General features: G+C 30.2%; 1 protein-coding gene across 2 annotated transcripts; it reads right to left on the reverse strand.

Moving 5' to 3' along the window:
- Window positions 1-19396: 19396 nt before the first annotated feature.
- LOC142330092 (uncharacterized) lies at window positions 19397-55053 on the reverse strand. 2 transcript variants are annotated; one of them, XM_075375150.1, is made up of 7 exons: window positions 54937-55053; window positions 50925-51028; window positions 37917-38066; window positions 37214-37391; window positions 29110-29182; window positions 23240-23355; window positions 19397-21090 (listed from the first exon to the last, which is right to left on the reverse strand). In XM_075375150.1, the coding sequence occupies exons 2-7, from the start codon at window positions 51006-51008 to the stop codon at window positions 20906-20908; spliced, it is 786 nt and encodes a 261-aa protein (XP_075231265.1). In that variant the 5' UTR covers window positions 51009-51028; window positions 54937-55053; the 3' UTR covers window positions 19397-20905. The 2 variants fall into 2 exon arrangements, with proteins under 2 accessions (XP_075231265.1, XP_075231266.1); XM_075375151.1 differs by lacking the exon at window positions 50925-51028.
- Between the last annotated feature and the right edge of the window lie 17036 nt (window positions 55054-72089).

Here is a 72089-nt window from a genome sequence, read left to right on the forward strand (position 1 = left end):
GTGAGGGGTGGAAACAAAAGTGAACTTTTTCCCTTGCACGAAGGAGGGTCTTTAGAGAGATGAGAAGCATGCCCAAAAAATTCCTCTTTTACAAAGTTGACATAATTGCACGGGCACTGTACAAATTTTCAGGCTGGCAGAGAGTTAATTTGTGCATCAACTTTTGTACCATGATTTAAATGGCAATGCATTTTTAAAGTTTTCTTTTTAAGGAATCACTATATTTCCAGCAAACTGTAAAGTTTCTTTTCGACTTTAAGCTATGTCTGATGTTTTGCAGTTCCTTCTTTTTCACAATCTGCCCCAAGAAATGGTTTTGGGCCAGGTTTCTTACAATCTGTTTCTCCTTCTCCATTAACTTGTCATTGAAATTTATTAAAAGGAACTCCGTAAGTTTTGTCTGCCTCTCTGACAGAAAGATCTTTTACTGCACTTAAGGCTCTCTTAAGCTCTTCTTCTGCATATTTCTTGGGTCTAAACATCTGCAAAAATTAGGAAAATTGTACTGGTTAATTTTATACTGAGCAGTAGTGTGCTGTGATAAAAATGTATTTTAATTATAAAGCATGGATATAAGCCAAAATCTTTATTTTCAACAATTTTTATGTTATAAATATAAATAAGAATTAAAAACTGGGCCCATTTGAAAAAAGTATTACAACCATCTAATAAGTCATTAAGATATAAAAAAATATTTTCAAAATTAGACCCCCAATGGAAAGTTTTACTCTAGGACTTTGGGGACTGGCGTCCCCATGGCCCTAGCCTCTGCAGCTTTTATTCCCACTATGTACAGAGTTGCAGAATGCATTATATTTTACAATATATACATACACTACACCAATTACAAAGTATACATAAATTCGTACATTTACACTCGATACTGTTGCGACATCTTACGAAACGCAACCGTAACACAAGGTAGAAACTATCGTTCCGAAGGGTGAACGACTACGTTGTGAGTCTCGAACGATGCCACCTGGGCGAACCTAATTGTATTTAGCTCTTAACTCCAGTACGCCTGCGCTCTGCTGTAGTGCTCCGTTATATTCCCTACATTGGTGGGACCAAAATTTCAAGTGCTCAAATAAATCTGTGATGGTTGATGGTCCATCTGAAAATAACCCCAAAAATAGTCTAGTGAAAAAGCTTCGCTTGGCGTTGTCTGACAAGAATAACAGTCTTGAACAAAGTTTTAATATAAATGGTGACATTTGTAGTTCTTCGAAATAATCAGGAAGGTGGTATATCATCATAAGGTTTTGCCTTCCCTGATTAAAAAGTAGTAACGGGTTCAAGTGGTTTCCAAAAGAACATCAAGAAGTTACGAGACGGATCGATTCTGATCGAAAAATATAACGACGACCAGAATCGATCTCTCCTAAGGTCTTACTAAAGTGGGAGGTATAAACGCAAGTGCAATGTGCCACAAAACCCTGAATACCACCCGAAAAGTAATTTTTTGCCGAGACCTTCTGGAGTTGGACATAACTAAAATAGTTGATGAGCATAATCTCCAGGAAGTTGTGGTGGTGAAGCTAACAACGAAACGCCAGAGCGGTGTGGAAGAACCTACATTTTTTCTCACATTAACATTTAATTTTCCGAAACCACCAGAGTAGATTAAAGTGGGTTACCTGTCGGTTAGTGTACGACCTTTCATCCCCAACCCATGACAATATTTCCAATGTCAAGGGTATGAATAAACTACAACATCTTGTCCAGAAACTGTAATTTGCGCCCGATGTGCCAAAGAAGGTCACAACGACACTAACTGTCATCGAAGTTTTTTAAAATTAAAAATTCTAAAAAGAAGAACCGGATTTACCTACAATTAATTTCTAATTCATTTATTTGTAATTCTGTATCTATAATTATTCTTATTTATGAGCATTATCCAATGCAACATTCGAGGTCTTCGGTTCCGTATTGAAGATGTTAGAGTATTAACGCGCGCACATGAACCGCTAAAAATGTACTTCCAAGAAACGCACCTTCTACAACAAGATGCAGTAATGCTCAGAGGCTATTTCTGTAAGAGTTACGACTGTCTTGTAGACAGTAGTGTGTTGAAGTTACTATTTTCATGCGGAATGAGGTGTCGGTTGATTTTCAACAAAAGAGATTAGAGTACTTATTGGTTTGCTTGGCATTTCTCCTGCCACCACCCCATTCGGATGCCCTAAGCATGTTTGTGCCACAAACGGCTACTGAGCCTCGAACAGTATCCTAAATACTTACCTAACAGCGTGAGCGGACTAAGCGCGGTGCCATACACCACCGGCTTATGAGTCCAAACTGCTCACTTGTCATATATTTGCTAAAATGGGTAAGCGCACCCCGTCAAAAAAAAAAAAAAAATAAATATATGACATCCATAAATTAAAATTTATTTTTTTGAGACAGCAATTCGCTGTCATGCCAGCAAGTGCTTGTCCACCATATTAAAGCACCGCTTGGAGTCTTAATTGGCTGGTGGTCAGCCATATATATCTCTAGTTAGCTTCCCACAGCAGTGCAGTAGTAGTCTTTTCCCTTAGGTAAACTACTGATGTCGGTTGAACAAAGCAACTACATCAAGGAACTACATCAAGGAACTCCCACACGGTACGACAATGCGGCTCTTGGCACATTGACTCACCGCTTGTGAGTAGCCAATTTTCCCCTTGACCTCTAAGTTCCAGACTGTCCCGGTCTCTGGCTCTCTAAACATCTTGGTTCCGCAAGATGTTATAATAAGCCGCAACAAGAAATGGCATAGATTTTTGTAGGCTAGGTACGGTAAAAAGGCCATAGTGAGCATACGCATGAGAAACTACTACTGGTTTTAAAATTATTAATCAATTAAACGCAGTGCTAACCGCTTATCAGACTGTCAGTCATTATAAAATCAAATTCGGATGTCGTGTAGTTATCGTGTTTCTATTACTAGTGTTGTGTTTTGACCGTCACCTCTGTATTTATGGTTAATTTTAGAAATTAGTACCGGTAATGTTTTTTATAATTTTTTTTGTTGTAATTATGCAGCTGTTTAAGTTAGTTTTAATAATTACGATGGAAAGAGATTCGAATGCTCGAAAACAAGATATAACAATTCTTAGCTCTGAAAGATATTTAATTAATCACGTCCTTAATTGCTCACGTCTTGTTGCAAGGAAGAGAAAAACCTAAACAGGCTGACGATTCCACTAAAGCGACTGATCGAGCAGCAAAATACTGTAACGTGTCAGAAAACTGTTAACGTGTGACTGCTGTTAAAAAAGAAGTTCGAGCTAGTAAAGATAAATCACTAACACAACCCCGGGGAAAAAAAGGAAGCAGCCTTATTACCATAATGCAGAAATCGATAGTTTTGATCAGATGTTATTAGAAATATAATTGACGATTATATCGAAGTGTGTCATAGAATACAACAAAGGAAAGGCATTCATCGATACTTCGGACTAAATCAAGAGTTATTGCTCGTCTCTGAGACGTGGTACAGAAAACTTGCTGTGGAATTGCTTCTTGGAACCAATGTAGTAAATGCGCTATACTTATACTACAATCAGCTTACAAATGGAAACATGCAAATCATCGCATTCAAAGAATTGACAGGAATCAATGTTAGTGCCGTTGCTCCTCCTCCGACACCAGTAGACCAACCTCACCGCCTTGTCGATGTTGGCAGACAAGGAAGAAGGTGATTTCATAAATGTTATGAAGAAAAGTCAAAGGCCGAAGGCAGGAATGCCATGTGAAAAACTACTCAAACCAAATATAAATGTGTGGTGTGTGAAAAACACTTTTGCTTGGACTGTTTTTTTTGGTGTACATAAATATTTTGTCTGAAATTTATTTTTTTATTTATTTTCAAGTTGAAATTTTATTATCTATATTTTATTTTCAAGCAGATTTTTGCAATTGCTTTTGTACAGTTTTTATCAATAAAAATATCATCATATTGTAATACTGATATTCTGCATTATTTCATTACATTTATCATAAAGTAATAGCCATGTGACACCAGTGTGGACTCCCTATCAACAGGCCAATAACAGTTTCATGACATACTGGCCATGCTCTTTCACTTGCCATGTGTTTTAATAGGAACTGTGAATCCACAGCGAAGTTACAAGGCCATATAACTAAACCTATGTGGTGACACATTGGACTCACGCGGCCATTAGATCTGTAACTCTGTGAATCCACGTTGGACTCACGTGGCACTTAAAGTGTTAAGGCATCCTGGAATAGTCACTTTTATATTAGAGGGTCAGGTAGAAGGAAAATATTGTTATGCAGGCAACGTTTGGAATATGTAAAACAAATTATTAGGGATGTGGGATGTAGGGGGTATACCAAAATGAAACAACTAGCACTAGATAGGGAATCTTGGAGAGCTGCATCAAACCGGTCAAATGAATGAAGACAAAAAAGAATATGTTTTCTAATTAAAAGAGTACCAGCATTCGAAATAAAATATGACAGATTAAAGGAACTGTCTCAGTAAAATTGTAGTAATGTTGAAATATTCTTTAACAATAATTAGAAAGACTCCTATGAAGTCATAGTTATATAGAGATTAATAAAAAAAAAAAAAACAGTGTGGTGAAAATTCAGTTGCCAAGCCATACCTGGCTAAGGAATGCCAAGCAGCAAGGAGTTCAACAGCTTTTTCAGTTTAGCAGCTCTAAATATGAAATGAGCAAAATCCTATAATACCAATTATCTACCATTACCTTATACAACATAACATAAGTTAGATAAATTTGAAAAGCATCTATAATATACACAGGTAAAGTTTTTCTTTAGACTATTTTTTTTTTATACAGTTCTTGTTATAGTTGTTAAATTAGATTGCTCTGATAATGTACATAGTTATATAGCTTTATCCAAACCTGATATAAAGGTCTTACTTAATTTGGGTTTCCTGTCTAACTACAGAAAAAAGTAAAGTAAGTAACGTTTCATAACATAATTTTATATTATAGGCATGATATATGCAATATTAACAGTTGATGTCACATGCCCTTCTTGCATACAATAAATATACTAATTCACTGGTCATCAAAATTTAATTCTTTTGTTTGTTAAATGAGAGTGAATGGCCCATTCTCAGGCTCAGTTTTTTTGTAATTTAAATTTCTTTTGAAACAAAAAATGTATGGTGAATGTAATATGACAATAGATTACATGCATTTTGACTCAGTTAAAATCTATTTCTTTTGAATGTTCTGCTGTAATTTTCTGTAGGTAGATCCCTCTTTAAATTCCAACAGTCAGCTAACATTTTTGAGTTCAAATTTCCCTGGTATTGTGTTTCCATTCTGGATATCTCATGGTGAAAGCATTCTCCATGTTTATCACTGACAGCACGGAGATTGTTAGGGAAAAAGTTCAAATGTGAATGTAAGAAATGGATTTTGAGTAACATGTTATACTCAAAACTTCTTTGTAGTTCTGAAGGAGTTCACTTACAAGTTCACTGAAGTTACTGGCCTTATGGTTTTCAAAGAAGTAAGTTGCTTACCACTTTTTGAAATGATTTCCACACAGCAACCTCAAAGTCATTCAAACATTCTTCAAATGACAGATCAGTCATTAGTTTTCTTATTTGTGATCCAACAAATATATCTTTTAGCGTCGCTTATATTAAGGAATTTGTTTTTTAGAAACATTACTTCCATTACATTACGATCCATTGCTTTAACAAAATTTGAATAAACCTACCCTAAGGTGTAGTGGTGGAAGGTAAACTTTTTCTGGTTTTACTAATGCCTGACAAACAACATTCTTCTTTCCTACAGTCAGTAACTCTCTCTTTGACCTCTGCTCTTTTATGTAATGGTTTTTCCTATCTCTGCTGTCTCACTCGCACAAAAAGCAACAAAACTTAGTGTATCTAAATTGAACTTAGTGTACTCCAAGAACTTAGTACAGTCAAAATTAAATGGACTATTACTTTCAGATCTCCTGCTCAATACAAGTTTCATATTTCCATTAGATTCCTTTATGTGAACAGCGTATGCTAATGGTATTGATGGCTATTTATTTCCAATGTAAAGGAAGAACAGCTCTCAAACTAAGTTTTGATGAGTCAATAAAAAGTCGCCATTTGTCAGGATGGTGCATATATCCCAAAGCTTCCAGTAAAGAGAGTAAAGAATCTACATTACAGTATACTAAATTTTCATACCGAGAGAAAAAATCTTCAAATTCTGACTGTCTGTGACGAAAAGCACTTATTTTAGTGTTTGGTTGTAAAAGATGCCATCCTTTCAGTTGATGCCAGTATTTGATTCTTTGATAAATTTAGATAACAAACCAGATCATTTAACTCTGACTGATTAATTAAATGAGGTTTAGTATATCTATTTCTAAAAAAATATGAATCTTTTTCTTCATTGCCTGATAAGTCTGAATGAATGCATGTTCTGTAGGGCCACACACGCCATTTGGTGCCAACTGGATTTAATGGTAGTCATGGTAATCAATAATAGTTTACGTGCAATATAATTTACTTTATTATGAAAATTATTATTGATTTTAAAATACTACTTATCTAATACATTTTTAATTCTAAATTTATGTTTTTTATTGTTAATACACTGTCAAAAAACTAGGCACCCACACCACAAAACTATAGATGCATCTATACATAATTCCGTTTTTAAGATAGTACATTCTTTCAATAAAAAAAATCAACTAATTGTTGTATCTTATGTATATGATTACCTGCTGCTTGTTCATTATTACAAAAAGGAAGAGTTCTCATAATTTCTATATATCTATTCCAGCCCATATAATTACGGAAAGCCAGTATATTAAAGAGCATACATCAATAATCTTTTATTCTGCTCAATTTAATGTTCCCCATGTGTAAAACAATTTCCAGAAACACGTGAAATTCATCTTTTGTTAGAGGTTTCCATGATAAAACAAGATTTAGGGTGATTAATTTTTGTTCTAAGATTTCTGCATAGTTATTTGTTTCAATCACAGTCAAGTTAAAAAACTTATCTTCAGCTAATAGTTAAAAATAGTTAATTGGCTTACCATCAATTGGAACAGGAATACAAAAAATCAAGATTTTCAACAAAATCAATTTTTGTTTAATTTTGGTGAACCTGTAACCCATACAGCATTACTCACCATTTTCGTATTTGTTGTACGTCAAGTGGTTTTTGGTACAGGTATATTTGTATCGAAGTCATTTTCAGTTATCTGAATATCATCATCATTGGTTTCAGTTTCTCTGTGTAGAGTTTGCACAGTTGAGCGTCAGTAAGATTTTCATCTTCACTCAAATCACTTTCACTACCAGATTCAACATCGCTGCTATCTAAATATCCATATTCCGAGTCACTTTTGACACTAAATTCACTGTTTTTACTCTCATTTTCCAAAATATGTTTTAGTTTTTCCGCGAATTTTAACATTAAATCATTATATCTTTAATTAAGATGGCAGATCTGGTGTAGAACCTCCTGATATAACTGCCTAGTGGTGCCAATTGGCGGTCGTGGTGCTTTAACAGATTAAGCATAACTGTATTTTAGCAGATTAAGATCATAACTGTAATATTGGCTCCCTGTAAAACTAACAGTTAGGAATTAGAAATTTTTTCATAGTGTTTTTTTGGAAATGCACAATTTTATAAAAAAAAAATTGCGATTGAAAATGTTTTTACACAAATTCAAATTAAAAAGAAAAAAATATGATGATACTCTGTAGTAATGATTGTGTCATAAAACAGGCATGTTTATACTGATGTAATTTTAGTAAAGCTGGCAGTAAATGTAATAATCCAAAATATTAAATACATTATTATAATCTCACTAATTAATACAAAATACAAGTACATTTAGATAATATATGAAAAAAAATAAAAAAATAAACAATAATAAAAATAAACAAATGAATAAAGAAAAACTTGCATTTAAACTAACAAATACTGTTGTAATTAATTACAATTATGAGTACAGATAAATCAAACTTTTCCATATTTCTTAAATCTAAAACATACCACAAATTACATTAAGGACTGATTGTCTTATTTATGAAATTTGACAAAGTTGAGAGCCTCTATAGTGTGATCTATTCCGTTTTTCATTTCAAAACAATTTAAATATGTACCTCAAATTAATTAACTAGTAAGAATAATATATATATAATAAATTACTAAAAAAAAAATTGGGGGAACAAATTATAAAAGAAATATGAAGTTATTTATGAAAATATAACTCAAAACCTTTCTTGGTGTCAAAGACAAAAACATCTGTTAATAAAAAGTAAAAATTAATGGGCATTGTATATTTTACAACAATTAGTTTTGCATACATCAATAAAAATATTATTTGTTAAATTTGAGAAAACTAAATTGACAGGGAAAATGGGGATGGTTTGCTGGACTGGTAACTAACTGGTTTCTTGCTATACGTGACATTTTGTGGTACACTCCATTGCATTATTAGCAGTTCAGACTACCACAGGTAGAACCCTATTGTGTATCTATATTTTATCACTTTCTAAAGTAGTGAATGTTTAGCTATTGAGAATACACCATACAAATAAGAAGAAACAAACTAGCTAAAGCTGAAAGATTAACCTGGTACACTTAAAAATAAAAAATGCCTATTAATAAACGCAAAAATAAGACACTACATTACAGTTATAAAACCAGAAGCCATTTATGTAGCAGAAACACTCTTCCAACTGAACAAACAATCAACAGACTGCAGAAAATTGAAAGAAGCTGGATCAATAAAAAGTACCAGAAAGATGGGTAATGGTGGTGGATTGTGCCCAACAACATCATGTACAAAGGGTTAGAACCCATCACAGATACCATGTGTAAGAGGAGACTAGGATTCTTTGGACATATCATGAGGATGCAAGATTCAAGACTTCTGAAACAGATTGTACAGTACAATCTTGTATAGTACAATCAGTAAAATCTTGAAAGAGTACAATCTCTGTACTCTTGTACAGTACACACAACACAACAGGCACAAAGATCGGAACATATGACAAAGTACTGGGAGGATCGCAGGCTCAAATAGTCCCATCAAAGAGTCTTGGATAATGAACAGACTAGTGAATTATTACTATATAAGATTAGATGCTGGATTTTAAGGAATGGCTATTTATTTGTATGATAGGCTATCACATACACTACTATCATATCATACTTTCTGGTTTACTATCATATTTCTTATATTTTTCTTCTTGACTATTTCTGATACTTTTCTTTTGGTACTATCATATTTTCTGGTTTAGATGACTAATAGATGAAGTGAGAGTATAAGCCACTGCATAAGTGTATATGATAAGTCCAATAATATGGACCATATAATGTAGATGTTTTGTAGTTGTACTTGTAAAAGATTCACATTTGAAGCAAAACATCGTGTCATTGGTTTGTGCATTTGTTTTATGTTAATAATTGTAATAATGTAAAATTTTATAATGGTTGGTTTATCTTAAGATTTATGAAAATAGAATATTTGTGATCTAAGTATTTTATTGTGTATTTGTATTTATTTTTATTACCATTTACATAGTGATTTATTTGTGATCTGAATATTTTGTGTGCTTCTGTTTTTATTATAATATCCAACTGAGAAATATTCAATTATATAAAATTTAAACCACCAAAATACAGTAAATAGATAAATTAAACATTATATTAATAACAAGAATCGATTTTTGCAGGATCCTGCATCATCAGTTTGTACTTAGTTCTATATATCATTAAAATAAATTATTTTTAAAATTTGTGAATTTCAAATTTGACGAAAATATAAATAAATAGATTTTGAGTACCAACTAAAGATTCAGGATCCTGTGAAAATCAATTCTTGGAATTAATATGGTAAATTTCATTTATCTATTTACGGTGTACTGGTGGTTGGGGGATTAAATTTCATTTAATATTAGATTTTACTACCAAAGTGGTCAATATGTTAATACATACATAATACAGTAAATAATATTTAATTATTATTTAACAGAACTATGTCCATATCAAACAATAAACACAGTATCTGTTATAAAGCACTGTAGGATAGATGGACACAATAAATATGTATTGTACAATAAGTGGACAATGAAGTTTATATCGACATGCAGTGATGTGAATAAAAGATGTACAGGATTATTATCTGAATTCATACCACAGTTTGCATTTGCAGATGGAAAAATAAGTAATATGAATATATGGTTAGTAACTGAATACGTTTAAAATAAATTTAAACAATTATTGTTGAGAATATTTTAGAATATTAATAGTTGTGTAATAACAATGCTGGGAATAAATCAACTATCAAATAAGAACTATTTTGTACACATTCTTATAATATAGCTAAGTCAGCAGTGCTGACTTAAAATACAAATCTGTATTTATGGTAAATCAGCATAAATAGTTGTGTCTTTAGTGTAGTTTTAGTTCATGACGTATTCTCATTATATAAAATAAATCATAAACATAATATTTTTAATTACATGGTTGTATAATGTTTTTAATAATAGATCTGTATAAGTTATTACTGAAATTTATTAATAAAGGAGTAACGTATAATATTTTTTCTTGTGTCTATAATGATAAATGTAACAAGAGTTTAATAATGAACATAATAGAAATTTCACTAAACAAAAATAATCCTTTCATTTCTGGTATAGAATGTCTGGCTTCTTTTCCATGATACACAAACCAGAAACTAAGAAAATAAGTGTCAGGGATGTTTTTATAACAATGTCGGTTACAATATAATTACTATTTTCTCTATTTCTAAGGTTTTTTCAAAATTTGTTATGTTGATTGTACTGGAAGACCATTTTTCCTAGTAAAGTTAAAAAAAATATTACATCAAATCTATAAGACTAAAGTAACTAATTGTGTTATTAATTTATTGAAAAAGAATATTAAAAAAAGCTGATGTAGGACTTTCCTGTCACATGGCTAAAGCCATGTTCTGGGAAAGTCCTACAATTGTGGGTTGTTTCTGATGCATGGCTTACACACACACATACACACCAAATTAATTAAAAATATTTATCATTTATTTTAATATATTTTTCTAACTAAAGTCCATGTGCATACTGTATTTCATTCGCATGAGTGTGGCAGTACTGATGGTGATGGTTGGCACTAACTAAACTAATACAATTTCACAACTTACATAGAACAAATTTTTATGGTCATCAGACTAGTGTAGCTGAGAGGCTTAATGTACAAGGTACAGAGTCAACCAGGCGATCAAGTTCGAGACCCAGCCAGACCGAGTTACTTTTTTACACTTTAAATTACTCATTTATTTAATTCTACTGATCAGTAGATGTCACAACATAGTTGTTTATGTTGTATTTTAGAGCATTTTTTTGGGGTGGAGGTGCGAGTTTGCAAAATTTTTTTTGTAAATACTGTAATTTTTTAATTGTTAACTAATGTACGTAAGAAAAAAATGACCTAAATTAGGCAAAATATTGAGATACTGAGGATGTCCTTGCTCTACACCCTTAACCTTTACCTTTTAAGTTGAAAATTTATGGCAACAATGCCCAATATGTATAAGTAACCAAGTTTAGTCAAAATCAGTCCAGTAGTTCTGGAGATATAAGGTGATTTAGAGGCAAATACTAAACATACACATGTGAGCACACGTGAACAATAACATCCAGAAATTTCCATCTGGTTTTTTACATTCCTTAGCTATCAAAACTTCAAGATCCAGTGAAAATTGCACATACTCAAATTGGATTGATTACAATACTTTCCCTTCTAGATCTACAGTGCTACATAGATGGAAAAGTAAAAGAAATAAAAGCCATATGGTCAAAACAAAAAAACCACACTGTTATTTGTTTTTTATAAGTTTGTGTCATTTCAAAACTATAACCTTTAATTTTCCAATGTGAGGTCAGTCTTATTCCTCTTGCGATTGGGATTTTGGTTGTATTAAGCGCCTAATCAGAAAAGTAGAGATAATATAAACTCCAGAGAAATATGTAGAACTACAATTAAAAAACACATGAGAAAAAACATGATTTTTTCTCAGTTTTCAGCAAGTTGATTGGTTTCAGGCACCACCAAATGTGAAAAAAAAGTTAATCCTTACGAAAACTAATGAATATGTAAGAGGTTATGAAGAATTTTATGACTCGATTTTGCAGTGGCCAACAACTGATGATGAAGATTGTATTATGTGCATTCAATCAAATTAATGTTAATGAAAAGTGGAAAAAGAGCAAAACACAAAGATAAAACCTTAAATGAGTTAGAAGTAAATCTTGAGGAGGATCTGATGAAGAATACCAATACGAATGACTGACTCAGAGACAAAAGCTCGGATAAGGATGAGATTGCAACTGACATTTTACCAGTAGAAGACCTCATAAGAGGAGATGAACCGTCCATCTCAGCAAGTCCAAAAGAAACAAACCAAAAATATTAATATTACAAAGACAGTATAATTGGCTGATGAAAAGTAAAAACAGTATCGGAATTTTTTAAATCACATATGTAAAAGGAAACCACCACAGAAACACAAATGCGAATGGGTAATACTGGAAAACCAAAATCTTAAAAAAACAACATGTAAATAAAGATTTTCATGTAAAACCAAACAAAAAAATACAAATTGCCACAGAAATTAAGTATAAGTAATGTTGGCTTAATCTGTTTAGACATAATATTAGATTTGATGCATATAGTTATTTTTTAACTAGGATAATTTTTATCCTATTTATATTTGTATTCATACTTATTTTATTATTTATCACAGTTTCTTAAGATGAGATTTGGCTGATTTCATACAAATAATTTCCCACATTATTTAATGGTTGGATCTAGGATTTCTTTACTTTAGAAATGTTATAAGATTAATATTTGGATGATGCTTGAAATATTACTATATATTTTTTATTTATTGAAAAAATCACTTTATTAACTTTAAATTTCTTAAATTTTCATTAAATAAAATATTCTGAAAAAAATTGTAAACTACGTTATTGTGTTTAAAATATGTATAAGTTGTTTTACTGTTATTACTTATATTAATTAATTCTTATTTTGTAAGTTTTCATTATTATTAATTGCAAACTTATAGTTAATAATGATATTTTTATATTGGTAAACTATTTTGTATTATTAATAATAATACTATTTTTCTATTATTATTATTTTTCTATGGTTAAATGCTATTTTTCAGTTTATGTTGCCAACTGTAACATTCTGATTACGTTTGTTGTAATTATAAAAAAAAAATTCATATTATAATATACAGTTTAAATTTATTCAATATCCATTTAATAAAAACAGTTGAAAATATTTTTTACTGCCTATTATTTTAATTTTCATGTTCTCTTTTCTTTTGTATCAGAATATTACTGTTATTACTGAATGTTAGCATAGTTCTGTGATGACGAACCCATGACACGCATGTCAGAGGTGAACTTATTTTGGGTGACACGCATTGACAGTGACAAAAAATTGCATAATTCAAATATTTGTCTCTTGCAACGGCCAGAGTTGGGCATCACTCGAGTAATATGTGTTGCATAGCAAAGATACATAGTGAAAATATTCAGGATATATTATTCCAATATTGACAATATAAAAAGTTTAAGAACTAGACTATAAAGAAATTAATCTTTACTCATGGTATTTTCTTTTTACTCGAGTGACAAAAAGGCCAATTTTGGAAACGGCCTTGTTACTGTTAACATGTGCCTCAGGTAAGCTTCGCGTGCGTTCAGCAAACTGATGTACTTGATCACCATATTTGTTAGGAGACAGGAATGGGAGGGTTAGAAGAAAAAGATATAGAGCAACAGTGCTCAGTGGGACATTCTGTGTCGGATTAATTGATTACAGCACCATATATTTGATGGCTATACATACTATCTTTGAATTGTTTTGTACCAGGAATCAGAGTAACAACACTGCAAAAAGTTAATAGGTGAGAAACCTATCAACCTTTTATAAAAAATGCTGTGATTTATTTATTTTTGCAGCCTTGTGATGGAGAATCATAAAAATAAGGCAAGATTGAATGGTAAAGGAAGTGGAAGTAACAGTAGCCGACCCTTTCAAGTGGACCAAGATGTACAGGACTGTCAACAGAAACAACAGATCACTGTGCATACTGTATAATGAAATGGTAGTAAGAACATGGAACGTAAAGACATTTTGAAACTAATCATTGTCAGCTCTTGAAAAAAGTATCGATGAAAGGAAGGAATACATTTCTAGGCAACTACACCTCTATAAAAGTCAATCAAATTCTATCACTAAATTTGTAAGATACTTTACTAATCTAACATCAATCAGCAAGCTACTGTATTGTGTACTCCATACCTAGGCATGGAAAAGTCCTCAGTGACAAAGAATTTATTAAAAGAATTTCCGAGTTACCACTCAATAGAAATACTGTCAAAGACAGAATAATAGATCTTAACAAAAACATACATAAATTAAAAAAAGACTTAAATAATTTTAAATATTTTTTGATTTCTCTCGATGAAACTAATGATGTCACATCAAATGCTTAGTTGGTCATTATAGCTAGATATTCTGATGGTCTCACAATGAGAGAAGAGTTGATAAGTTTACAATCAGTGCCAATAAGTACATCAGGAAACGAAATATTTAAGGTTGTTATAAAAACATTCAGTGATCTAAACATTGATACCTCCAAAATTGTATCAGTCATGGCAGGGGCAACAAATATGATGGAAAAATTTTAGGATATGAAATTGTTTAAGGAAGCTATTGACATCCACTTGTAGCTTTTCATTGCATTATCCATCAGGATGTGTTGTGTGCCAAATCGGGATTCTCAGAATTGAATGATTTAATGTCAGTTGTAACAAAAATTGTGAATTTTATAGCTGCTCGACCCCTGAACAAGCGAGAATTTTCTGCACTTTACAGGAAGTTGATTCAACCTATAGTGGACAACCGATGTCCAATAATGAGAGATGACTGAGTTGAGGTAAAGTACTTGAGCGATTTGTGGAGTGATTTGAAGAATGTGCTCCAAGCACATGAAGAAATTACGGTATTTATATAGAATAAGGATCTGGCAAACATTCCTCTGATCAATATCATAAGCGAGTCAATAATTTGTTGTTTTTTTTACAGATCTCTGTTCATATGAATGAGCTGAACTTACAAGGTTTCAGGAAAAGTATTGATGTTATGTTCAAATACATCAAATCTTTTGAAAGTAAACTTAGAAATTTAAACAAGATATTGAAACTAAAACTTATAAGCATTTTCCTCGGATAAAAAAGTATTTCGAGAAAGCCACTACAACAAGTGTAATGGAGTCCATACTTATGTACCACAATATAGTAAACTTGTTATCTAAACAGTTCAGTGAAAGATTCAACCAATTTAGAAACATAGAACAGACCATTAAAATAATTAAATATCCAGATGTAGTTGTTTGCAGTACTTTGGAATTAAAGGATTTCCAATGGATGCAAATTGACGATTAGAGATGCAACTTGAAGATTTTCAAGAAAGCATTTAGACTCATGTTTGTCGATTCAAGGTCAAAATTTGAAAATCTGGAATGAAATCTTTTGAATAATGAAAAAGAGTGCAACTATGAATAAGAAATTTTGAGTGCTTGGAGCGCATTACCTGACAATTTTACTAACATAAAAGTTTTAGCAATGGCTTTACTAACACTTTTTTCATCAACATATTTTTGTGAGACTTTGTTCTCAGCATTAAATAATATTAAAATGAACAAAAGAAACCGGCTAACAGATGAAGTTAGTGGCGCTTGCTTGGCCTTGAAGTGCACCAAGTATGAATCTGCAATTGAAGAATTAGAATACAAACTTCAGTGCCAAAAAAGTTACTAATTTCTAGTTTTTATAACATTTGATTACCACTGTTTTATTACTTTTTCCTAAATGTACATTAAATTTCTGTTTTTGTTCTTTTTATACATATTTTTTGGTTGATTTTTCTTTGTTAAATGGCATTTAAATATATAAAATAAATATAAAAAATATAAATCTTTTTTTTACTATGATTGTAAATATCAAAAAATTATGAATATTTCTATATCATATAGAAATATATGATAGAGAAATCTCATACATATATATGATATTTCTATATATATTTAACAGCACGTATTGTTTATATGTACCATAAAGCACATATAGACTATATGTGACATGGCACCAGAGTTAAGTTAGGGTTTTTCAAAATTTTGACACGCTGAGTTGAAAAGGTTTGCCACCATTGGCACAGTTCATTTATTAATAAGAAATTAATCCAAAGATTTTGTCAGTAGTTAAGTTGTGATTGAATGTACTTAGTTTCATTCCATGTTGTTTTGTTTATAGGAATCAATAGTTGCAAGAAACATAATGGTTCTTTTGGTAGAGGAATGCATTTTTCTCATTGAAAATGAGATCTTTCACATTTGAAGATATGAAATTTCACATCTTTCATGAAAGTGACTAGTAAATTGATTTAGTGAAGCACATGTTTTCTGAAAATTTTCAAAATAATCTTGTCCCTCAATGCAATGTACTCTTATCGAAAAATTTTGGGCAACAGGCTCTGTTAAAGATGCTGATCAAAGTGGTAGTAATCTAAATGAACAGAAGCTGCTTGATATTTTGGATGCTATGGCCGAAAGTCCATCAAAGTGAATACATTAGTTAGCACAAAACAAGATATCAAACTTGCTATAGCACATAAAGCTGTAAGAAAAGAAGTGAAACTATTTCCGTACAAAGTAATGTGTTTAAGAACTGAAACCTACAGATCATGCCACAAGCCAAAATTATAGTCAATGGTTTAAAAGTTTTATTGACCAAAATTTTGTAGGTATCCTCGACATTAAGTTTTTTTATAGATGAAGCGTGGTTTCATCTGGGAGGGTGAATTAATTCACAAAATACACAACTGTGGTCGACAACTAACTCAATTAATTAAACGAGCAACCTGACATGAAGCAAAAATTGGAGTCTGGTTGGTGTGAGTAGAATGCGCATTGTGGGTCTAATCTTTTTCAAAAATATACTTAATAGTCATCATTATTCTGCTGTTTTAACAAAATTCATTAATCTGCTAACAAAAGTGGAAATCAATCACGGTTGGTTCCAACAAGATGGTGCCATAGCGCACACAGTAACACATTAATGACTTTACAAAATGTCTTTGATTAATGAATCATTTCGAGGGGTTTGTGACCTAGATGGTTACCCGATCAAAAAAAAAGTTTAAAAGGTTTGAAGTGCACAGCAACTTTAAACCGCACTTAAGGAGAGGAATATTTTAGATGCAATCTAATAAAGTTGTTTGAATTAATACGTGAATAGACTTTATTATTCCTAATAAAAAAATCGTGAACTTCAATATTCAATTTCTGTTTACTTTGCTACTGATGTGAATACCAACCCAATTTTATATCTATTTTTGTTCCATTCAAGATGGCCATGTAAATCTGAACTGATACAGTACTCCAACAGAAAGTTCATTTCTCAATGCAATGAGGTGGTTTTCATTTTTGCTAATAGTTAATAAGACCAAAATAATATGGCTTACAATGTGGTAGCCACATATGGTTGCCATATGCATCCAGCTCTTACTTTATATAAAAATTAACAAATCCTAATGTGGAATTTAAAAAAATATGCAGTAAGTAATATTTCATTTATTACTGATAATAAATTAACAAATATATGGTATCTGTACTGATAGCTCTACACACACAACACACACACACTTGTATATATAGAATGATGATGTGCAGAAAAATGCCTAAGTATAGTAAAGATAATTCTTAGAAGTTTGTATTTTGGTATCAATGATATGTAATATATTAAAATACGAGGACTATTCAGAAAGTAAGGACGTTTTGGAATTTTTAAAAAACCAAGTACAAGAAAAACTTTTTATTATATACATGTGAAAAAGGGACTAAAATAATACTTTTCAACATAATCACCTACAAATTCAGACACTTATCATAGTGGTGGACAAGCTTTGAAATTCCTGTGTCATAGAATTCTGCCGTCTGTGATCTCAACCACTCAGTAACGCACCCATCTTGCACAAAATTTGTGGTAGCCTAGCTTCTGTGAAACAATTTCAAGCAATAAAGCCTGTGAAACTTGTGGGAAACATAGAGAAAGCTCAGTTATTGTGAAACGGAGGTTTTCACGAATCTTTTCGTCAACTTTGGAGACCAGATCGTCAGTCACAATGCTTGGACGTCTCTTCTCTTTATCGTGAACATTTTTCGGCCATTTTTAAACTGAATGCACCACTTCCTGACAGAACTTTCACTCATTACGTTGTTCTCGTACACTTCACACAGTTCCTGATGAATTTCTATTAATTTTAAGTTTTTTGTCAACAAAAAACTAATCACAGACCGCACCTCACAACTGGCGGGATTTTTGATTGCAGCACACATTTCTAATTTGTATATAAAAAAAAACGGGCAGTGCAGAGATATTCCCGTTGTCACGGCTGGACGCTGACTGAGGTGCCGAGCACGAGCACACCAATATATACGCGATTGGCGTGCACCTGGCAGCGTCAGGTGGAAACATTCCTTACTTTCTGAATAGCCCCCGTATTTTAAAACAATCTTTAAATTCACGACGCACTATTATTTAAAGTAAAAGTTAAAGAAAACTTAGGTAGTCAATCTAGATATGAACTCTTGATCAAAGATCAAAAAATTTCTAAATTAGATCTCTGATCTTTAAATCATAAATCTCTTCATTTAGTTCATCTCTTCATAAGTTTCTTCATTGAGAGTGGTGAATAATATTGATTTTGCTTGAAGTCTACTCTAACAATAGTCAATTTTACAAAGGACTGATAAATAGGTTGTAGTTTTTTCATACAAACTGAATCCAGTTTTCAAACAACCTCATTAAAACAAGTCACTCATGTATACACATTAAATACAAAAAAATCTTATCTACAAACACCAAAGGTAGTACAAACTAGGTGTATGCTTGAGCAACTAGAAATATATAACTGAAAAAAAAAACATAATATTTTAAATGATGAACACTATTTAATTACATACGTTCTTTGAACACACTACCAAATAACTAATCAAATCATTCGCACCACTCTCAATGGTGTTAATATTATTGAAAACTCTGAAGTAAAAGGTCACTGAAGAATTGATTTACAGTGAAGGCTAATTCACAATCAGGTAAAATTTTTATAAGATTAATGTTGGCTTAGATAATTTTATATAGATATTTAAATAATTTTTTTAAGTAACAGTTCTCATACCGCAAGTGATTTTAGTTAAGATCATTTTTTTCTACCAAAGATAAAAAATTTGTTTTAAAAATATGAACAAAAAGGATATCAAAATTAAAAAAAATCCAAAATTATAAAATAATAATGAAGTAACAGTATAATAATAATATAATTCTCTAAACTAAAAATTACTAAATTAGAATTCACAATAATTAAATATGTTAATTTTTTTTTTTAATCTTCAAACAATGATTTGCACGACGAAAAAATGAACATAATATTTTACAAATAATTGGTGTACAAATGTTGGAGTTATAGTACCAGAAAAAAGTATATATTCAAGACTGCCATCCATGTTATATATTACTCTGAATTTGTTAAAAACAACAGATATAAATCATCCATTATGATTACTAATACAATAGGGGTGATATACTCGCTGCCAATCTTAATGAATTTTTAATGTTCTTCCTGCACTATTCAATCTTGCATAATAATAGCATACTCAATTTTTTTTCATGTAGATTTCAATCAAAACAGTAATAAAAATTTACTAAGTTTCATGACTGAAATATATTATACAAGTAATTATACTTTTTTAAATAAAAATTTAAATCTAACATAACATTACCAACTAATATTTTCATTAGCTCTGAAGATTACTTGCTAAAATAACGAAAATAATAATAGATAATGTATCTTTAAAAACCGCGTGAAAAAAATCACATTGTCAATTATGTGGAGATCATTTCATCCAGCAATTACAACAACCTATTTTTTGATGGAAGCAGTTTTGAAGACACACACATACACATGTGCACACCAGATAAACAAATATTAGTCATATACTCAACATAAATTAATAAATTAAAAGTAAATAACGACATAAAAAGAAAACAATATCAACAGAAATTTAGTCTTACGTCAAATCATATTTGTTATAGAAAAAATTTGGTACTTATGTATTACCCTGTCAACCATAACGATAATGATCCTGTAACTTTGAAAATACTTCAAAGGAACGGGATCATTAACATATTTTACATATTAAAAATATAAGCATTATTGCTTATGAATATAGCTATAAATTAACCAAAGTTAATCTACACTCGCTAATCTCGACCAATTAACAGTAATGTGTTTTGATTATTTAAATACTAAATAATTTGCAATATTTACTGAATTTATTATTTAAATACTCAAAACATTACTGTTACTTAGTCAAGGTTAGCAAGCGAAGCGGATGTAGGTTAAGTTTGGCTAAATTATATTTAGAAAATAAATATAAATTGTTATAAAAATGGTAATATAATGGTTATATTGGGTGATATTAACAATAACCCAAAAGTTTGCAATTTAATGGTCAATGGGCTAATACGTAAGTACAAAAAATCGTTAATTATCTAAATAGTAATAATATTTTACTGACCTGACTGAAATATTTTTACAATCAAAATATCCGTTTCTAAATTTTACACACTAAAAATACTGTAATTATTTCTAAGTTTAATATTTCAGAGATATTAGTGAGAAGTAGGAACATAAAAAGAAAAAAAATCTTAAAACTGATAGTGGTAACAAAATAATGTTAATAATATTAAACTAAATAATTGAATTAACACATAACGAAACATTTTTTTTTAGGAATGCTATAAATTCTTATGCATCATCAAACTGGCCTTCAACCGAATCACCAAATATATGTCGTGGTATTTTAGCTCTAATTGATTTTGGATGAAATTCACCAGGACAATAAGAGTGTTCATCTTGGTTATTGTGCCAAAAGAAATTATTTTCAAAATCGTACGGTACAACAACTCGCTGATAGTAATCATTGCCAAGAGCTGAAATGAAAAAAAAAATTAGTAATTTAAACAAATATTGTCAGATCATCAGATGTTTATCAGTTGTATGTTGGTTGAATTCAAGTAATAAAAATCAATCAGCCAGCACACAATCATCACTAATAAAGTGCAAGGCTGTTAAATTAATGCTTTAAGACAAACCTTTGATATATCAATCTAAGCAAACAAGATGCCCAAACGTAAATAATTGTAAATTATAGTTATGATTACTTTTATTGAATTTGAATCCCCATATTACCAATGTAAATTGCTTATTAGGATTCAAGTATTAGCGTTATCTCAAAAATAGTTAGTTCACGACTCAACTATTCAACTGAACTGTAGTCGCACTTAAAGTTTGGTGTCAGGAAACACAGCCTCAGAAAAAATTGACACTGAATGTAGATAAACTCAACTAACTTTATCATTATGCCGGCCTCCGTAGCGTGAGTGGTAGCATCTTTGCCTTTCATCCAGAGGTCATGGGTTCGAATCCCAGTCGGGAATGGCATTTTCACATGCTACAAATCATTCACTTCATCCTCTGAAGCAATACCTAATGGTGGTCCTGGAGGTTAAAAAAAAACACTATCATCACAGATTTACTTTTATACAACAGTAATTACCGTAGCACACAGGGTCAACCTAAACTTTGTTTCCATATTAATAGCACTAAATCCAATTAAACCTAATTATCTACAAATAATATCAAATATATTGACAAAAAAGAAAAGGACCGCAATACTAGAAAGAAAAGGCCTAAAAGAGGGAGTATAAAATAGATGTAAAAAATCTGTGTTAGTAGTGGGAATTTTAAGAAGGGAGGGTAAAACAAATCAAAAGGATAAATAAGAAGCACGAAAGCAGTCAAAAACGGTTTTTGTTAAGTATGAGTGAGATAATTTGATATGAAAAAGTTTGTAAGAAAAGCCAAGAAACAACATACTGGACAGATATGAACAAAGCTAATTGAATAATAAATGAGGCTGGAGAGAAAGCATGAAATGGAAAATTTGTTAGAATTGATGAGAGCAATTTGGACATTTAAATAAGAGCAAAATGAAAAACTAGTAGAAAAATATATAAGCAGACTAATGAAAATGTGAGGAATTAAACTGAATGTGAAACTGGAAACTGAGACTGTCAGACATGTCCAGGAAGTGAAACTGATATAACAATGAAGGAAACGGGAAGGAGGGAAGCAGAGAAGATATTTTAAGGAATGGTTAAAGGATAGAAACACATGGAGACCCTTGATTTTTGGATAGAGATGGATACAGGGTAAAGGACACTGAGAACAAAGACAATAGATTCAAGAAGGTATAAAATCCACAGCTTGAACATATAAAAAGATAAACAATAAGATAATTCCTACTGACGGTGTGCGTGATGGTTGTAGAAAAAAAAAATTAATAATTAAAAGTGAAGTATATTAAAGGGAGAGGAAAAGATAATTAATGTGAAGAAGAATTGCCTATGATCAGAGTAGTTTAGATTATAAAATTAGTCAGAATACTTTCACATTTCATACAATTTTAAACAAAGAATGTGCCTTATGGGTACCATGACCATTTTTTTTATAGGAAGCTTGTTTTTGGAGGTAAAAAAGTATATTTATCAATACAAAACAGTAGACAGTTATCAACAGCCAGGACCAGACAGTTCTGGGTAAAAATAACCAATTTGTTTAAAGATTATAGACATGGTGTACCCACTTTCTGAAGGATTTCTATGCCCAAGATGCTACATTATAGTTTAAGGATAGGTCTTACTCATTATTACCATTTTTCGTACTTTTCTTCAGATCTCCACCGGGTCAATGCTAAAAATGAATGGATCCACAATAGCTTTTTTCTTGTTACCTTGTGATTTGCTGGGTGGGATGGTTTGCCAGTATATCTGTCCAAAAATTTTGACTTATATCTACCAACAATAAAAATACATTTACTTCAATATGCCTATCGAGTACTACTGATCCTAATAATTTTTATTATATATTCAAACAAAATCAGCCAAACTTATGTCATGAAATAATTATTAATAAAATAATTATTTATAATAAAAAACAAATAAAAAATAATGGTAATATATACTTTTATTCACTGATCAAACAAATATTTAGAATAGAATGTACCAAATTCTAACTCACCATTTGGATCAAAATAATTGTCTGCATCATATTCTATGTCCCAGTTTTCTTCACTTTGTTCCAATAACTTCTGTTTTCCATCTTCTTCATTAATTTCAACAGTCAGATTTTTAAAACTGAGTAATAAAAATAATATAAAATGTTAGGTCACTGTACATAAATAAAACTTAACAGTAAATTAATTTTAAATAATTTTTATGGAAAACATCACATTACGTTGCCAGTAATATTATCAATTATTAAAATCCTACCTTTTAGCGAAATTCAATGAGATTTACACTTAAAGTACTTTTTTTGTGATTATATTTTTTTTAAAATCCTACCAAGTACTCAAAAGAACAAAAACTCTTGACAAATTTGAACCTTGTGCAAACTTTTCTTAATTAAATAATAATGGAAAATTTATTTATTTTTTAAATGATATCATTGTTTAACTGATCAAAAAATTGACTGTAGCGATTGAAAGAGGAGGAAATTTTACATAATAAATATATAATACACATACAAGGGCTATTCTGAAATACCAGTGTTATTGGAAATATTGCTCGCTTGTTTGTTCCTGTAAAACTCTGAAATGGCTGCTGTCAGAAAATCCTGCCGACTATGAAGTGTGTACAGTCATCAGTTTCTTCCACACAAAGAACTTGACACCTGCTGAAATTCATCATGAACTTGTACAGTATAGGGAGTGAATATCATAGTGACAGTGTGGTAAGATAATGGGGCCATATGTTTCGGGAAGGTTGAACAAACATTGACAAAAATGAAAGTAGTCAACTCTGAATTGTCACAGATAAACTTGTTGCAAGTGTTGATGTGAAAATTTGAGAAAATCATCAATTTAAGAAAAAGAATTATCAGAATTTTATCATCACATATCATAAAACAGTGCTGTATGAAATCATAACCGATAAGTTAGGCTTTCACAAATTTTGGGCTCGCTGGGTGCCTAAGCTTCTTTCTAACACACAAAAAAAGATGGGTCAGCACTAATCTTCCTTCAATGCTACGACAATGAGAAGGATGAATTCCTTCACCACATCATAACAGGTGATGAGACATGGATTATTTGTTAATGTGAAAACAAAAGCTTAATCAATGCAGTGGGGGCACACCAGTTCTTCTTGAAAACCTGTAAAGGCCCGTCAAACACTTTCTTCAAAAAAGCTGATGGCATCAGTTTTTTGGGACTGTAAAGGTGTGATCTTGGTTGATTTTATGGAAAGAGGCACAACAATTATCGCTGAAACTTACTGCGAGATGTTGAAGAAATTGAGAAGGGCGTTACAAAACAAACTATGCAACATGCTGAGTTCAGGCATCGTTTTTTCTTCATGACAATGCTTCTCTGCATACTGCAGTAAGCACTCAATGCCAAATTGACTTTTTCAAATGGGAGTTGTTTAACCTTCCTCCATACAGCCCTTATTTAGCTCCAAGTGATTATCACCTTTTCCTGAAAATGAAGAAATGGTTAGCGAAGTAGCGTTTTGAAAATGATGAGGAGAGAAAAACGATGATACTATTTTGGCTTAATTCATAGGCGGCAGAGTTTTATGTTGATGTTCCTCAAAAACTTATTTAAAGATATGAAAAACAGTTCAATTTGGATCGCAATTATGAAGAAAAGTAGCTAAAAGATGTAGGTATAAAATATATAAATACATTTTTTTTCCAATTTGTGATTTATTAATAACGAATCAGAAATTACTTTCTGAATAGTCTTTGTATACTGATTTTATATTAAAAAAAATTGAGTAAGAATTTTGGAATTAATATTTCAAATGTGAGCTCAGTGATAAGTGTGCCTGGCCAATAAATTAGCACACTTGTTTTGTAAAATATGTAATAGCTATTATGCTATGTAATATGCTATTATATATATGTAAATATCTATTTATAATTAACCTGCACCTAATTATATCACAGTGGTTTTAGAAAATTATGTTTTTGTTACTCTCAATTTACATCAAATTAAATTATGTGTGAGATTTGTCAATTATTTTGGTTATTATCATATGAATATTTCAGAAGCTCCATAAATCCCATGCAGCTTTCTGGATCCAGGGCATGTAGGCAGCCGCATCCCTTGTTCATGACATGTGAGTGAGGTGAGGTGTAGTCTACTACAGGTGGTTAATTGAAACCCAACCACCAATGAACACCAATTTCCATGATCTAGTATTCAAATCCCAATAAAAGCAACTGACTTCATTAGGAATTGAACCTGAGAACTCTTGACTTTTAAGTCAACTGATTTATGATGATGCATCATTTGAATAATTTTATCTTGATTGATTCCAAATTAAAGGATTATATTCTTAAAATTTTTATAAAAATGTACATAAATGAAAAAAGCTGGGATATTACCAAAATAGGATTTAAGTACCAAAATTCCCAAACTTTCAATAAAAAGATTTTTGATTTTAGTGGCTTCCTTACTCAGTGATGAAAATTAGGAAAAACTTATCTATAAAGTGTTCACTAACATAAATGTAATTTAAAAGAGATAGCTTAAAAATATTATGTATAATATTACAAGTTACGTGTAACTTTTATGAAAGTAATGAAAAAAAAAAACTTCTCATTTTGGTTCCGGGATGTAATATATATGGCAAAGCTACTTTAATTATAATATCTCTTATAACAGATGAAGAACAAATAAATAAATACAATAAATAACAAAAATTAAAAGAGAGCCAAAAACAAAATATATATTTTTTTGGGATGGAAATAAATTAAGAAAAATGCTTCTAAAAATATTTATATAGTTAAGTAAAGTAAAGTTCTCTCTAACACCCCTGAAAAGAGTCTAAAATAAGAAAAATAATATTTTCTACAATTAATCTGGGGTCTATATAATTTAAAAAAGTTAAATATTAATTTAAAAAAGGCTATTTCTTGATACTTCTGTGTATGAAGTATAAACTTAAATAAAATTTTTGAAAAATATTTTAACCAAAGGGAGATAAAGCAAAATAACAAGACATATTTCAATTTTAAGAGCCAGGGATGACTTTTTGAATTATTATTTTTATTATTTATAAATGAATTGTAGGTAATAAATCTGCTTTAAAAACGTAATGCCTCTGAAAAAAAAAATCAAATTTGGGTTTTTTGCATTATCCCCATAAATGAATTTTGAAAAAAATAATATATCAATTCCCCACATATAGAAATAAATATTTGAGCCAAATTTGATGAAAATCAGTTTGGTCAATCCTGAGATATAACGCCAAAAGCTACGTGATAGACAAAAATATATATTCTTTTGGTCTAGATGAACTGGTTGGATCCTAAACCAAAGATTTCCAAAAAAAACTTGATACCCCATTTTTGACATGATCACCATAATGGTGAAAGTAAAAAAAATAGAAAAAACTTTTTTCCTCAAAAACACACATGTAATATTTTATTTTGATTTTTCAAATTTCCTTTTTGCACGAATAAATTTAAGTAAGTAAAAAAACGTATAAATAAAAATACTAACAATTTACATGCACAAATTTTAAAGCTTCGAATGTGAACTTATCAAATGGTACAGGAGGATTTTGAAAATGTAGCAACAATTTTTCTGCTGCTTTAATGAAAACTGAAGATTTAATAGTTAAAAGTCATATACCCAAATATTAAGAAATTGGAGTCATTAAAAAAAAGAAAAAATTTTTAAATTACCATCTGGTACCTTAAACCTACCTGTTTCAAAACCTTGTTGCACAGTTCTTTTAATAATGTCGGAGCTGTTATCAATATTTATAATAATCTGTTTAAATTTAATGCAGACTAGTTACAGAAATTTCAGGAACGTTATTCAAAAGCGATATAATTGTAAAGAATCTTCTCAGTTTGTAAGATGTTTTTTACAAGATGTACCAATTAATATTAACAAGAAAAAGGTTGCCAATCCATTCTGTACCTCACAATGTTATGTATCTTCATTCTTCAGTGAACTATTCAACCCATTTTCTGGCCATTTCATCACTCATTATTAACTCACTGTTCTACCAATGAATCTAATGGATAAATATTAGTTGCATTCAAGAAAAGCACATTTCACAAATGTCAGATCATTCAGTTGTCTTAGATAGGTACATATATTATCACAAAGTGTATATACCATAGTGAATTCAAGATGAAGTATGATTGTGAGGTGCTCTCTCTTAAATGCTCTTGAGATCCCACTTTACATGTGGAAATCCTATTTAGCTGTCTAGCAGTCGATTGCGGTACTAACTCCACATAAATTTACATTTAATTGTGTTGGCTGGCACTGACTTCAAACATAGTTCTATGTTGTAAATACTTTTACTTTAGTTAATAAAAATATAATTATTTGTAACTTTTTTAGTACTATTATTTTTTTTTTTAAATCTGTTTTTTTTTACAATTTTTAGTGGTCTAGTACTTATATAATTAAAATATGAGTAAGTTTATTAAACGTGCTGTTGAAATAAGACACAGATGTTAAAGGAAAGCTGCCACGAAAGGAATGATCATTTATGGAAAAGTAGAGAAAGGATTGCCATGAATATTTCCACATAGACTTCTCAACAATGAGAATGTAGACTCATAAATGAAAACGTACAACAATCGATTCTTATAGGATGAAAGTCTAGTCACACGTATCTTGTCAATTTACACAAATGTTTGTCAAACAAAATGCAAGAGCAACATTCTTACCCCCTCAGCTTGATATATGAGGAAGGAAAGTTACTGGAAGCTGTACTCATAAAATTTTATGAAACTATTGGTGTTAGAATGAAAAATATTGATGGTTGCGTAACCATATCACCAGTTTGTACAACATTCTAAGCGACATGGGATACGGAGATGTTGAGCGCAGAATTTTACCTCAAATATTAAACTAGGCTGTAACTGTTCACAAACTGCAGGGTACAACTATTGAAAGGGCAATGACAGACCTCGGAAAGAAAAAATTTTCCAAGGGGCAGATTTATGTCACTCTTAGTAGAGTTAAAACTTTAGAAGGCATTGCTTTGTCTGATTTGGACCCAAGTAAGTTATTGAATAGACCACATGAAGAGAAAGCAATGAGAAATGATGAGGTTGTGTAATCTATTCAGATTATAGTTTTCATTATTGCGAGTAGACATTTGGAAAAGTTTTCTGAGTACCTGGTTAAAAAAAAGTGTTTATAGTAACTATAGAATATTATTTATTGCAAAATTATAAAATTTAACTTGCTTCTTAAATGTCAGTTGGGTACTTGTTGCATAACTATTTGCTAACTTTCCAATTAGGGGTAATACACTTTTTCACTATTTTATATAAATATTAAATGTAGGTTTACCATTTATATGGAGTGTAGAGGAAAGCAGCTAACAAAAAAAAAGTTTGTTTAAGGAAGAAAAATGGAAAAAGAAATGCCATGAATGTTTCCACAGATAACTAAACAGTGACAATAAAGACAGACCGTTATTAATATCCTAGACATACAGGGAACAAAATGCAACACTCCACTGGTGCGAACTGTTAGAGGCTTAGAGTATCAAGCCGTTTTTTGGATATTTTTCTTAAGATTATCATAGGATTTAGTTAAAATTTATATAGGATAACTGCGAAAGTATACTCCTTAGATTAAAAAAAATTATCAAAATCAGTTTACTAACATCACAGATATTGTATAACATACATAAAAAAATAAATAAATAAATAAAAAAAGTTGTCAAATTGATAACTTCTTCCTATTTTGAAGTAGGTTAATAAATAACTAAAGTGGCCACATTTGGAAAATGTACAATTTCTTTGTGAATGTGTCTTGCATGAAATAATTAAAAAATAAAAGACAAGCACAAAAGAATTTTAGATTAAAATATATTACACTTTATTGTTATAAAATGAAAGAATACCTTTCTGGTGTATCACGTGATTCATCTTCATCACTATCATACATATGATCCTCATCAGAACTCATTCTAAAGTCTAGACAGAAATACACATAAATGTATGACAACTTATATTAATATACACAACTAACAAACACAATCTACCACACAGTTAATCCATTCATTGTCATGAATGAATTGAAGCATAACATAAAAATTCATCTTTCTTAGGGTACATATATGTGAAATATGTAATTGTTATTTCAGCACTATTTTACCCTGTTTTAAATATGTTATGAACAATACAAATTCTTCACCATTCTAAACACAGTAAACAAAGCAAATACAAACTCAATTTATTTTAAGTGATGATCTGTATTAGAAATTGTAATGACTATTTTGATTTTTGATTAAGTCATAAAAAATTAAAACTTGTGAAATACTAAAATTGAAAATTCATGTTGAAATAACATTTATTTAATATGAAAATAATTTTGTACACCTTTCAAAATTATCAATACAACTTAATTACAAATTTTTCTATAATTACTAACCTAAAAATATAAAAAAAATTTTTTTAATCAAAAATATAATAAAAAGAATAATTACAGAAAGTAGTAATACTTACCATATTTTAGAAAATATATTTCTAGAATTAATGAGATATGAATACTTATAAAAACAAAAACTATTAAATGAATTTTTTGTTGACAGAGTGAAATAATTTTTTTTTTTAGGTAATTAATGAGTTATACTTAACGTAATTAACTTTCTACCTAGTATAACCTCCTCTATAAATCATGAGACCTTGCCGTTGGTGAGGGGGCTTGAGTGCTCAGGGATACAGAGTAGCTGGACAAAAGGTGCAACCATATCGGAGAGGTATCTGTTGAGAGCAAGACTAAGGAATAATTCCTAAAAGAGGGCAGCAGCTCTTTCAGTAGTTGTTAGGGGCATGAGTCACAATGACTTAAACGGCCATATCAACATCACTCAGTCCTCTGAGTACTGCGCAGCTGAAAGCAATGGAAAACTACAGCTGTTTTTTTTTCCAAGAAAATGTGGCTCTCTGCATTTTCACATAGCAATAATGGAGGCAACTTCCTTGGTAAAATATTCCGGAGGTAAAATAGTCCCCCGTTCGGATCTCCGGGTGGGGACTACTAAGGAAGGGGTCACCAGAAAACTAAAAAATAACATTCTACGAGTCGGAGCGTGGAATGTTAGAAGCTTAAAAAAGGTTGGTAGGCTAGAAAATTTAAAAAGGGAAATGGATAGGATGAATGTGGATATAGTAGGAATTAGTGAGGTTCGGTGGGAAGAGGAAGGCGACTTTTGGTCAGGTGATTTTAGAGTAATTAACTCAGCGTCAAATAATGGGCCGGCAGGAGTAGGTTTTGTGATGAACAAGAAGATAGGGAGGAGAGTGGAGTATATCAAGACGCATAGCGATAGAATCATTGTAATAAGGATAAAATCAAAACCTAAACCGACAACGATTGTTAACGTCTATATGCCTACAAACGCCCATGATGATGATGAGGTAAAGTGTGTATACGAAGAGATTGAAGAAGCAATTAAACACGTAAAAGGAGATGAAAATTTAATAATAGTTGGAGATTGGAATGCAAGCATTGGAAAAGGCAAGGAAGGAAATATAGTGGGTGAATACGGGCTGGGCAAAAGGAATGAAAGAGGGGACCGACTTATAGAGTTTTGCACGAAGTATAATTTATTAATTGCCAACACCCAATTTAAAAATCATAATAGAAGAATATACACTTGGAAAAAGCCAGGAGATACTGCAAGGTATTAGATAGATTATATCATGGCTAAGCAAAGATTTAGAAATCAACTCGTTGACTGCAAAACTTACCCTGGAGCAGACATTGATAGCGACCATAATTTTGTGATAATGAAATGTAGATTGGGGTTTAAAAACCTGAAGAAAAGGTGTCAGATGAATCGGTGGAATTTAGAGAAGCTTGAGGAAGAGGAGGTAAAGAAGATTTTTGAGGAGGACATCGCAAGAGGTCTGAGTAAAAAAGATAAGGTAGAAAATGTAGAAGAAGAATGGGAGAATGTTAAAAAGGAAATTCTTAAATCAGCAGAAGCAAACTTAGGCAGAATAAAGAGAACTGGTAGAAAACCTTGGGTTTCAGACAATATATTGCAGCTGATGGATGAACGTAGAAAATATAAGAATGATAGTGACGAAGAAAGTAAAAGGAACTATCGGCAATTAAGAAATGCTATAAACAGGAAGTGCAAACTGGTGAAAGAAGAGTGGATTAAAGAAAAGTGTTCAGAAGTGGAAAGAGAAATGAACATTGGTAAAATAGATGGAGCATACAGGAAAGTTAAGGAAAATTTTGGGGCACATAAATCAAAATCTAATAATGTGTTAAACAAAGATGGTACACCAATATATAATACGAAAGGTAAAGTCGATAGATGGGTGGAATATATTGAAGAGTTATACGGAGGAAATGAATTAGAAAATGGTGTTATAGAGGAAGAAGAGGAAGTTGAGGAGGATGAAATGGGAGAAACAATACTGAGATCTGAATTTAAGAGAGCATTAAAAGATTTAAATGGCAGAAAGGCTCCTGGAATAGACGGAATACCTGTAGAATTACTGCGCAGTGCAGGTGAGGAAGCGATTGATAGATTATACAAACTGGTGTGTAATATTTATGAAAAAGGGGAATTTCCATCAGACTTCAAAAAAAGTGTTATAGTAATGATACCAAAGAAAGCAGGGGCAGATAAATGTGAAGAATACAGAACAATTAGTTTAACTAGTCATGCATCAAAAATCTTAACTAGAATTCTATACAGAAGAATTGAGAGGAGAGTGGAGGAAGTGTTAGGAGAAGACCAATTTGGTTTCAGGAAAAGTATAGAGACAAGGGAAGCAATCTTAGGCCTCAGATTAATAGTAGAAGGAAGATTAAAGAAATACAAACTAACATACTTGGCGTTTATAGACCTAGAAAAGGCATTCGATAACGTAGACTGGAATAAAATGTTCAGCATTTTTAAAAAATTAGGGTTCAAATACAGAGATAGAAGAACAATTGCTAACATGTACAGGAACCAAACAGCAACAGTAACAATTGAAGAACATAAGAAAGAAGCCGTAATAAGAAAGGGAGTCCGACAAGGATGTTTCCCTATCTCCATTACTTTTTAATCTTTACATGGAACTAGCAGTTAATGATGTTAAAGAACAATTTAGATTCGGAGTAACAGTACAAGGTGAAAAGATAAAGATGCCACGATTTGCTGATGATATAGTAATTCTAGCCGAGAGTAAAAAGGATTTAGAAGAAACAATGAACGGCATAGATGAAGTCCTACGCAAGAACTATCGCATGAAAATAAACAAGAACAAAATAAAAGTAATGAAATGTAGTAGAAATAACAAAGATGGACCACTGAATGTGAAAATAGGAGGAGAAAAGATTATGGAGGTAGAAGAATTTTGTTATTTGGGAAGTAGAATTACTAAAGATGGACGAAGCAGGAGCGATATAAAATGCCGAATAGCACAAGCTAAACGAGCCTTCAGTAAGAAATATAATTTGTCTACATTAAAAATTAATTTAAATGTCAGGAAAAGATTTTTGAAAGTGTATGTTTGGAGTGTCGCTTTATATGGAAGTGAAACTTGGACGATCGGAGTATCTGAGAAGAAAAGATTAGAAGCTTTTGAAATGTGGTGCTATAGGAGAATGTTAAAAATCAGATGGGTGGATAAAGTGACAAATGAAGAAGTATTGCGGCAAATAGATGAAGAAAGAAGCATTTGGAAAATTATAGTTAAAAGAAGAGACAGACTTCTAGGCCACATACCACCATCCTGGAATAGTCGCTTTAATATTGGAAGGACAGGTAGAAGTAAAAAATTGTGTAGGCAGGCCACGTTTGGAATATGTAAAACAAATTGTTAGGGATGTAGGATGTAGAGGGTATACTGAAATGAAATGACTAGCACTAGATAGGGAATCTTGGAGAGCTGCATCAAACCAGTCAAATGACTGAAGACAAAAAAAAAACCTTGTATAAACAAGAGAACTCTACTTTACTGAAAATGCATTCTTACCACATCTAGTGGACTTTTAACAATATTTTACCCCTTTATTTAAAAATCATTATTAGTGATATGAAATTACATTTTTTATGGAGGAAATTGACTTTATGCGCGAAACACATAACAGAATGTTTCCTATTTATAATTAAATAGTTCACTGTAGAAAACTATGGTCAAGTAGGTTAGTAAATTCTCTCAAGAATGTCCAAAACTTGTTGAACAAAGACTGACCTGATTGTACTGTTTAGATAGTGACAGAGCTGACAAATGCTACAGCAGATAGAAATGATTTCAATTGAGAGGTGAGTTACAACAGACAGTATAGCAACTTCAATTGTGTGTTATCATTATTGAACAACATATACTTGGTCATTTGGATTTTCAGAAAATGTGCTTAATGACCAGGCAACTGAACAGAGAGCAAAAAATTAATCAGCTTACGGCAACTTTTTTGGAAAACTGTTGAAGAAGATTAAGCATTACTATCAACCTGAATCAAATGTGTTTCTATGCAATGGAAACATTCTTCTTCACTTTCATGCAATAAATTCAAGGTAGCTCTCAATGATAAGGGTAGCTTTTGGAACTCTCAAAGAGGGCTGCCAGCCCTTACATTTGTAAGGTAATTACGATTGCTTCATCCTACTGCGCTTTAAATTCTAAGTCAACAAGAATTTCCAGGTCTACCGATAAGAGAACTGTTGCTTTACTATTCATATGGTCTGATCTACCCAAAAGTGGACTGATGAACCAGGGTAGCAACTTCTTTAAAATCTGTTTTACGGCTCCAACTTAACTTGAGCAACTTACATTTGTTTGGTTCATTAAAAATTTTACTTCGGCAGGAAATGTTTTTTTGAATAAAGAAGATATTTGACATGAGGGGTAAATGTGGCTGACAGTTTCCAAAAGACTCATAAACAGGAAGTTTTAAAGCACTTATAAAACAACAAAATAAGTCATGTAAAAAAATAGTCTAAAAATGAACTACAGTGTACCCTCAACTAACGTGGGTGTTGCATTGCAAAAAATTTCCGTGTATAATGAAATCGCATAAATTGATACTCACATTTAATGCAGAAAAACAGGTTAGGTTCTTGTTAAATTATACAGTAAATGATTATGTAAATTACTGTACCAAAAAATACTGTACCTTATTTTACTATTACAATATATCATTATATTATTTTAATGATATTACAGTATTATGTATTTAAAAAGAATGTTAAATAAATAAAGAAAAAATATGTACTGTACATAGATTACTACACCTTCATGCATTGAAAACTTGTTCTGGTACATAACCTTTCTCCTTTATGATGCTTATAAATTGTGCTGGGTACTTAACATTAAAAAAATTAGTAATGGTGGACTGTTTGGATTTGCTCAGTAAAAGTCTTTGTTCTTCCTTGTATGTTGCAGCTATATTATCTAGTTCCCAATGAAACAGCAAACTATGCTCCAATACTGGATCTTCAGCAATTATAAATTCTTTCACCATTTTTACAAATTTCTTAAAGTCAACAGTTTATTTTTTATCAAAATTTTCTCTTCTTCATTTTCATCACTGTCTTGTAAAATTTTGTTTTCTATCATCTCCATAAGTTCTGAGTTGCTTAATTCTTCCTGAGTTTCTTAATTTACATCCTGTGCCTGTATGTCTAAAAATCCTTCTCCTAGTAACTGTCTGGCAATTTTGACTATTTCATTACAAGTATCCTCTACATCTTTATTTATTTCATTTCTAACCTCTATGGCTTCGTTACGTTCTCTCTTTGGCCAAGCCTTTACTGCTTCGGACCAAAGCTTCTTCCAGCAGGTGTTTAATGTTTTCTGTTTGCAATACAGTCATCAATTGTGTATTTTTTGCAGCATTAACTCAAAGTTAAACATTTGGTGGCTTCCATGTCATCAAAAAGTTTTTTCAAAAATTCAACAAATGTAGTATGCTTTGAAAGTTGCATTTACACACTTGTCCAGGGATTGCAAAAGTGCTATAGTGTTGAGTAGAAAAACTCAACCTAAATATTTACATCAGCTTCTTTCAGTAGCACCTCTGGATGTGCTGTACAGTTGTCTAGAACAAGAAAACTTTATATGCAAGATTTTTGGATGCTAAGTACTTCTTAAACTCTGGTTTAAAAGAGTTATTAATCCAATCCATACAAATATCAGTCAATATCAGCAAGCACATTTATTAGCTTGCCAGAAAACCAGATTGTTATCTTTATTTGTGTTTTTTAATAGGCGAGGATTCAATATCTTTGGCATTTTTTCAAATACACAGCTGTTTCATCTGCATTGAAAACTTGTTCTGATACGTAACCTTTCTGCTTTATGATGCTTATAAATTGTGCTGGGTACTGTTCAACAGCTTTGAAATCTGTAGAAGCTTTTTCTCTTTTAAGTTTCATATTGTGCAAACTGTGACTTTTTTTAGATCTCTTGAACCAGCCCTTACTAGCATTAAAACTGATACTGGATGAACTATTGGTAGAAATTTCAGATTCATTACCCGTTTTACTGGATACCCTGCAATAAAGCTGCATAGCCTTTTCTCAAATTAAAGCTGAACTTAATGGCATATGCTTTTGAATTTGGTCTTCAATCCATGTCGCTAACAACTTTTCGACTTTGTCCAATATCGAATCTACGACATTACCCATACGAAATGACCTTGGTACAAACCGGTACACTGGCCACAACACTTAATTGGCGTAATTTGTCTTTATTAAGCCATACGGCATAAAGTATGGCTATAAGTATTCATTTATGCTGTATGCATAAATGAATCATTCAAGTTAATTTTTCTAGCTGCAGAAATCACAGTATCTTTATTATCTAGAGAATTTAGAATTATATTTTTTTCTAATAATGATATGATTTTTTTTTTGTTTCTTAGGTTTAACACATTATCATTTTTGATCTCAATACAAAAAGGAACAGTATAAGTACAAAAAAAAAAAAGTCTTACGAACGTAGCAGCAAAACACACTACACTCAATAATAGTAATGAAACACATTAACGCAGTTTTTTTACATAGGCTAACATAAACTGCAAATGATCGATGATTGTGAAAGCAGTGTTCTGTTCATTACAATGACTCATAAGAATTTCCTTTTAGTATAGGATAAATGTGTGGATATTTAATCTTGTAATCAAAATATCTACTGCACTACAGCATTTTAGACTGTTATACAAAATATGATAATGACCGTGTGACAGCGTATAAGTGAAACGTATCATGAATTCAGAAATAATTTTCCTAACTTATTCAAACACTAACTGAAATTGCGTAAAAAAATTACATGTTAATTGAGGGTGCACTGTAATTAATCTAAGATTACTTTAATGGTGATATGAAACTCAATTACTGACATACCTTCATGTTGATATTTTTAATTAAAAAAAAAAAATACATTTTCAATAAAAAAAGTCATCCATAAAAAATACACATTGGTAATAATTTTATCTTAATAATCATAACTGGTTTAAATCTCACCTCAGGTTTTATCACAAGGTTCAAAAATTAATCTATCATAAAAAAAGCTTATACAATTGAAAATAGATGAACTTCAATGATTACATATATCTATACTTTTCAGGCCCATATTCAGAACCACCTACCCATATTTCTTGCTAAACTGAATTGTGCAGATTTGTGTAATTCTTCTTTATAGTTTTTAATCGTAATTTTTTTTCTTTTTAAACAATTGAAATATCTTTGTATAAAGCATGTCGAAAAATAAAAGGATAAGTTAGAATAAAATTAAAACAGCTGATTTTATTTAAAAACGTTGTTCCTGATTATATTAATAAGCAATAGCATGTACAGTAGTTTGCCATTTGTAGTGATAAAGAAAAAACATTTTTCTGAGCTTAAACTATTTTTAATTAAAGCAATTATGATGTCAACAAGAATGATAACTAAAGAAATTAGACTAATAACCAAACTGAGGAATTCTGATACATTTACTAAAATTTAAAATGATTTGAAACTGAAAAAAAAAAAATTAATCCAAAATACATACATTTACCATCTTCATCTTCATCATCATCATCATCATAATCGGAAATTGGATGTTCGTAATCACATCTAAAACTGGCATTAGGATCTATCTTTATAAATTCATCTCGCATCTGTGTATAATTAAATCCATTAATTCTCTTCATACAACAATTTTTTATTTGATCATTTTTTTCTGAAAACTTAAAAGATAAACATAGTTTAACAAGATATGGAAATTAGTACTATTATATGGTTTTATTTGATAAGTTTGGTTTTGGCCACAAAAATAAAATAAAATACACACTGCCTTACTTATGATTTGCTGTAGCAACAATTAGCATATCTATTTATCTCTACCACAGATTACTAATGTTTCATCCAGAAGGCTGTGTTCAAAGTTCAAATTTATGACACTGGGTGAATAAATATAAGAAAAACAAATATGTCACTGCATGACTTTATAATGAGTCCAGTTTTCCAGAAATATGGCTTAAACTCAGTTAGTTCAATTGTAGCTAAGAGCAGACTGTTTAATTAACAAATTGGTTAAATTTTGAAACATCAAAGTGATATATGATGAAGTCAGTGGTCAATATTAAAATAATCTTGATTCTACCTCCCCTAATAGTCAGAATCAAACTTAAACTAATAATAAACATTAACTATTTAGTAAAATTTTTAATTTAATCACAATAAAATAATACTAATAAATACATGTAACTCACCAATTTTGGATTAAAATAATTAAATCCAAGATCTAATGCCTTTAAATTTAAATAGTATAAAACATCTGGCATACTTTCAAAACAGTTATCATACAAATCTAATAATTCTAAACAATTCAAGTATTTGAAACTATCAGGCAGTCCACATAACTGAAAAAAAAAAAAATTGAATCAAATTTCATATTCAGTAAAATTTCCTTTCAATTTTTTAATTACTTAATTTTATAAACCTCAATAAAGAAGGATTACAAACAATAAAATCACATATATGAATTTGTAAACCTAGATAATAAGAATTTGATAATTAAAAATGTAATAAAATATTTAAAATTTTAAAGAAAATTGAAATGAAAGCAATGAAATTTTATATAAAAGAATCCGGTAAAAGTGATATAGAAAGGCAGGCAGAAAGTTAAAATGTGATTGTTTTTTTATTTGCACATAAAAGAAGCAATACAGTCTAACTGAAAGATAAATTTGAGAATGGAATAAACATACAAGGAGAAAAAAAAAAGATTGTTTTGTAAATGACATTGTTCTTTGGGAAAAAATTTAAACCGTATGTTTTTATTGCTAGTATATTGCATCAATTTGAAAAATTTATGAACAGTATGAATTTATTTTGCTAGAATACAATATCAGTTTGAAAACTTGTAAAATTTTTCTAGCTATGAAGTAAAATAACAAAGGATGGACAAAATAAGAAAGAAATCAAAAGTAGACTGACAAGCAAGATGTGATTTAATGAAGAAGAGAAGTCTGTTAGTCTAATGTATATTTATAGAGAAGAAATATTTTTAAAAAATATCTGTGTGAAGTTAGGAGATTACAGCAGTGAAAGATGGACACTAAAAAAAAATTAAGGAAGAGCAGAAAGCCTGTGAAATATGATTCTACAGAAGGATGTTGTTGAAAATTAGGTAGGTCAATAAAATACAAAATGAAAAGGTCGTAAGATGAACAGATGAGGAATGAAGTTATGTATTCGAATTTTCTAAGTAAACTGGGTTCACCTGCAATCTCAACAAAGTTTAATTATCTGGTGATAAAAAGGAATATACAGAAAATAATAAGAATGGAATTTTTAAAAACAAGCAGCTAAGATAAGAATGTAATATTTTTTAGTGTAAAAAAATGAACAAAAAAGAATGGAGAAAAGCAACAACCAGCCAAATAACAGATGATTCTGTTATTTGGCTGTTAAAAACTACAATTTTTCAATAGCACTTACTGGACCAATTTCTATAATTTCTTATAAATGCACAGATAAATTATTAGATACAACAGCAAGCAATAAACTTTAGAAAATAGATTCAACTACATTTATAAAGCTATAACACGCAAACAATACTCTTTTGGTGGAAAAGTTGATCAAAATATATGAAAAATTTGCAGTACATTGTATAAAATTCTATATATTTATGGATTATTGTATTCAAATCTGTTTTTCATATTATGTAAATTACTCTGCAAAATCAAACTTTGAGAAATAGAAATTATCTCCTGTAGCGCAAGTTTTCTTTTACTGTTTCAATTACTATTTGTTACTTACATTACAAAATGAAAGCAAACAAAATGTAGAAAATACTGATCTCAAGATATCAACCTAAGAATAGAATACTTTATTACTTGTTTTTAATGATGAAAAATGTGTGGATTATTAAATGGTATTGAATAGATCTCATTTACCACATCAAAAAAATATTTAAACATAAATATTAAAAAAAATTATAACAAAAAATGAATTAAAAAACAATACATTACACTAATATTAAATAACATTACACAAAATGTAATTTCAAGAAAACTGACTGAAGGTTAAAAATAATTATAAGCACATAACAAGTACTGTAAAAAACAATGCTAATAGGAAGAAAATATTAAAACAAAATATTTTATTTGATATTGTTATTTGTTATGGTTTTATTTATTATGTTTTCAGAATATGTTGTTTATTTTCTTTTGTTATCATGGATTTTTCATCAACCTGGATTTATCAGGTTCACCCATAGAATATTAAACCAAAAAACTCTACCAAAAAAAAATTAACTGGTTAACAATAATGCTTTGATATTTATTATAACCCAAAAAACAAAAAACTACAGTAATAATATGTTACAACAGTAAAAACAATTAACTGAGTTCTTAGTACCTGTAAAAGAATTAACATACAGAGTGATTCAAGAGGAGAGGGAAATAATTTGGCCATTGATTCTTAGAGCTTGAAATAAAGAAAAAATGTCATACAAAGATATGTCTGAAAATGCTCTGCTATTGAGTTAAGGCCAGTGAAAAATTTGTCCAGTATTTCAGTTCCTCTGATGAAATGAGGTCATACTGAAATTTCTAAGGTATTATATATTGAGTAACTTGATTGTTTGTTGTTTTTTGACCTGAAATATAAAATAAAACAGGTCACAGAACTGTATCTCTTGTAGTTTTCATGATATCCAACAAACAGAAAAATTTGGTGACAAAAAGGATTTTTTTAAGTTTGAAATACAATAATTTTTTTTTGTTGTTGAATAACACTTTCATGTTATCATTGCCCAGAAAACCAAAAATATGAAATATAAAATCGAATAAGACAACAAAATTAAAACAAAATAGAAACTTAAAGCAGAAATTTAAAACCCAAATTAAAACTGAAACTAAAATGTTAAATACAAAAATATACAACTACCATACAAAACAGAAGATTTTAAGAACATTATTAAAAAGTATGTAAAATACTAATACTTCAGAAAAATAAAAATACCCAGTCCAAAACATCTTTATTATTGCCCAGGATTTGATGAATATTCCTGGGAAATTTAAATTTATGATGCAAGGTCGCATAACATATGCATAAATTTCATTATCAAAACTTATAGAGATTCTAATCCTAAAAAATTTTTTCTAAAAAAAAAAAATAATACTTTTATTATTAAACACTTAATAGAAAAATGTTATGAATTTGTAAAAATTAAAATAGCTGTTTTTAATGTAATAAATTTAGACCTTTGAAGAATTAGTTCGATAACAACAGTATGCCTCTTCAAAATTAATTTGAAACTACTCATTGTTGTCATAAAATTGTGATTCTGTATTAATAATGAACATTAGGTGATTTAGTTGTTTTGTCATAATTTTGATTGCGTTTCATTACTTTGGATAATCAAGATATGAAGTGTTTATTTGTTGTAATCTTTCTGTACATCCTTCCAACTGAATCTGAATTTAAAAAAGTGAAATTCAATTTTGAATTTTTTTTCACTCTTGCAGAATATGCCAATACGATTTTTGTGTATGGTTTTTGTGACTGAAGCACTCTCTCTGCGGTGGAAGAATATTGATGTAGATATTCTGTATGAGTAGTTCCAAACCATTAAGTATTTTGTAGAATTTTTAATAATCTTCATGAGAATGGTACTCTTCCCAGTGCTCATGTTCAAAACTAATATTTTAAGAAGAATGCTTAAGAACATTTGATAAAAAACAAAAATCTATAATTATATTAGAAATTAGATTGCTAAATAATCATAATCAGTAGATGAATTGGAAATATTAAAATGGACAGTACTAATCAAATACGAGGTGTATGAGAAAAGTAATGAGATTGGTAACACTGCGAACGATCTGGCAACACTGTGCCTACCGGTCTGTTCATCCCTTCCACATGCTCAGTACGAGTTTCAACTCCGTTCAGCCAACACATTATTTTTGACAGCGCCATCAGTGAAGTTGTTACAGAAATGGAACATCAGAATTTAGAGCAACGTTGTGCAACCAAGTTTTGTATTAAACTTGGGGAATCCGCAAGTGTAACAGGTAGAAACAAGTAGAAACAGGCCTATGGGGAACATTGCTTATCAAGAGCATAAGTTTTCCGCTGGCACAAATCATTTTTGGAAGGCTGAGAAGACGTTAAGATCAACTTCACTCAGGGAGACCTTCAACTTCAAAATCTGACGAAAACGTTGAGCGTGTGAGGGTTCTTGTGAGATCACAGTTAAATTTAAAAACTTTCACCGTACATCAAATTTTGACAGACGATTTGGACATGTGAAAGATTTGTTCAAAATTGGTTCTGAAAAACCTCACAACGGAACAGAAGGGCAATCGAAGAAACGTGTGCATTGATCTTCTTGAGTGGATTGACAATAACCAAGAACTCTTCAATCTTGTGATCACAGGTGATGAATTCTGGATATTTGAGTACGATCCTGAAACAAAATGGCAAAGTGAAGGGTGGCACACTCTGTCATCACCTTGATGGAAAAAATGTCGAATGGGCAAATCAAAGATCAAAACCATGCTGATTTGATTTTTTGACAGTAGGGGTATCGTGCATAAAGAATTTGTTCCTCCAGGACAAACTGTCAACCAAGTGTTTTACAAAGGTGTCCTTGAAAGGCTCAGGAAAAGAGTGATTCACGTAAGGCCAGACATTGCAGACAAGTGGATGCTTCATCATGAAAATGCCCCGGGTCACACGGCCATTTCCATCAGGGAATTTTTTACCTCAAAACGCATTCCTACGGTTCCTCAACCCCCCCTCTTATTCACCTAACTTGAGTCCTTGTGAGGTTTTCCTTTTCCCAAAATTGAAACATGTCTTAAAAGGACGTCATTTTGGAACTCTGGAGAACATTCAAAAGACTGTGACTGACCAGTTAAAGGCCCTACCAGTTAAAGGCCCTACCAGTTGAAGCCTTCCAGCCCTGCTACCAAGAGTGGGAACAACGACTCTGGTTGTGTATAGCTGCCCAAGGGAACTACTTTGAAGGGGATAATTTTGTTTGAAAAAATAAAAACTTTGCAAGTAAAAAGTCAGTCTCATTACTTTTCTCACACACCTCGTATATATTATAAAGATATAAAATATTGCTTTTGACAATCTGTATTGAAAGTGTAAGGTTAGTTTATATAAATAATTTAAACAATTTAAAACTTTTCATGGTGTTCTATGAATCCCTAAATAATAAAAAGTTTAAACAAGGACATATATCATCATGAGCAGTCAAGAAATATCATCTACGTTTAATGGAATTAAAGCATAACAAAAATCAAATAAAATCTCAGAAGCCAATGAAAAACTAGCAGTGATAGTTAAACAAGAATAATAACATTAAAGAATAAATAAATACAGTAACAAAATAGAATAATTTTTAAGCTCTTGGGCAAGACAGTAAAGTATCCCAATCTACCCTGATGAGCAGATCATATTTTTCATCACCCACCCTGTTTTCTTCTTTACCATTATTGAATGGTTTATAAGTCTGAATCTGCCAGGTCTGACAAAACAATACATTCTTCGAGTCTAATTTGATGGATTGCTTGTATTTACTTCAGGACTATTTCCTGACCAGTGGCTGGACAAGTGAAATGTCATTGTGCCTATCACAAAGTCAGGTCTCCTAACCCCTTAATCACAAACCAGAGTAACTATTACATATTAAATGATGATAAAATTTTTCTGCATATTATCAATAAATTACATTAAAAAGGAGTATACTGATAAAAAATGAATTCAAAATTGATAATACACCATTAGTAGGCCAGACAACACCTACCAGAAACAATATTTCGCTTGAAACAAAGGTGTGATATTACTTTTGCTGATTTAGTTATAATATGGAATTGGCAAGACAATAAAAAATTTTATTATCATTAAAGATTAAACAGAAGAAAGTTATGAACTCTATGAAAAACAAAACTAAGGCTAACCCATAGAAATAAATAATATGGAGTGAATTAAAACTTTTATTGTAAATTTTAATTCTAAATGTTGTTAGTTTTGTAAAAATTTATTAAAGGACAAAATTGATTATCTCCCTCCACAATTAAATCAGTTAAGAGAGTACTTGTTATAATCAAAAAGTTTGAAAATGATCTAAAAATGAATAATAATGCAGAAATAGATAAAAAAAATTCATAAGAATTAGTAAGAGTTCATTAAGGAATAAATTAGTAGACTACTTACTTTTGAAACTAGCTGTGAAAAATATTAAATATCTGCAATTTTGTTTAAGATAGTCATTGTAGCAAAATCTTTTTCTTTTTTTTTACATACAAATTTTTGTTTGTTTTTCAATGTTCTTTAAAATTGTGTGGCGTGATCTTATTCTTTTCATTTAAAATGTTTGAGTTGCCTCTAACAGAAACTCTTTGAGGGCTTAGTGTGGTGGCCTCACACCATAAAATACATTATTTTAAGACAGGAGCATTATTTACTAAATTTCAATTTTTTATATTTACATGCTGAAATTTTAATGTTATTTTAGGGTTTCCATATTTTATTAATACTCTGTGTATATTTTTAATAATCAACTTATCAGTAAGATAAAAATAATAAATTTAAATTATTAATACTTGTAAATTGAAAAAATGGAAATATCAGGGAAGTGTAGAAAATATAATATCATTAACACTATGTATAATAATATTTCAGTTTCTTCAAAGCAATAATCTAAAAAATAATAAGAATGTATTAGATGACGATGTTTTTTTCTAAAATATCTAATAATAAATTATGATAAAGATAAAAAAGTTATATGTGTAAAAAAAAATAGTTTAAGCTTCTACAAAATAGAAAAATATTTTTATAAAGTATTAGAATCAAAACCGAGTAAATATTCTATCTCTTGAATATAAAAAGTCTATTTTAATAATTACTTAAAATTATACAGAAATTTTAAACTTATTAGCCAAATACCAGATTTCAATTCCATTAAAACCAATAAATCAAAACAATACTTTTAGACCTCTTTCTTATACTAAGAGCAAATAATTTAGCAGCTCAGTTGGCTTCCATTACTCATTTTTCATATAATTTTTTAATTTATCCCAAGAGTTGCTTATAATGATCTCGCATCATATTTAGAACATATCATTATTAAACTAGTCTTTAAAATATTTTATATAAAAGAATAAAATATTTTATATAAAAATTTAGTATCAAATTAAGAAAATAAAAATGTAAAGATAGCAGCATTAGTTTATAAAGCAAAGCTACCAATGACTATAATTTCAAAAATTTACACTGTGTATGTTGAGCTTACTGTTGCTACTGCTACAAGACCAATACACAATTTATTAAATCTTTATATTAATAAAATAGTATATATATTAATAATAAATATATTAATAAAATAGTTATTAAATGTTTTAATAATTAAAACACTTCAATAACTTTTTTTAAATATATACGTATTACTTAATTTTCCAAAACAGCATAAAAAGTAAAATTTAAAATAGGACTGTTTAAACTGTAAGAAATAAAGTAAATAGATTGTAATCAATGAATATTGATTACACTCGTACTCATACTCATACGAACAAATAAAAGTTCGTACAAATAAAAGTCGTACAAAAGTTGTACAAATAAAACTTGTACTCATAATTATACAAATAAAGTTTGCAGTATGAAGTAAAATGATTTTCTTTCTCTTTTTATCATTACAAAGTTTCTAAATCAACATTCTCTTCTTTCAATATGCTGCCAAACTGAGCAATCTTAGACAACTTTAATAAAAAAAATTAAATATAGTAAACATTAAATCCCTGATATCTTATTTGCTCAACGTAAAAATTGAAAAAAACAAAACAAATAATATCAAAATACAATTTTTTAAAAAAACTTGAGATAGTGTATGTTAGTGTTTTTTCAAAAAACAGAATTATATAAAATACAATGAATGTACAACCATTAATAGAAATACTTCTAAAAATGAAAGCTATGTACAAAGAATAATAATAACTGATGCAGTAACACTACTTTTATTTTGGTAAAATATTGCCATCTTTATTTCTTTCAAAGTAACACAATTCACATTATTAGATATGCCAACTAGCTTCCACTTAACAGTGCAAAAATATATTGTATTTACTCACGTACCTGAATTTTTAACAATATTTAAAAAAAAGTCAAATATCATTTTGTCAAAGTTTATCATATTTTAGTTTCATTATAATCCTATGTAAATTCATTTACACCTAATTTCAAGGACCTACTTTTACATAAAAAATATTGGTCAAAAAAGTGCATGAATTGCACAAGTAAATACGGTATGAGAATTGACCTTTACATCAAAACATGAAAAATAATTAAATATTTAATAAATAATTTCCATGAAATAAAGCCTGGATATAAAACTTTGTGAATATCGTGTATAAATGATTATGTGCCAATATCAATTATGAACTAATACAATGATCCAGACAATAAATTGCACAGCATCATTCACATTAAAGATAATTTAGATACTTCACAAATAATTTAAACTACAAATATGATTTCCAGAAATTACAAAATCAAACTTAATGCTTATATTAGATTTTACATACGTCCACTGTCAGTAAATTCAACATATCACGTGAAATACGTAAGAACATTTAATGTATAATCAAAATAAGTGCTGATCTCGAACAAATTTCTCAAATATACAAAAATAAACAAAATAAAACAAATCAACAAACGCACAACACATGCTTAATGAATAATTCCAAAATATATGTGTATATATATATATATATATATATATATATATATAAGATAATAAGATATATGTAATACATTATTTAATGGAAAAAATCAAAATACCCAGCCTGGAATTCCAATATTTAGAAGGCAATCCCTCCCATAACAACACTCTACTTTCTTACAAAACTTGTAACAGTTACCAATGTTTGATTAGAACATCTAAATGTTTTACTATTGGCTGAGCAATAAAACTTAAACAAAGGAGCATGCTGTATTTGTGTAGGTTATTTTTTCACTAATATTTTGATATGCTGATTTTCTTAAAGAGATAGTTATATATTTACACACAAGTGAAACTTAGGAAAATTAATTGAGTCTTTGTAGGTAGATAAAGAAGTAAATTTCATAATTAAATCTATTTCATAAAAAAATATATTATTGCATCTTGCTATTTTTAAAGGAAAATACTTTATTATTATCACTCTTTTTATTATTAAATTTTTTTGCACATTACACCGAGAGAGACTTCAGGATAAATTTTCCAATAAAACTAAATATTTCACAACTTTCAGTGTTGTGCTTATGGGGTTTATAAGCACCCACTTAACTCAAACTGTATAGCTCAGAAAGCTGTACATGAAAGAGTTATGTTTTTCAACTTTAAATGGTATTGCAAAAAAAAAATATCTGAGTCTTGTACTGATTACTCCTATCTGACTGATAAAGCTGTATATTATTGATTTTGAACATGATTTATAAATACGTATCATACTATGGTACCAATGATGGTTGTTGGCAACTTATATATTGAAAATAAAACTATGAGATTCAAAACAGGGTATTATGCATTAATGAGTCAATTGCATGTTACTCATTAAAATTATACTCCTGTAATGATATTGAAAAGCTAAAGGTTGCTTTCTAAAATTATTTTCAGATATAGTAATAAACATAAATTATAAAAAAAAACTGTTCCTAGAAACCCTGGGTATCTATCAATTTAATAAAAAGAATTCATAAAACAAACACATTATACTGTAAAGTTAAAAACCAACCACATAATTCCCCATTGAATAATTACTTTTGAATAAATTAAAAATAAAATTACATAATAATGACCTAATAAAAACAAAAATGGGTTAATTTAATGAATTATTTAGAAATGAAAAGTTATTAACAGACTTACTAGAAGTAAAAAGTAACAATTAAAGAAGCTGTAGGCAGATGACTAAACTATAACAATTGAAAATTTTACTAAGGTATAAGTGTTCTGATTATACGATGTTCGCCATCTACTATTTTTCTTATGATCATGTTTTTAATTCCACTTTTTTCTATCCAACTATTTCTCAGGAGATTTATTAGAATAAAGTCCATGAAAAACAAAGATTTGATGGAGTTTGTATATGTTTGATGAAAAAAGTTACTGAACACATTAGTGAAATTATCTTACCTTTTTAATGAATATGGAATTAGGAAAGTTTAAGAGTAATTAAAAGTGGCTCCGATTGTGCCTATTTTTAAGGGTGGGGATAATTTGGAAATTGCTAACTAAAGATCAATATCCTTATTACCAGTTTTCTCTAAAATATTTGAAAAAATAGTTATTTCAACTTAACAAATTTTTAAAAAACTAGCTTCTTTGATCAAAACCAGTCTGGGTTTTATGGAAAGGAAGAATACAGGAGAGGGTTTGTTAAATTTTAGATGCACATTACTCAACTAAAAAAAAAAAGTAATGGTTGTCAGGCCATTGTTGATATAGTTGACCATCAAGCTTTGTTAAGCTGGAATACGATTTATTTGTACCAATGGTTAGGATCATATTTTGAGTACCAAAACCAATGTGTACGTGTTAATAATTCATATAATTTAGGAACCATTATGTATGGTGTTCTTAGGATTGATGCTTGGACCAATTTTCTTTCTCAATTATATAAATAATTTATATACAGGTGATTTTAGAGGTAGTGTGATTAGTTTTCCAGATGTCATAATTCTTCCCATACATCTATCACATTGTCTGAAATTAATTGTACTTTTATCACTAGTAATTTGCTGGATTTATTGTACTCTAGACCTAAGAGGACTTCAAAGTTTTCAAAAGTTATTATCAATATTTGACTCTAAAATGTGTAACTCTTAACCTGTTAATATTAAAAATGCTAGAAATTTTACACAACTGTCAAAGTTAGTCCATTCTTGGGCTATTTACAATTGAAACTGTTAAAAATTATCTCATTGTAGATATAAAATTTTTGTTTTATTTGCATAACTGCTTAAAATTTTTGTTTTTCTTAATTTATTTTTTCCTAATATTTCATGTTGTCACACCACTCACATTAGTTTTATGTCTTTTTACTATAATTTTTTATCATTATATTTATTTATAGTGATAAATACTTATCAGTCTGTGGTGATGGGTACCCACTGCAACAAACAATATTTGTATAAAAAGGAAGTACCGTAATTTCACACAGATTTTTAAATATAACTGCTCTTAGTTTAAACAAATTTTATGTGTTGTTTATGTGAGTGAAATTATAATTATTATTATATGTAAGCAAGTGATGTAATTTTTCATAGCAAGGATTTATTAAGTTGTAAACTAGATTATTTTTTTTGTTATCTTACTACAAAAAATAATGGTTTTTTATTATTGAACATCAAATACTTTACAAAGAAACGTATGAATAAATAAATAAACATACATATATAATTAAATTGCAATGCTGCTTTATTTACATTTTCAAAGTATTTAAATAAATAGATTTTGAAGCAATTTTTGTGTGAAACACGTTTTTGAATTTTGTATTAAGGGTTTTCTTCTAAGGAAATAATATCTAGTAACTAGGGAATAGTGAGTAATTCAACTTGTCATTTGTAATTGCTACCCTACACAGAAGAATAAATTAATTTATAACGTTAAAAAGTTTTTCCAGTTTTTATCAAAGCTATAATGCCTGAAAGCCTCTGAGGTACAAAAAAACATTACTCAGAAATCTTTTTTTTGAGACCAATTATGTTGATTAAACAATCAGAAATGTATATATTAAAATATAGGTTTATATGGCAGAGATAAGTATTTTAAATTTCATTTACAAAAAATACTATTCATATGACATATATGAGGGCCATCAAATGCAACATTTTAACATGAGGAGGGGGTCGACTCGTCTTGATATTCACATCTCTCTGGTCAGTATCATCAGATTAAAGCAAGAGGTTCCACTGTTAGTTGTGCAATGTGTTATGGCAAAGTTTAAAACGATTCAACATTACAGATCAATCTGAAACGTTATTGAAATCGGTGTCATATGATAAAACTGCTTTGAAATTAGGTGTCAGTCAAGTGCCCATTCTATTTTCCCGAAGCATCTTGGGTTTCACAAAGTCTGTGCGAGAAGGATTCTGAAACTTTTGACCCCAAATCAAAAATGGGCCAAACAGGAAATTTTCTCAAAGCACTTGAATCAATTTTGACAAGGGAAATAATTTTCTGCATTGAATAAATCACATGTGGTGAGACATGGGTATATCATTACATTCCTGAGTCAAAACTGGCAAGTGACATAGGTGTGGAGAGTCTTGCCCTATTAAGGTGCATAGCTCATAGATACTAATATTGTTTTACTATTGCCAGATCTTGAACAAAGTGAAAGTTGCCTACATACACAAAAAGTACCATCAACCAATCGGAGGTGTAATTTTCCTTCATAACATCACCAACCTCACAGAGTTATTACTTTTCAAGATAAACAGGATGAAATCTACTGGCAAACCTTAAAAATTTCTCATATAGTCCAGATTTATCCTCTCATAATTTATTTTTGTTTGGGCCATTGAAAAAGACTCTGAGAAGGCATCGATTCCCAAGCGACAACAAAGTAGAGGAATTAGTGTGCAATTGACTCCTGACATGTTCTCAAACTTTTGATGAAGGGATTCAGACACTCGTTACACATTTGGAAAAATGTATAGAACTTTAGGGAGAAAAGCAATCAGTAGATTTGTATTTTTATTCTGTATTAATAAATGTTAAAAACAAAAGTTCAATTAATATACTATTAACCCTCGAACACTGCCGGCCACCGTGACGTTAGTGGTAGCATCTCGTCCTTCTATCCAGAGGTCCTAGTTTCAAATCCCGGTCAGGCATGGCATTTTCACACACTACAAATCATTCATCTCATTCTCTGAAGCAATACATAATGGTGGTGTCCAGGAGGTTAAAACAAACCCTCCAACATTAGTTCATTAATATATTATCATAAATTTAAATAATTTAGTGCACATGTGTTAAGCTTGGCATGTCAATATGTTATTGAATTCAACTTAATGAAGGCAATGCAAAACCACTTTATCCTTAACTTCACTTACTGAACATCGCCTATGATTTTGTAATTTTTAAGAATGGCTGTTATATTTGAAAATTATTTATAATTTAAATATAACATGATTTAAATTACACAGTACTCTTCAAATATAAATGTAAAAATTATACACAGAAAAACAAACAAAAAATTAGATTTTTAATAACTCACCTTATTTGTTGATAAATACAATCTTCTTAATGAATTAAGTTTACCAAAATCAGTTGGTAATGAAGTTAACTGGTTATTTGTCATAATCAGTTCTTGTAAATTTTCTAATAAACAAATTTCATATGGTATAAACATTAAATTATTATATGATACATCAAGAATTCTCAGATTAATAAACAGCTTTACGTTATACTTAATATCATTTAAAGAAACATTTGATAAGTATAATGCAGTAATATTTTTGACACTTGACAAATGATAGACTGGTAAATTCATTAATACATTTAAATTAATTCTACCAACCACAGGTTTTAATTCATTACTTAAGTATAACTTACATAAATTTGAAAATGTAAATAAAACATTAATATTTTGTTTATTTAATGAACAATTTGATAACTTTAATACTTTCAGAGTTTTCCCAAATGATTGTTTCTTTAATTTTACATCAAATATAATTTCATTAGATAAAGATTTTTCAAAAATGGCACAGTTTTTTGAAAGATCCAATTCTTCAATACTTAAATCATTACTTTTTAATAACCAATTAGGAAAACAGACCAAATTATTATTACGAAGATTTAATACTTTTAATAATTTTAATGAGCTTTCATGAACATTAAAATTATATATTATATTACTAGACAAATTTAAAGTTTTCAATATAACTAAACCAACAGATAAACACTGTGGTGTTACACTTATCATATTATGCGATAAATTTAAATGTCTTAATTTATTCAAACGTTTACAGTCATACGGTAATGTTTTTAAATAATTATGTGATAAATTTAATGTTACTAAATTGATTAACATTGAAACTTCATCTGGTATCACCTTTATATTGCATTTACTTAAGTTTAGACAGTTTAAATTAAAATAATTTACTTTCTTTTCAATTATTTGTTTTTTTACTGAATCTCGCTTACTATTTTCTTCTTGATTATTTATTGATAATCTTTCCAACTGTTGAACATATTTTAGATCATCTGAATTATTTTTATGATTTTTATAATTATTCTCTATTTTTAACTGACTAAAAATATGTATATTTTGAGCACAATTTTTCACTGTTCCATCCATCTTCTCCGCTTTATTTTTTAAAAAACTTCATTAGAATAAATTTTAGAAAACAGATTTTTTTAGCATAGTAAATGATATCTATGTAAGTTTTTTAAATTATTTTTTTTTTATAACCAAACTGTATATTTTTTTCTTATATTTGCACAAAATAATTATTTTTTCAACCTGGAACAAAGACAAATAAAGACAATTAAAAATATACAATACAACAAATTAAATGTTATAAATGGGAACTTACAATTAGACCTGGATCAATATTTCACCCATGTTTTAATTCCAGTTTTTGTTCACGATTGTTCTATTCTAAGAGATAGATAAGATAACAGCTCGAGAAGTGGTAGCTGGATCTTGTTTGAAGATATCAAATTTGTTAGTCAGCACGTAAGTCACAGGAAACTCATTCAAATTACAGTGAAATTTGTGACATTACTCACTGTCAATTAAAACTTTTTGAAGGAAAAATATGCCAGTTATAATTTTTTTATTTGAAACAAGGGTCTTTTCTATTATGTGCCATGCATTCTTTTTTTTTATGCATTATCTATGAATTGTTTTTCCCCCACATATTTTCTGAGTTTGTTACCTACGACTATCTGAAGACAAGACACAGTCGTGTCACCCATAACACTTTTCATCAAAAGTTTTATAGGATATTGTTACACGGCAATTAACTATAACATCACCTTAACTTGCAGAAGTTTAACAAAATGCAAACTTTCACTTATTTTGTAATTAAGTAATCCAGAAGCAGATTACCCACACAGAGAAAAGTAACCCACAAGTATTTTTAAAAATCATCCTACATAATAAACAATTTAAAATATTCTACACACTTAACAAACAATTTAAAATATTCAACACACTTAACAAACAATTAACATATTCTACACAATTAACAAACTAAAACTAACCTAAACAATACTTTGACTAACAGAATATTATGTAGGCACATTAATGTTAGTGCACAATGATTTATTAACATTTTGTACAAATAAATAATGCCATATTGCTATCTTATCTGTAAACCATACAGGCCAAAAAAGTTGAAGTTTTACAGAATTATTTATTTATGAGATTATTTAACCATTTAGTATGATGATTTATGAAATATTTTAACAGAATTTTATATATCTTTAAGAAATAACATAAAACAGGGTGTGGGGCTCATAACAGAAATGACCCGAACATGCTCAAAAGAGGTGAATTATAATAGTTCATGCTATCACTCTAAAATGTGAAATCTACTACCTGAATGCACTTTTTCTATGAACCAACTCTTCTCAATTTAGTACATGGATTGAGACTATTGTAGGTACTTACATATTAACGCCACCGCAGCTACAGATTTAAGTTATGTTGACTTTGTGTACTGACAAATCGTACATATATCAAAATAACCTAACTAAATATAACCTATGCTCAATAACCTCTTATAATTAACATTACATATGCATAATATATACAACTTAATATTATACAAATAATATAACCTTAATTTATAGCACCGAAATCCAATTAATGTTAATCCGCTGAAATCCAATTGACTACTTTATTTTTAAATAAAGCTGTAGTTGCGGTGGCGTTAATACGTAAATACAGAGGTTAGCGAGCTAAGGTTATATTTAGTTAGGTTATTTTGATATTCGTACGATTTGAAGTCAACATAACCTAAAGCTGTAGCTGCAGTGGTGTTAATACATAAGTACCCTATTGTAAATGGCCAATGAACTTGAATCAAAGCAATAATGGTGTTTTAATTAATAAGTATAGAGGTTATAATTTGAAGATGATAAATAATCAGACCTGTTGTTTTTAAAACAACTCTAAATGCTGAAGCATAACAAGCGATTACCCAATAATTTACTGGACGGGTTTTAGTAGGGCAGTTTTAAATGTATTTATACTACAGGAACATGCTGCAAAAAATCTATGAAAAAAGTAATAATTTCTATGAGCCTACAGCAACCAAAAACTATTTTTTACAGCGTTAATTAAAAAAGTAGTCTATAGGAACACAGATGCTTTGTAAACATACAACTTCAAGACGATTTCCAAATAGTGAATATTATCTTTTAGATTATTTTATTCTTCATTAGATGATTCATCATTTTATTATTTGCTAATTTTTAAAATATGTCATCAGAGAAAGAAAGAAAAAACTATTCTTTTTTTAGTGCTCTATTGTATAGCTTGACTTTGAATATTTGTCACTAAAAAATTTGATTGGACCACTCATGTTTAAATTACTACTGAAGACAAGTAACTCCATTCTCTTAGCTTATCATCTCTGAAGTTCCAGATCAGCATTTTTAACCACATTTTATTATAATACCATATTACCTTTGCCATCTATATAGCATACAGACAAGGTTTGCTACCTTCACTGTTATTTTAAACTGATAATTATATTTGATAAAACGTATTGTTAACCAAATATTTTTTCAGAATTTTTATTTGTTCAGAAGATCCATTCCTTTAAGTTAATTACTTTTTAGCACTCAAACTAAATCAGTCAAAAAGTGTGAGAAAAGTTATAGCAGGCAATGATGGTAACATTTCGTTAAATAACATAAGATATATCCAAGTAGTTTTCAGTCTTCACCTACACGATAAAACTAATCCCATTCAAATTTGTTTTATCCCAACCTAAGATTGATTAAAAAAATCTTTTTAAAATTTTTATACATGATTATATATTTTTAAACGATTAAAAAATAGTTACTTCCAATTTTTATGCTATTCAATACAAAATAATTAGTGAACCAAATCACGAATAGAGTTACGTCTACGGAAAATTTATTAAACAGTAAAAAATAATCCAGGTTAATTGGTCGAATCGAAACATTATTAAATTAAATTTAAACCATAAAATCTAACAGATACGTTAATAATAAAATAATGGAATTTTTATATAATTAATTAAAGTTACCTTAGTACGATAATCCTCCACAAATCTGCTGTAATAAAAATTGAATTCTCAATCGCAACACGTTCGACTAAAACCTGACCGTTAAACTATCGTACAGTCTAACCTTTACGAACTCAACAATACAACAGGGACACACGAGAGTAAGCAACAAAAACTTATCGATAGCTAACGATAGTAGATTCACAATTTAATCGATCTAGGTATGTTTACAGCTTTATTTTAATTATTCAGATTTACTATGACTATGGATATTCATTTATACGGTTTTCAATCCAATGAGGAAGATTTAGTTTTAAAATAACTAATTAATAAGTGAAGATAAGATTTATGTTATAAACCAGGTTGCTAAAAATTAACTTACATCTCCTCTAACTTTTTTTACTTAATTGTACGAAGTAAAGGACGTATTGTGATCGCGTAAAATTTCGGTTTTCAGATTTCAACGGCAATATCCATTTTGACTAGTTTTGGCGTGACGTCTGCACGTACATATGTATTTCGCAGAACTCACAAACGATTATTACTATTGAGATAACTGGATGTGATTTGCTGTATTCTTCCTTTTACAGAGTATATTTATCAAATATACGTTGATTGAAGTAGCCCCTCTTTCTTTAAAGAGAGAAATATATATATATATATATATATATCAGTGAAATATCTTGTTGAGCACAATGAGACGAGAAAATGATACAGTTAATATTAAATTCTGATCCCCTAATACAAAGTGGCTTACAACAATGTGTTTGTTTCAGATATCTCTCTCTCTTTTTGTGTTTAGCATCCGGAACCACTGTAAGGTATTACTTCAGAGGAGATGATATGTAAGAAGTATATCTTGTACAGAATCAGGTTGACCATTCCGGAGATATGTGGTTAACTGAATCCCCATCACCAAAGAACACCGGTATCCACAATCTAGTATTCAAATCTGTATAAAAGTAACTGCTTTTACTAGGATTTGAACCTTGGAACTCTTGACTTTGAAATCAGGCTTTTCATCATCAGAGATAGCAGGGGCAAGGGCAATTCAAACTAATTGGTCATATGATACCCTAGTTTTGAAGGTCTTTGTGAGACCAGCAAAACTGTATCAAAAAAAAAAAACACAAATTTTGACTACTTAAACCAAAATGGCAACCATAAATGCCATTATGTTAATAAAGATTTAAAAACTAACCATTAAAATTTTTTAAATACTTGTTTTAATTAAACTTAATGTTGAAGAATTTTATTTAATTTAAGTAATAATGGTTTGCAATTTGCTTGTAATTACATTTTCAAGTCTAATAAATTCTATATTTTATTTAAAAAGTCCTATAATCCATGAATAAAAAATACCCCCTAATAAAATTATTTCAGTTAAAAAATGTTATTGCTTCTCACCTCATATTAAATGTTCAAACTGCCCTCTCTGTTACTCCATGCAGTAATACAGACACTGCTTGAAAACTTCTCTCATGTTGTGAAAGGTTTCTGGTGAAATCTTCCTAGATTCTATCTCAATGTGTTACCTTAATTCTTTCAGAGAAGTTGGCTGTGAGCTATAAAAAGTTGATTATTAGTTATAATCCAATGCCTCCACAGGAAGAGATCAAGGCAATTCAGATCAGGTGATCTGGTTGGCCATTTGACCTTGAACCAAAGTTGAGTTCAGTAAGGGAATTAGGACTAAATTTTGTTGTTGTGAGCAACACTTTTAGGTGGTATATTGTGTTTAAATTTGCCTCGAATTTCGAGACATTCACAGAAATTGGCCCAATAAAGTAGAAGTAGCACGGGGTTCATGCTTCCGTGCACTCGGTTAGCTAGTTCAGAGGAAAACAATGTAGGACATTCAAGAAGTCCATACGGGGCCTACAGTGAAGGCAAAAGCTGATGTGAAAGCAAAAAATCACAGATGTAAATGTCTACCGAGGCATTTACATCGGTGGCATCCCAACGAGGCCAGGCTTAGTACTATGAGATGTAAAAAGTTAGAGGGCGATAGACAACTCCAATTAAAGATCATCAGGGCTAGGACTACTCACTATAGAAGCTTTTGAAACACGTCGGAATATGGAAAGCGGAATTTTGTAGCATTTGTAAAATGTCATGACTGATTGGGATTCAAACCCTAGATGAAAGGATAAGATGCTACCACTCTACCACAGAGATCAACAAATTTCACTATAGTACCAGTATACTCATATTTTGTAAGATCCTAAATTTCTGTATGTTAGGCATCATAATGATATGATTGTAAGTAATTTGAAATGAATCTCTAGTCCCTTCCAAAAATGGAATAGTCATTACTAAGAATAATAACATCTCATGTCAGGTTTACTAAGCAAATGAGAAATGAAAGTTTCCCACTGCCTTAAGTATAGAGCTGAATTTGGCATTACTTATTACCACACTAAGTGCAACAAAATGCTGATAATATTCAGCCTTGCAAATGACATCTTTATTCTGTTCGCTGCATGAACTAGCAGTATGGAGAACATCACACTCTTGGAGAAAGAAACTCTTGTGTCTCTTGCATCTCAATTCCTTTACATGTGATATAGACATAAGGAAAGTCAGTGTAGGTTGTGTAAAATAATAGATTACGCACTTTTTCTGAGAAAACACTAGGAAAAATGTTAACAGCAGGTTAAATTTGTATAACTTAAAATACCAAGTAATCTATATATTGCAGTATTTGTTATAATGAATTTATTTTAACGAATCTCATTTGGCTTGTTTGATTATAATAATAGAAAACATTTTTAAGAAGTTTTAATTAAATGATGCTACATTATTGCATAAAAGTAGCCCTTAAATCAATAGGTCATTAACAGGAATTTGTGAAGAGCTATTTTATATGGAAACCGGAAAATTACGACAAAAAAAGTATCTTCTGGGTGGTACCGAATAGGAATAATGTCTTAAAGGGATTTTGTTATGTTAACATAATTGAACTGTTAGAAAAATTAGTAGTATAAAAACTGCCTGCATGAATCTATTCATTTTGTATTTAATATTAATTCTTTGATCTTAATTTTAGAGATTTTGTAAATTTAATTGGTCCCTCACAAAATTGTTGAGTATCTTAAAGTTACATATGTGACAAGAAACTGGTGTATTTAATACTACCATTCAGTTGAGAAATTATTTAGTAAACTCATTTAAGAAGAAAGAATAAAGTATAAGGAAAGAAAATGGTAAGAAAGCAGTCAACCTTTAGAGGGACTACCTCTAACCAGGGTTAATAGTTTACCTACCACCTTGCCCCAAGACCAAACATAAATGAGTTAAGGACTATCCAATGATAGGTAGCCTATTTGATACTGTTAAATCCAGAAATTTACTAGTAACATTTTCATCTGTTCACTATTATTTATGTATATATTTGAAAATGTTTATTATATTTCATTTAAAATTAAATACTATTTATTATTTTCTTTTAAGTAAATAGAATATATATATATATATATATATATATTTATTATCTGAATGTAAATCTATCTGAAAGTTTTTAGCAGGAGAATGAAAACCATCTCTGAATGAAAATAGAGAACTACTGGGATATGTGTACTGTGTACCATAAGTAAGTCAATTCCATTTACATGTCCATTACATCAACATGTAAGTGGAATTATATTTACATGATCATGTCCATTTACTTGATGCTAGTCAGATAGAAAATTTATAGAATCACATACACAATCACTAGTTTGCAAAGTTTTATAGCTGAATTTCTGAAAAATAGTATAACTATTTGCTGAAATTTTAGTATTTGTATGATTATCTGTATTTTCTACATTTTTAAACATATAAGCAATTTTTATAAAATTACTGATGAAAAGTTTATAAATATAAAGAAAAATAAATATTAGTTGGTATTTTTCAAACAACCATTTCTGCTTAATGATATTAATTTAATTCTTATTAGAATACAAGTAACATGGAAATTCAAATCTTAAAATAATGTATAAGTTTTGGGTAGATTTGATCGTGAATTTCATAAAAACTTAAATAACTTTCATAATGTCTGACCATTAAGTTACCCTCAAATTCGTATTAGATTATTCTAACTTCTTTTAAGAAAATACTTTAATAATAAAATAATAATTAAAATTAAAATAAAATGATTTATTTCCTAACTATTTATGAAAAATAAATAAATAATAATAATAATTAATTATAATATCATGCTATGTCAGTTTATTTATATCCTATTCAATTAGCTTGTAGAGTTCATGTAAACAAACTGTGCGTATGAGTGTTCAGGTGGCTGATACACAAGCATCTCCTGTAAATCATGATGCATTTAAAAGAAACTACATGATGTTAATATTCAGTAACCATGCGCTATTATATTTTAAATTTAAATAATTTCAGACATTTCATTTGAGTTTTTTAAGAGTTATGAAATTGTTGATTGTCCACAAATAGTGAAATTTCACTAATATCTTAGATTAAATTTCTATGATAATAAATTAAATCCAGTTTTCATCATCTGATTACAAGAAATCTGTAGTGATGTCAGTATAAAGAGATACAACTAGAACGAGATGCTCTGTTTTGTTTTCTATTTTAATATCCAATTCCCAGTAATTTGGTTCAACAGTGTCTGCTACATGCTTTATACAGTTTTTACATTTGTGCTAGTCTGCTTTATCGACAGCTTTCAAGCATAAATTTTTAACATCAGATATTTTAAAAGCAGTATTTTCTGATGCTATGTAACTTTTGATTTGTCCCCAAATTAATTCAATTGGGTTGAGTATATAATGATAGGGAGGTAATCGAAGCATGATTTTGCCACTGGATCTTATTATTCAAGAGCTTGTTGTTACTCATCAATTTTATACACATTAAAATTACTTTTAATACATGAAATCTTTTGCAATAATTGGACCTTAAGTTCATCCTTTTCAAACATCATCCTTTTGAACTAAGCCATATTTTAATATCATCTCTTTCCAAGACACAGCTGGAATTCTTTCCTTTTCACATGAATGATAAGAGACGTCTAAGGCAATAACCAAATTATCTTTCATAGCAGGTAACACATATCTAAATCATTTCTCAATAAATAAAATTTGGAGACTGTAATTCATTAGTAGATTAATACTCATGAATCACGTTTCACACTGAAGCAGCACAACTTCCTCTTGTGTTAGCAGTTTTATTAATGACATCCAAAATCAACGCCATTGGATTGCTGTGTAATTTGCTTTTATAAACATTTAAAAGGATGTGTTTTTCTGCATGACTTAAAGACTTTTTTCGTGGTTTTTTTTTTCAGAGGGGATATTAATAATCGTGCATTATTATCAAAGTAATGATTGTAGCAGAGCCTGAGATATTTTTAGGGATATATAATGCATGTTTGAGCGAGGGCGTTTATTCTGCGAGGTGGAGGCAGCAGCGTTTCATCTTGATACCGAAGCCAGGGAGGAATTTGGCGCTCCCATCTTCCTACCGTCTATTATCAATGATTGATACATTGGCAAAGATATTCAAGAGAATAATACAATAATGGCTCGCCTGCGTGGAGGAGGCTGGGGGACTCCATGGCAATACAGCTTCAGAACTAGCAGATCTGCTTTAGATGCTGTGGTGGTGAAAGTTCAAGTTTAGCTGAGATCATCATTGCGAGTTGCCAATATTGCAAAGGAAAGATGTGCGTCCTGGTTGCACTTGATGTGTGCAATGTGTTTAATAGTGTAACCCATGTTGTGATCAGGCATGTGCTGCAGGGATTTTGCATATTGCAACATCTAGTGTGAATTATTTGTTCATATCTTGCAGATAGAAGATTTATATGTGAGGTGGACGGCAGTGTGATTGAGCGGGTGGTCAACAGGGGTGTTCCTCAGGGATCAGTCTCTGGAACAACCCTCTGGAATATTACTTATGATGGTGTTTTTAGCGTCTCACTGCCCCCTAAAGTAACGATAATTGGATTTGCAGATGTCATAGCACCTGTCATAGAGAGCGATACTCAGAGGGAGACTGCCAGTAAAATCAGGGACTCCTACACTGTAGTTGGAGCTTGGATGGCTGAGGCAGGACTCAGTTTGGTGCCGAAGAATTCCAAGTTTGTGGTTATACCCTCTGCCAAGCATATACCTACCTTGTCAGTCGAGGAGAATGGGAGAAGAATAGAGTCAAAGAATTCAATAAAATATCTAGACATATGGATTGACTCCTGGCTGAGATTTGGAAGGCTGTTGAAAAGGCAGAGAGAGTCATGTGCCATATAGAAGGAATTCTACTTAACTGTGGGGGTCCAGGGCAACTGTGGAGGAGGTTACATACAGGAATTGCATATAGCATGCTGCTATACGGTGCAAAAATCTGGATGGATGTGATGCGTACACAAAGTACAGAGGGAGTATTTAAGCCTTACATAGGAGGTGCTGCCTCCGGATTGCAACAGCTTACAGAATTGTTTCTCTGGAGGCTGGCGAGGTCTTGGCAGGGATGATTCCTTTGGTAGACCTACTGATCACACGCAGGAGAAGGCTATGAGAACTTCGTACTTTGAATCCGACTGAGAATTAAGAAGCAAGTTCGGTGATCTTGGAAGAGTTGATAAGGACATGGCAAGAAAGATGAGATGTGAGAAGAGCAGGTGGACCTATAGAGTAAAAAGGATGTTAGAAGATGGTCCAGAAGAACCCATGGCTCGCTGGTTTTTAATTTAACTCAGTTGCTGGTGAGCCATAGGAGATTTAGAGAATATCTATTCCGTTTTGGGTTGGATTACTTGGATGGATGCCTCGACTGTGAGGTTGAGGGGTCGGCGTTCCATGTGTTCTTTTGTTTTCCTCATTTTAACCCAGAAAGAGAGAAGATGATGGATGCCATTGGTAGAGACGTAATGTTTGAATTGGAGAAACTAATGGGGATTATGCTGTACGGTGAAGAATATTGGTCTGCAGTTTTTGGATTTGCAAGAGTGGTAATGACGAAATTACACACTATTGAGGAAAATTGTAGGCCAAGAAGAGGTCGGAGGAGGATGCGGAGGCGAACAGGCGCACAGCTGGGAGCCTAGGGGGTTCCCCGTATGTGTGGGGGCTGCTTGGGTATGATGAGGCCATGGGCACTTGCTCCCGCGTTCGATGGTGACCCGTGAGGTAACTATTTGAGGTAACTAATTGCCTGTGAGATGTTTGTTTATGTGATTGGGTGTGATTGATTGATATGATGTGTTGTGTGGAGTGTGTGGCATTAGGTATGTATTCTGGTGTGATGATTGGATGTCGTGAAGTGCATGGTGTGATTTTAGTCTTATGTGAGGTACCTTGTGGGTGTGTGAGATCTTACATACAGACCTTATGGGTGTCTGTTGACTGTGGTGCCTGAATGTGTGTGAGGGTGCATTTCCCCCTTCCTGAAGTAATGCACACCAGCAGTATCAGGAAGGAGAGGCAGCCAGGGGTGGAAGTTTAGTCGGTAGTGTGCAGGAAGACATACTCATTTAATAACATCTTGCAGAAACTTAGCTAGCTTGACACTGCGTAGATGCCTGTAAATGGGGTTCCTGCACCTGTTAAAAAAAAACTCAGTTTTTAACAAAATCAACAATGAATATATATTTTGAAAAATTTAACTTACCTTTTTTTAATTTTTGATCAGCTGTTGATATTAACAATTTATCAAATAAAAAATAGTTTCTAAAAAAGTTTCTTATGAAATAAAATTTTAATTTTAAAAAAATTAGTAAATTAACTATTATTTAATTATTTTTAAATTCAAGACTGTAGTTTAAAAAGTATTTGAAAAATTTTAATAATTAATTTTTTCAATATTTAATCAACATAATGTTGTTTGTGGTTGCCATTTTGGTTTCAGTGATTAGAATTAAATTTTTTTCATATTATTTTATTTGTCTCACAAAGACCTTCAAAACAGGGGTATCATACAATCATTTTTGAATTGCCCCTGTCCCTGCTAGTCCTGAAGGCTAAATTCTCTAAATTGATGCTTACTGATTTAGCCTCTCAAAATGGGGAAGATTTTCAAAGAGACAATCGGGTACCTCAAATAACAGAAGAGTATAACACTACCTGAAACAAACACCTTGTTGGCAGCCATTTTGGATTGGGGGATCAGAATTTAATTGTAATAGTATCATTTTTTTACTATATAAGAATAAATAACCAGAGCCATTAATGTATTACAACTTCGTGGTCAGATTTTTTTTTTATCTATAGTCTCCGATTGTAGCTGTGCAGCATATATTGCTGTAACCGGGAAAGTAAAATACATTTATAACAGTGAAGAAATTTTTGAGATCAGTTCAGGAGTTCTTGAGATTTTCTAGTTAAATAAACTGTACCCACCGGGTTTGTCTAGTGGTTAACGTGTCTTAACAAATCAGCTGATTTCAAAGTCGAGAGTTCCAACGTCATATCCTAGTAAAGGCAGTTACTTTTATATGGTTTGAATACTAGATTGTGGATACCGGTGTTCTTTGGTGGTTGGGTTTCAATTAACCACACATCTCAGAAATGGTCAACCTGAGACTGTACAAGACTACACTTCACTTACACTAATACATATCATCCTCCTTCATCCTCTGAAATAATACCTGACTGTGACTACCAGATGCTAAACTGGAAAAAAACAAGAAAGACAAATAAACTGTGTCTTTATATATAATGTATATTGCTTTTATCTACAATAATTAAGTAAATGAAAGAGAAAAATTGTTTCAGATTTGATTATAATAAAATTAGAAATAGTGAACAGAGGTAGATGAATGTGAACACTGAGAATTAAATTGAATTTGATTCTTCTTATTTGAACCATTTCATTAAATAAAACTATAATGTAAGATTTTTATAATGAGTAAATTCTTTTTTTAAGAATAAATTTAAAAAAATAAACCGATTATTATAATTCAGATTATAACTTCAGTTACTAATAAGTAAATAAATAAAATACAGAAGAATAAACTTCAGAATACTTTACATCAAATGAAAAAATAATTAAGAAAGGACAATCTTTTTAAAAAAAATTTTTATCAGATCCCATTCATTTAATTGCTTAACTCAATAATGCTGTTTATTTTAGTTATGATTTATTACAAAGAATAACATTTTTTATAATTTTAATAGTAAATGTATTATTTGTATAAAATATTGTTAATTACTTTTCATTAATATTATTTTATTAATGAAAACATGATTTATGTTGTCAGATATTTAGATAACATAATTGCCAATTTAACATTAATACAAAACTAATTAAAATGAATCACCATTAATTATCTTAAGCATTTAAATTACTTAAATATTTATCTTCGGTACATAGAATATGATATAGAGATCCAAATTATATGTTCTTTAGTAATCAATAATGATAAATAATATAAATCGTGACTGTAATAAATTAAAAAAAAAAAAAAAAATGTTATGATAAATATAAATTTTTGAGAATGGTTTTATTAAAGACTTTTCTCAATTATTGGAATGACAGTAATGAATTCGTAACTAAAGGAGTCAAATGATTTATCATGTTTACCTAAATATGTCACTGAAGATAATGTTTTTTAGCTGTGCATAAATAGTTTTTATACTAGCAGAACTACTATGTTATTTAGAAGAAGTAGAACTTCATAAGGCTTTATAAATTAATGTGTAAAATTTATGAGACTGTTGAAGTGATAAAAAAAATATAATCATTGCCATGTCTAAAAAAGCAGAATCATCTAAATGTACGCGCATTCATCCCGCAACATACGCAATGTTTTAAGTGTCAACGTTCCGGACAAACTGCGGTCAAGTGTGAACCCGCACATATGGAACCTCCAAAAGCCCAGATGACACTTAAGGAGAGACGAGTACGTCAGCAGCCCCAAGTATGCTTTGGAGATTGAATCGAGTACATCTGCCGCCGAAAGTATACAATTGGAGATCGCATCAAGTATAGATCCAATTGTAACCTTGTTAACCGCTCCGTCTAAGTTGTCATCGCCTGATGTCAGCCGCAGAATATCACTGGTATCAGAAAGGGAGGAAGATCCGGGTTCTCAGACACTTTGTCAATAGTTGAGGCCGTAAGGAAAATGGGAAAAAGATGCAAGAAAGTATGTTCGAAAGGAAAACGTAGGAGGTAAACAAATGTAATATGTTCAAGAATCAATATTATTTGATTGTATTTCAGTATTTGAAATGCAAATTAAAAATACAAGAATTTGAAATCAAGAATGAAAGTAATTTCACACTTCTAATGAAATAATTATTTTGTTTCTTTTTTGAAGTGGAAAGGGGCTAATGACCAAAGTAGTCAATGTCCCTAAAACCTCAAAAAAATAAAAATAATAATGCGGGCAATAGTAGGTTAATATAAATAATATATATTATTATTTTACTCAGTTTAATTCCAGAGTAAAAAAAAAATTAATAGAATAATAACCTGTATAATACTTCTATATTTTTAATTAAATATATAGCTAGCTGAATTTAATTATATATGTCAGTAAATACAGACAAATACACACTAGACACACAAACCACACCACACAGTAGAAAAAAACACACTCTTCACTCTATATATATTATTCATGCACTATATTTCATCAAGGAAGTAAACTAATTTATAAAAGAAAAAAATACAGACTGAATCTATTCAGGTCAAAAACGGAACTTGGTAAGCACGATGTACGAGTAACAAAACACCAAATTACCGAGGTATACTAATAGTAATTACGATTTCGTAGATTCAGCACATATAATCTTAAAAAATACGAAATATTCAAATCAAAAAAGTAAAAAAGTGAGAGAATAATCTAATCTCCTGTGTGTGTGTACGCGCGCGCGTATGAATCTATTGAATCTATTGAAAATTTGCGCGTGCATATATATAGCAGTTAATGAAAATTATTATAAACTCATCGTTTTTACTTCCTTGAACGAAGTAAATGAAGTAAAAAAAAAAATGAAGTAAAAGTAAATGAAGTATGATGGCAAAAAATTTCGGTTTTCATATTTCAACGGAAATATCCATTTTGACCATCCCTGAATCCATTTGACTAGTTTCGGCGTGACGTCTGTACGTAAACGCTTTCTTTTTTTATTTTAGTTGTGAACCTCCCCTTTTGATTGGAATCGACTGGACCAAAAGTGTCCATAAAATCCCAAAATCCAAAAAATCTGGATTTGGACTTTTTTTAACTACAGTAATAAGCTCTCATTGAGAGCTTTTCAACGATATATCATCATGGTGGTACTTATTTTCATTCGTTCCAGAATTACAGACAAATAAAATTTTAATTAATGAAATATTTGGATCTTACAAAGGGAAGGCACATCGTTTCGAATTCCACTTCATCTCCTTTTTTTAGCGTACTGATTTATTGATAACTGTTAACCTCTGATTGTAAAAAGGTTTTACAATAAATAATAATCCAATAATAACAGTAAAAACAATGAAAAAATATAAGTAGTTATTAATGAAATAAAATTTATATACTTTTAAAAATGTGTATATGTAATTTAATAGGCGTACAAGGAAGTCATGTGGTATTCATATCAGATTTTTTTGTTATAACCCATAAAGGGAAATTATGCTATGATATGTTTATAATTTTAATAACTTTTATGCTGCAGCATTTTTCTTGCTAATTTGTGACAGTCTTTGGGTTTAAATTATCATAATAAGCTGACGTAAGAAAGGGTGAAATTTGTCAGCTGCAAGTTCTTTTATCCTCAACCTCCTTTAGCGACGAATCTTCTAATTGGATAAACGATTTAAACTGAATAAGGTCATATGCTGTATGGTGTTCGTTTTCAGGAAACAATAAATGGGTAATTTTCAGTCTTTGACCGATAAACTATACATTTTTACTATTTCTATTCCTCAAATGGTAACTACATTTGTAAATTCCAGGATTTGGTTAACACTAATTTTCAGATAGTCCCGAGAATGAAAAATAAGAAGTGGAAATGCCAAATAAGCTGAAATAATGTACGAAGTTGTTTTACAACTCGAAAATCATAACAGATATGTAGCCTGACACATTTTTGTATCGTCTAATAGCAAGTGCTTTTAATCGGCACATTAATTTGGGCCCGATTTAAAAAAAAAATTAAAGAAGAGTAGAAACGGTGTTATTTTTGTTACTTTTCAGGACATTTTATAGATTGAGTTTTACTTTCCCGTCTAGCACTATAGCAGAGCTATAGCTTTAGAAAGGATAATATTGCAATTGGTCCAATTTGGGCATATGCGGTTTTCACTGGATCTTTACGTTTTGACACCTAAGGAACCCAAAAAACCGGATGGAAATTTTCTGGGTGTTCGTATGTACGTGCGTGTGTTCGGTCACCTTATATCTCCAGAACTACTCGGCCTAACTTGGCCAAATTACTTCTATATATTGGGTATTGATATCATTAAATTTTCAAGTTAAAATTTCAAGGGGGTGAAGCTGTAGAGCAAAGTTACCCTCAGTATCTCGAGATTTCGCCTAATTAATGTCTTATTTTTCGTGGGCACATTTCTTAATAATTAAAAATAAAATTTGTGAAATCGCACCCCCCACCGCAAAAAATGCTCTAAATAAACTAGTGGCCAAGTGCATATACTGCGTCATTAGTACCCCCTCTCACCATAAGCAGCGCTAGTGTAGCACTGACGTACAGCCGCTGTAGTCGCCTGCTATGTTGTGACGTCACAGGTGAGCGGTAGAATTAAATAAATGAATAATATTTAATGTATAAAAAAGTATTTAAAGTAGCTGCTAGTACCGCCACACTTGCGCGAATGAAATACGGCATGTGCACGCATTTTAGTTAGAATCATTGAATTAAATAACAGAAAATATTACATTTAAATAAAATTATAAATACTTAAGTTAAGTTGTGTGTGTAAGCCGTGCATTAGAAAAAAACCGCGTGACGGGAAAGTCCTACAATTGTGTTGTCAGCTTTTTTTTTAAAGTTATTTTATTTTATATTTTTTATTTTAATTATTCGTAGGTCTTCAAAAAAATTTACACGAATGAAAACTGTTTACTACAAAACAAAAAGTCGAAAAGCGACTTGAAAAAGTGAGGAATAAGAAAACGATGAAAAAATAACTAATACTAAACATGAACTAAGGCTCTTTGGAATGCGTGAAGACGTTATTTTTTATCATAATTTTACCAATTAAATTTTCAGGTAAATAATAATTTACCATGACGCTAGTTGCTGTTGCACTATAGTAATTCAGTACTAAGGTTGATGTCAATAAGAGGAAAAATATTTTCAAGTCTTCGTTTAGAAAATTATATTTTTCCTTATAATTTTTCCATCTAATTTACGATGATTATTTTATATACCATATATTTACAATAGAACATGTTCTTCTTAAGGTGTAAGTGCACACTAAGAAAGGATCTTTTGAAATTCCGAGTTTTGTGTTAAAATGGAATAATGATGAAATTAAAATTGTTTTAAATTTCTCGCTAACAAATGAAAATATTAACTTTAATATTTTGTGCGGTATCTTCGTGTAAATATGTAAAGACTAATTTCTATATATTTTAAATTCCGAGTTTATAGGGTTAAAATGGATTTGTTTGAAATCCGGTTACTTCTTTTTAATTTCTCAGTATCAAATGACGATATTAATTTGATTTTTGGTAAGTGTAATTTTCATGTAAATATCTAAAAATCAATTTCTAAATTTTTCGTAATTCGACCTAGAAAGGGATGAAGAAAGGTAAAAAAATTTGAATAATGATTGCAAATTTTCCCAATTTCAGACTATATTAAACGACATCATATAAATATTTAAAATTAGATAAATAAATATTAAAGTTAAATATTATATATTTAAATATTAAATAATTGAATACTAGATCGTGGATACCGGTGTTCTTTGGTGGTTGGGTTTCAATTAACCACACATCTCAGGAATGGTCCAACTGAGATTGTACAAGACTACACTTCATTTACACTCATACATATCATCCTCATTCATCCTCTGAAGTATTATCTAAACAGTAGTTACCGGAGGCTAAACAGGAAAAAGAAAGAAAATATTAAATAATTAGATAGATTAGATAAATATTTATAATTTATTTTTTCAGATTAATATATAAAAACCAATTAAAAAAATAAAATGAGAAACGAAGTACGGTCACCTCCCGTGACCGTACTCGAAGTACGGTTATAGCGGATTACCCATAAGGGTAATCCGTATAATAACTACTATTTTCAAGATTCGGACTAACTTGAAACCCGTATTATTCAGATCACTAAAAATTTCGGATTCATTACTGACCAAACTGATGTTCTGAAGAAATTACAATACATCCTAAACCACACAGGGGAAGACACACGTCTTGTGACGATCCCGATCGCCAACCACCCCTCCGTTCCTAGACCTGATGGGCTTTACCGGAGGTCATTTTTTAAATCCTCTAAACTTGATAACACAACACAGTCATCAGTTTGTCCTGTTTAAGGACGCCACCGATGTAAATGTCTTGCAGACATTTCCATCAGTGTATTTGCACAATTTACTACAACCTTCATAGCCTCTTCCAACCATGACCACCTACCACAACTTACAACCTTCAACTGCCAATTTAACCGACTGGCGGAAGTGCGATCCTCGCGTCTTCCTTTAATACGGAAGGTTTCACACAAAGACTCTTCCTATATCTAACTTCAGTTAGACTATGCACTCAGATTGAGTTTTTAAATACCACAAATATTTTCCTCGTACCAGTAAAACAAGTGTCGATCGCAACTACAATTTTTTTTGCAATTCAAATTTCTTAAAATCCTCTTTATTTACGTAAAAATCAAGAAACAAATTCACACAAATTTTAATGAAAACATACCCTATCTCTCTTTATTCTTGTCCGCTTTCGGGAGCGAGGTCGGTCAATGCCTACACCCTCACACACCGCAGCCCCGTCACAGAGTTCTCCACACATCTATTATAACAGCGAATATCTCAGCTAATCGATGATATTTTTTATAAATTGAACAGGCTTTAATTTTTATTTATCATTATTATTCTCACAAGCATGTCTTTAATGAATGAAGATCCAGCTCCTTCTTATAGCTCCTGGCTAGACGGGAAGGGTAAAGGAAGCGAGCCTTGACCGACTATTTAATGTATATTTTTACACTATTGTAACTGTACATTACTTTAATTAGTGTTATAAAAATAATTATAATAATATAATCTTCTAGTCGTTATTATCATTTATTTTAACAATATAACTCTTTTTTAATTCATTAAATTTAAAACACGATGAAATTAAAATAAAAGAATACAGTTATTTATTAATATTTATTATTTTTTTTCTTTAAATTTAAAACTAGATATACAATCTAGTTAGTTAACGATATTTAGAAAAAAATAAAAGTTAAAAAGATAACTATAAAATAAAAATAACATGATTCAGAACCATTACGTTTTAAAATGACCAAATGACCAGCGACCCACTCTCTGTAATTGTAAGTTCATTTATTCCTTCGCACACCGTAATTATCCTGAATCTTCAGTGTTCCGGAAACAGACCAGGTTTTTGTCCTCTTTCTTTTGTGGTTGTCTTCCTCATTCTAACAGTCTTTCTCCTTTTCTAACGCTATTTTACAATCCATTCACTTATTACTGGTAGTACACCGATCCGCTTACACACTATAATACAGCTTATTGTTATTATTATAAGGTAGTATCAATTACTGTGTTACTGTGTTAAAGTATTAAAAAAAGGCTGGACTAGCACAACTCTTATTATTATGATGTGCCTATTAAATATCGTTGATACAGGTTAGTATAGACTAATCAAGAATACATTAATGTTTAATGATTCAGTAAAATTGTACTCGGTTTTGTGTATATCCTTTTTCCTCTTCTACTTTTAAACTATCATTTATACGTTCTTAAATGATGTACCATTTATTATTTTAAAATATAAACATAATGATGTATGAATTCTGTTACGTTTGTTTATTTTATAATGTAGCATGAATTTTATATATATATATATATTTCTTTTTACTCTTTACCTATTTATTTATTGACCGAATATAGTTTGAGGTACAAGCGTCAATTTAATTGGTGGAGGGGGAAATAATATCTTCACTGTTAAATTGCTTTATTAATAGATAGATAATCGATCAATAAAAATGAAAGATCTTAGTTCAGTTTAAGATTAAAGATAAGTGTAATTTATTTCAGTTATGGCAGTATTTTAAAATTATTTGCATGAAATTAACGGTAATTTTTTAGAATTTATCGGTATGAAATTATATAAGAAAAATAGTCGGGTTTAAAGCAGTTTTTATAATCAGGATAAACTTAACAAAAGTTTTTTGGTTTTTTATTAATTTTTGCAATTAAAAAAAATTCTTGAGCAGTTCTGAGCAAGAAAAACAACTTCTAGTTATTGTATTCTGTATAATATTTTCTGTATTTGCATAATATTTTGCGTAAAAAATATACAAAACATAAATTTAATGAGAAAACTAGAAGATGTATAATTTTTTTTAAATTTAATATTAAAATATATATTTTTTTGTTTATAAGAAAATTAAATTATTATAATCGTAATTTGCTGATACAGCAATATAAAGTTAACAAATACAGCAATACAAAGTTAAACTCAGATTGAAGTTACGTTGCCTGTAGTTGACTTTAAGTTGAGCGTAACTGAAGAACGACTCAGCCAATCTTAAACAAATTTTCATATGCATAACTTCAGATTAACTACTACAGGATATCTAAATTGCAATGAAATTGATGTAGTTGTTTTGGAAATTTTCGAGTCACAGAATTTTATACATAGGCCTATATATATATATATATATATATATATATATAAAAGGAAATTACATTTTAAGTGAATGGTACTTTTGAACTCCTAATACCTGATGACATAATGAAAATCCAATTTCACCCCTCGATTCCACTGTGAGACCGAAAGTAATACCATACGTTTTTTCGAAAAGTCTAAAAATTAATAATTTTCAACATTATGATTTACGGAGGAGTTAAACGAACCACGCTTCTAACTTACCTCGCTCAAATATTTTAGACCTTAAATTGAGCGTAATTCAAGATCGACTTAACCAATCTACATCAAATTTTCACATACACAACTTCAGATACACTACTACAACATATCTAGATTTCAATGAAATTGATCTAATTGTTTTAGA

The sequence above is a fragment of the Lycorma delicatula genome, chromosome 9 (genome assembly GCF_047948215.1).
Source record: "Lycorma delicatula isolate Av1 chromosome 9, ASM4794821v1, whole genome shotgun sequence".
Lineage (NCBI taxonomy): Eukaryota > Metazoa > Arthropoda > Insecta > Hemiptera > Fulgoridae > Lycorma > Lycorma delicatula.

What these genes read in the sequence shown, in the direction of transcription:
- LOC142330092 (XM_075375150.1), bottom strand. Translation starts at nt 51,008, where the DNA reads ATGACAAATAACCAGTTAACTTCATTACCAACTGATTTTGGTAAACTT. An exon ending in TGTATTTATCAACAAATAAG is followed by an intron (nt 38,067 to 50,924) that starts GTGAGTTATTAA and finishes TTTTTTTTTCAG; the next exon opens with TTATGTGGACTGCCTGATAG. An exon ending in CAATTATTTTGATCCAAATG is followed by an intron (nt 21,091 to 23,239) that starts GTGAGTTAGAAT and finishes TTTTCATTTCAG; the next exon opens with CTCTTGGCAATGATTACTAT.